The sequence below is a fragment of the Acomys russatus genome, chromosome 20 (assembly GCF_903995435.1).
Source record: "Acomys russatus chromosome 20, mAcoRus1.1, whole genome shotgun sequence".
In the NCBI taxonomy this organism is placed as follows: Eukaryota; Metazoa; Chordata; class Mammalia; order Rodentia; family Muridae; genus Acomys; species Acomys russatus.
The window spans coordinates 49,132,104-49,204,192 of record NC_067156.1 but is presented as its reverse complement, the minus strand read 5'-3'; the positions used below and the strand labels follow the sequence as shown (position 1 = coordinate 49,204,192).

Here is a 72,089-nt window from a genome sequence, read left to right as displayed (position 1 = left end):
AATATGATGTGATGCTTGTGCAATACATGTTTATATTGAGTAATTTTAAGATCGTGTAGACATATGTTACCCAAGCTATAATGACCTTATGATGCAAAGCTTCAGAGTGCTTGTAGAGTCTTGAAGCCCACAGCACACAGGTGTTTTTAATGTTTCCCTCCTGCACAAAAGCACAATGAGCGGACCTTCTCGGTCCTCACCAGCTCTTAGCAATCTTTATGGGATCCCCATTCTGCTTTCTATGCTTTCGTCTGTATTTATGGTAACTGCACACGTTTGTGGGATGCAGTGTAATAGTTCAGCATGTGTGATATGCAAGTGAGTGGACAGGTCACAGGAACTGACATCTCTATCACCTCAGACATCTTTTATTCATACTGAAAACACTAAAAATAATTTCTCCCTCCTGCTCTGAAATATTCAAATACCTGCTGCCTACCATTATTGGATAGGATGCTGTTGAAAGTGGAATCAGGGAGTGGAGAGATGAGTCAGCATCTTGCTCTTCCCGAGGGCCTGGGTTCAATTCCCAGAGACCACATGGCTGGCAACCTTCTGTAACCCTACTTCCAAGGAATCCCAACATTATTGTGCTTTGAATGACAATGGCCCTAAAAAGCACATATATGTGAACATCTAGTCCCTTGTGGATGAACTTTTTGAGAAAGATTAGGAGGTGGCAGAGGTATGTCACTGAGGTTAGGTAGAAATTTCAAAAGCCCATGCCAGTCCTAGTCCAATCTCTCTCTCTCTCTCTCTCTCTCTCTCTCTCTCTCTCTCTTTCTCTCTCTCTCTCTCTCTCTCTCTCTCTCTCTCTTTCTCTCTCTCTCTCTGTCTCTCTCTCCTTCTCTCTCTCTGTCTCTCTCTGTCTTTGTGTCTGTCTCTCTCTCTGTCTCTCTATGTTTCTTTTTCTCTGTCTCTGTCTGTCTGTCTGTCTGTCTGTCTGTCTGTCTGTCTCTCTCTCTCTCTCTCTCTCTCTCTCTCTCTCTCTCCTTCCCTCCCTCCATCCCTGCTCTCTTTGGATCAGGAGGTAAAGCTCTTAGCTACTTCTCCAGCATCATGCCTGCCTGCTGTATCTCTACCCAACATGATAACAATGGACTGACACTCTGAAATGGTAAGCAAGGCCACCACTTATATGTTTTCCTCTCTAAGAATTTCCCTAACCATGGTGTCTCTTGACAGCAATAGGACAGTAGTTCAGACAGACAACCTCCTCTGTTTCCGTGCTCACCTGGCTCAATTGGGCTTTACAATTACAAGTAAAACACTGATGCAACATAAAATAGTAACATAAAATTTTACAAGTGCGAATGAAAGAGCAAATAGGGTAGAAGTGCCAGTTGCAGCTGAAGCCTGAAAAGCTGTTCCTAGGAAGAAGGTCGTACCTCGTCCTGTACACTGGTGTGGGTTGGGCTAGCCTGAAGCAGCCCTCTGTTCCATGTCTGCCAGCTACCACTTGGAGCAACTGTGGAGATAACAAAGTGAGAGATATTCCAGGTACATGGAAAATTACTGAACACTGCTATTTTTTTTTAACATAGTCATAGAGGAAAGAGAGTTCATACCCAGATCCTTACAAACAATGAATTTAAGATGGCTTCACAAAGCAATTGATGACTTTGAATGGGACAAATATACCTGAAATTGTTCATTTTTCCCAGATAAATCACTGCTTGGACATGTAGATCAATGGAATGGAGTACAATAGAGACTAGACTAGAACATCCTCTACAAATACTGCCAAATACCACCTCATGACCTTTGATAAAGACAATATTAGGTGCACACACACATACACATGCACACTCACACATATACACACCATACACACACATGCACTCACACGTACACACATTACACACAGACAAACACATACACACATGCACGCACGCGCACACACACACACACACACACACACACACACACACACATCCATTTGGTGGATGGAGCAAACTCCAAGAAGCAAGCTCTAACAAGCAAGCTTCAGCAAGTTTTTTTTTTTTCTCACAGCTTATATATCCCAGGAGTACAAAAATCACAATGTAGTTAGACCCTTTAAGTAATTGACTGCAATGAGTATATGTAGAAAAATATGTTCCTCGATACCCTTGCATGAATAAACATTACATAGTACAGATAAAAATATTATCCCAAGAATCCAGATACATTCACAACTAAGCAACTTGTTGTAGATTAACAAAATGTAAGCAAGCTAGGTAATTTCCTCAGCCAGCTCTTCTCACTGGCATGCTGCAATTTTCGGTTACAAAGAAAAAATATCAATTACCTTATTATTTATCTTTAAAAGTAACCTTATAAGCATCTTAGAAGAATCATAAATCTAAAGTTTTATATAAAAACAACCAGTCATTTCTACTTTAAGTCCTCTGGGTGTGTATCTACTCATTAACAATCTTTTATTAAATCATATCAGGAAGCTGAGGGCAAAAAGGGGAACAAGAAATTAATCATCACCTTGATCACCAGCCCAGCTTTGTCAAGAAAGGCATGTCAGTTGGTGATAGTTTGGTTGCCATTGCTTTTGTTCCATGACCTTAAAAACATCCCTCATTCAATAGTTAAAAGTGTGCCTTCTTGAAAACTAGTTTGTTTCCTAAGATTTGCTAAGTCAAAGCCACCAAAAAAAGCATCTTAACATACCTTTACTAACAATCTGCTTCTCCAAATTCTTTCTAAGGGGGGTGGTCATTGCTAACAATCTGCTAAGTTCTTTCTGAGGGTGGTGGATGAATTATTCATCTGTTCCAGAAGAAAAAATTTTTAAAGATCCAGGAGGGGCTAGAGAGATGGCTCAGTGGTTAAGAGCACCGCCTGCTCTTCCAAAGGTCCTGACTTCAATTCCCAGCAACCTCATGGTGGCTCACAACCATCTATAATGTAACCTGATGCCCTCTTCTGGCCTGCAGGTATACAAGCAGACAACACTGCATACATAATAATAAATAAATATTAAAAATAAAAATCCAGGAGGAGAGAAGGGCAGAGGAAGGGGGAGGGAGGGGGAGAGAGAGGAAGCTAAATCAACTGGAATGATGTGGGCTTTTTAAATCTTAAAGCCCACCCAAGTAACACACCTTCTCCAACTAGGCCATTCCTTCTAATCCTTCCTCAAATGTTCCACCAACTGGGGACCAATCATTGAAACAGATGGACCTGTGAGGCCATGCTCACTCAAACCACCACAGATGAAGAAGAGCTTCTGCTGTCTCGCTGTAGCTGCCCCTCTGCTGGACCCACTACTGTATTTTAAACTTCCCTTGAATTATGATATTCTTTGTTCAGTAAGACTATAAACTCGATGACAGCATGTCCACGATGAAACATGGAATTTTGGGTAATAGTGTTCACATACCTAAAATGGCTCAAAAAAATCTTATTCCCTTCAAGGTGAGAGCTGTGTTTTTTGCATCAACAAATTATAATTACTAGAAGTGTTCATTTACTTTAACCATCTGCCTCCAAAAGAAAGGACTCTTAATAAAGATAAAATTTATTTAACATTTCATTGAATGAAACATTTATGATTACAAATCATACTGAATATTATCAAACACAAAATTAAGATAACAATTTTAAACCAATAATTAAATAATTGAAATAAAATCTTTCAATCACAGGTTGAAGAAATTCTTCAATACTCTATATTCCACTTTATCAATCACAGAAGGCTTCACTTATTGTCTAGGAATGTGAAGCATCAATTGAGAAAATTCTACTTGACTGCAGGATCCACTATGAAAAGGGATGATGACAGATATTGAACATAATATGATCCATACAAAAGTCAGCATTCACCACGATGCCAGTAACCGATTTTTCCTGTAGTGCTTCTGTAAACAAAGCAGTCAGAAGAAAAAAACATAGAACTAAGCCACCATTTCCAGTTAGCACTTGTAAATTGCATTGCATTAATTGCTTTATAATAAGGAGGATCTGACATCTATTGATGAGGAGATTCTCCCTCCACCTATAACTGCTACATCCCACAAATTCCCCTAGCTACAGGTGTCCTATCTCTCATCTTGGGGTAGCTGACTTTTCCTAGAAGCCCAGTCCTGCCTCAGCTTTGGAGCATCTCAGACCCAAAGGAAAAGAGGATGAGAGAGAGAGAGAGAGAGAGAGAGAGAGAGAGAGAGAGAGAGAGAGAGAGAGAGAGAGAGAACAGAGAGAGACAGAGAGGCAGAGAGAGACAGAGAGAGAGACAGAGACAGAGACAAAGAGACAGAGACACAGAGACAGAGAGAGACAGAGTGACAGAGAGACGGAGAGGAATGCAGCTGAATTAAGGTAAAAAGAACATATGTGTGGATTTATTGGCGTTCATTAAGGAATTGTTAGCACACTGCTGAGAAGAATATGACTCAGATGATGCAGCAGGGAGGAGGGAGAGTGGAAGTGCTCCTGGACTGTGCTGGCCCTTAGCAATGTCAGAAAGCTGTCAACAAGGTCAGTAGACAAAGGTGGTCACCAGAGAGCTCCCTCCTTAGCATTGGATTCAACTGGGATGGATTTCCCAGTTCTATGCTTGAGTATTCTGCTCCTTCAGAGGGATCATTCTATTCAGGATCTGAGTTTGGAATTGTGTCATCTTGTTCAGCAGCATGCTGCTTTTAGCAGTTCCTTATAATTCACTTAAATTAACCGGTGGGTACATTTGTAGAGTGCTCATTAGAGTTATACTGAAGGGTCAAATGAAAAAATCAAGGTTTGAAAATGCAGAATGAAAGGAAAGCTGCAAGTGAGATCTCTGGCTTTAGTGGAAACAGAGTTTATTGTTTGTGTATGTTATGTCTGGGTCATCAGAAACACGGTCTTCTATCATGTCCTTTCAGTTTCCCTATTACTTAAGAAAAGCAATATTTAATCACCTGTTCTTACCTCATTGCAGTGCAGAAAATACATTTATTGCCATAGGTGAGTCCATTAGTTGCACAAATCGGTCTCCATTCTCTGCCACACTTAATTGTGAATCTGTGGTAGTGTTTGCAGTATGACTGTCAGACATAAAGAGACAATGCAAGATTTATCCTATAGATGTCTTTGTGGGGGGGGGGAAAGACACACAACAGAATGGTTCAATATTAAGTTTTAAATATAAACATTGTGTTGACCAAACTCAAATAAGCTATACATATATAATTACATTTATTTATTTTATTTTGTGCATTGTGCACGGATGTGTGTGTGTGTTCATGCATGCATATGCACATGCATACCACAACATTTATGTAGAGGTCAGATGAAAATTTGGAGGAGTCAGTCTCTTCTACCGTATAGGTCTTGGGGATTGAACTCAGGTCATTTGGCTTGGTGGCAGACACCTTTATCCACTGAGCAATCTGGCCAGATCAAATATATTATATTATTGAGATAAGTTACAATAAGACTAGGCACAAACCCATATATCAAGGCTAGAAAAGGGAACCTGGTAGGAGTAAACATGTCCCAAAAGGGGGTGAAGGAGTCAGAGACACCCCATCTCTCAATGTTAGAAGTCCCACAAAAACACCAAGCTAACATTACAACATGCATGCAGAGGACCTAGCCCAGGCCCTTGCAGGCTCTGTGGTTGCTGTTTCAGTCTCTGTGAGCCCCTGTGAGCCCTGCTCAGGAGATGCTGTGGACTGTGATCCCATGGTGTCCTCAACCCCTCTGGCTTCTACAAAATTGCCAAATTAAGCAGTGTTAACTTAACAGTACCTTATCACGGGTTTCCCTTGAGGATACAAAAGTAGTTTCTGAAAACAGCAGACAAAAAAAGAAGTCAAGAATACAAAAAGTGAGAAAAATACAGTCCACAATGTGAAGTACCACAGTGGTTGGAGGAAGTAATCTGTGCAAATTGCTTTTTCATGACCTTCAAAGTAAGGAGCTGAGAATTTGTGGGAGCAGTAAAATAATGTATGTGTAGAATGAGTTGAAAATGGAAACGTCATTGTTAACTAATTTCTCAAGCTTTCCTTTCACAGACACCATAGTTTTTCTTCATATGTGAAATAGCATAAGCAGGGGAATAATGCCTTGTAGGAAAGTCACTCACTTTGCCTTGCATAAAGACATGTAGGAAAACTGACTACTATTTCATTATTAAGAGTTAGTATCTTAGGTCTAATCTTTCACAATTGCTTTATTTCCTCTGAACTTTAGGGCTGCTCGGTGGAAGAATCACTGAGTTTTCTCTCTAAGCACGGACCTTGGCTTACAGGACTCAGTTGACAAACAACAAAAGCACCAGATCTGGAAGACGCTGCATATCTCATACACTACATTTAACCACACTGGACCATGTCCTACAATATGGGAGTGGGGTAAATATCTCTGACCAAAGATCAATAATAACAACACAAAAATTCAAAGTATTAGTCTTAAGATTTACTTTTAAAAGAGATACTCTCTGTCCTGTCCAAGTTGGTCTGGACTTCTTGGACACAAGCAATTCTCCTTCCTCAGGTCTTTGAGGAACTGGCTTTCTGGGCACACACTGTTGTGACTAGTTCTACTACTGAGTCTAGGACACTTCCAATGCTCCCGTTCTCTATGACAGGACATGAGTAAAAATAATTCATTGGCATAAGTTCTACAGAAAAATTGTAACATAATACTTTTCATTTCATCAGGTGGATGCTTCTGATGCCAATTTCAAAGTCCTGAGCTACAATGGGTGTTTCCAGCATTATATGCCTGGGATGGGGGATGGTGGAAAATGTACTTACCATAATAAAGGGGAAGCACCAAGGCCAGGATGAAAGCAATTTTAATCCATAATAAAGAGGAAGGCATTTTATCAAGCCTGTGGAAGAATCATTAAGAGAATCTATGACACATTTCCATTCTTACAGATCAGGGAACTGCCACACAGCCCTTTCCCAGATTCTTAATTATGGTTAACACTAAACTTTTGTTCTTCTACTGAACCTCAGAACCACAGAAGGCCAATGCTCATCATCCTTGCAGGGACCTGAGATGCCCACATTGTTCCTGTAAAGCATGATTTATTCTCCCTGCTAATGGCTCACTAAGCAGGAGACTCACTGCACTTTGTAATCTCAGAATTGCAGGAATAATTCTTTTAGAAAGAAAAACCTTGAAAATTTGTTAAGGCAACCTTAGGCTCCTGGACAGTCTCCAATGGTGTCTGTGTCCTCTCTCTGGAACAGCAAAGATAGTTAGTGGAGACTCCAACAGCTCTGGGCATTAACGATGTTTTGCTTGCCTTCTCTTCTCTGTCACTTCCCTCCAGCTGCTGTTCTATTGCCTTTTTATTGAGAACCTTGTTCAGGAACAAGATCAAAACTCCAGCACAGATCAGTCATAGCAGAAGTCTGTGTTCTTTCTGGAGGCTGCCAAATAGCTCACAAGATACTTGCTCTTGTTTTTCAATTATTCACTTTACATCCTAGTCATAACCCCCTCTCTCCTCCACTCCAGGTCTCACACTCCCTCCTTGTTTCTCCTACCCCTCTCCTCTACCCCTTAGAGAAGGGAAGCCCCCTTTACTCACCCACCCCCAGCATATCAAGCTGCATCAGGGCTGAGCACATCCTCTTCCCATGTGGTCTTTACAGGTAACCCCAACAGGAGAAAGTGATCAAAAAGCAGGCAACAGAGTCCATGTCAGAGCCAGCCCCCATTCCCCTTACTAGGGGACCCTTATAAGGATCAAGCTGCCTGCAGGTTACATGCATGGTCCTTGGTTGGAGCTTCAGTCTCCATACCCCCCCCCCCCAGACACTGGTTAGCTGGCTGCTGATCTTCTTGTAGAGCTCCTGTCCCATATGAGTCTTTCTATCCTTTCATCCACTCTTCCCCAAAACTCTTTGGACTCCATCCAGTATTTGGCCGTACGTCTCTGTTGCTGAGTGGAGCCACTGAGAGGACAGCTATGCTAGGCTCTCACCTGTAAGCATAGCAGAATACTGTTAACAATGTCAGAGGTTGTCTGTCTCCCATGGGGAGGGTCTCAGGTTGGGTCAGGCATTGGTTGGACATTTCCTCAGTCTCTGTCTATTTTTTTCCCTGTACATCTTGTAGACAGGCTAAGTATTGGGTCAACATTTTTGTGGGTACTTTGGTGTTCTCCTCCTTCCTGTAGGAGTCATGTGTTGCTAGAGGGTGGCCTCTTCAGTGTCCATGATCCTGCTACTAGGAATCTCAGCTAGAGTCACCTTCATGTCCTCCCAGGACCTTGTCATAGCTCTTCAGCGTGTTACAGAGAATCCCTCACCTAAGATTTCTCTTCTCTCTGAAAGCCTCTGACCTCTTGTTCCCACTCTCCCCAAGTCTGATATTGACCCTCATTTCTCTTCATGTGCCCTTTCTTACCCTGTTCCCTCTCTTTAACCATTTTTGCTGTATATTCTACTTCCATTTCTGAGTGAGATTTAAGCATCCTACCTTGGGTCCTTCTTGTTATTACCTTCTTTGGGTCTGTGAATTATAGTATGGTTATCCTGTACTCTATGCCTAAAATCCAATTGTGAGTACATACCATGTGTGTCTTTCTGGGTCTGGGTTATCTCACTCAGGATGATATTTTTTTTTTACTTTTAATATATTTTATTAATTTATTCATATTATATCTCCATTGTTATCTCATCCCTTGTGTCCTCTCATTCCTCCCTCCCTCCCATTTTCCCCTTACTCACTTCCCCTATGACTGTGACTGAGGGGGGCTTCTTCCCCCTGTATATGCTCAAAGGATGATATTTTCTAGGTCCATCCATTTGCCTGCAAACTACACTATTTCCCTTTTTATTTCCTTTTTTTTTTTTAAACAGCCGAGTAGTATTCCATTGTGTAAATGTACTACTTTGTCTTTATCCATTCTTCTGTTGAGACATCTGAGTTGTTTCCTGCTGCTGGTATTAGGAATAAAGTGGCTATGAACATAGTTGAGCAAATGTCCTTGTATGGTGGAATATCTTTTGGGTATATTCCCAGGAGTGGGTCTTCAGGTAGAGCTATTCCCCAATTTCCTGAGAAATCTCTGATTGATTTCCAGAGTGGTTGTACAAGTTTGAACTCCTACCACCAATGGAGGAGTGTTCTCCTTTCTCCACATCCTTGCCAACATCTGCCGTCACTGTGTTTTTTATCTTAGCTCAGTTGTTTTAATTTGCATTTCCTTGATGAGTAAGGACATTGAGCATTTATTTAAGTGCTTCTCAGTTGATATTCCTCTGATGAGAATTCTCTGTTTAACTCTGTACCCCAATTTTTAATTGGACTATTTGGTTTGTTGGTGTTTAATTTCCTGAGTTCTTTATATATTTTGAATATTAGCCCTTTGTCAGATGTAGGATTGGTGAAGATCTTTTCCCGGTCTGTAGGCTGTTCTTTTGTTCTGTTGACAGTATCCTTTGCCTTACAGAAGATTTTTGGTTTCATGAGGTCCCATTTATCAATTGCTTATGTTAGGGTCTGAGCTATTGATGTTTTGCTCAGGAAATTGTCTCCTGTGCCATTGATTCAAGAATCTTCCCCACTTTCTCTTCTAATAGATTTAGTGCTTCTGGTTTTATGTTATGGTCTTTGATCCACTTGTGTTTGAGATTTGTGCAGGATGATTGATGTGGATCTATTTTCATTTTTCTACATATAGACATCCATTTAGACCAACAACATTTGTTGCAGATGCTTTTCCCTCCATTGTATGGTTTTGACTTCAATAAAATACTCGCAAATCAAATACAAGAACACATTAAACATATCCACCATGATCAAGAAGTTTTATCCCAAGCTTGCAGGGGTGGTTCAATATACAAAAATTCATCAGTATAATCTACCATATAAACAAACTGAAAGAAAGAAAGAAAGCCACGTGATCATTGCTGGGAGCAGTTGCATGCTAGATTGGCAGAAGCAAGCCAGTGAGCTTCCTGGAGACAGCCCACTCGTTTTTTTGCATGACAGACAAATGGGTGTATCTCTGGTTTAGGCAAGGCCCCAAAGATCTTGTCTCAAGGCAGCTTCTTGTTGCTATACTGCCTTTCCATGGTTGTCTCATACATCTGACATGGCAGAGGCCCTCCCTGCCTATTGTTTCACTCTGTTGGGCAGATTTCCAGATTATTTTGAAGATGTACTTTTGTGACATGGTGCTGTTTAAACAAATTGATGATTTCATAATCCCTGATGATGATTTTAAAGAATTTCTGATTTGATTCAAGCAATTTTAAAGCTTTCTTGCAGTATAGCAAAAACTGCTAGGAGCTCTGTGAACCTCCGTATGTCAAGTATTTGATTTACACCAAGAAGGAAAACAAGATTGAAACAAATTAATAGTCATGGAGATGCATTCACAATAAGAAAGACCATATGAATATAGAAACAAAGAATAAATGGTTAGCTATACAAGACCAGACTTACATGTTTCTTAGGAAAAACTCTGACATAAAAAAACTTGCTTTGAACACATAATGTACATTTGAAATAAGAAAAAGATACAACTTCTGCTGTGAACTCATTATGAGCATGTAGTTAAAACCACTGCTTTGAACTTATAATAAACAAAGTATCTAGTTAGATATTAGGATCAACAGTCCTACTGTGCTACACCCAGATTTGATCCCAAAAAGAGCCAGAAAGCCACCACACGAAACCACTGTAAATGCAAGAGGAATCTGTAATTCAGCTCTGGGCTGGGTCGCACTCAATCTCCCAAATCCAAGGTCTCAGGAGTGACCCTGCAGCCTTGATCTGAGGACCTTTTATCCTCCAAATGTCCCTCAAGCAGAAAAGGATGCCAAGACCACCATGGCTTAACTTCCTTTGATCTTCCTGATGGGGCAGTCCGTTGCTAGGTAACTCTATCTATGGTGAGGCTAAAGCTCTTTATCTCTTTAACTCTGAACTTTGTCAGGTAGGCCCTTTGTGACACCGGTTACTTGTTAGGGAGGTGTTAGCTCAGAAGGCTCTGCTCACGTGTTAAAGCAAACACTTTCAAAATAGGCCATTTGTGGCACCCGTTAGTTTGGCTCCCTTCTGTGTTAAAGCACTTCTCCGGTTCTACTTTCTTTTACACTCTTTCTTTCAACTGCAACTCCTTCTTTATGTAATAATTATATCTGTTTTTGAATGGGGTAATTTTTTTCATAAAGAACCTTTGTATTGGATCGTATAAAAATCCAAGACAGAATTAAACAGTTGTTGAAGCCATCTGCTCCATCCAAAAATGTGTCTGCTTGTCTGTCTATGTGTCTAATTGTCTGAACATATTGTATGTATGTATGCATGCATGTATGTACGTATTTATATCTGTATGTTTACAAATATGTGGATGAATGGTGTCTTTGGGTGATGTCTTGTTTGTCTATTGATTGTATATGTGCATGTGTGTGTTAGGTTCGTAAAACTGCTTGCTTTGTCTGCCAATTTGTGCGTTTAATTTTAGGAAGGGATAAGCAGTTTGAGTGTTTTATTGGCTTTTTAAAATAGGTCTCTCTAGTGTCCAACAAGCTGCTGTGCACTGCTCAGCTATCAAGTCCAAAGGAACTGAGGGTTTTTCCTTTTACAATTTCTTATCATGCACCATCCAGCTGAGCTCTCCTGTTGTTAAATAACAGAGGTTCTCAGCTAAAGAGCTGTTGTGGCCAGAGAGAAGAAGCCGGAAGGCCTGAATAGTTACCTCTCTTTTCCTTAAGAGTTAAGGTGTAAATAGCTAGGCCACCAAGCCTGGAAGTTTAAGAGTTAAAGTGTGAATAAGTAGCAAAGCTACCAGCCTGAAAGATGAAGAGTTAAGGTATATAGGGAACACCAGCCACCAGCTGGCCATTTGCCAACCTGCCACCCACCTTGGCTTACTATGCATGCTGGAACTGATCTCTAGCAGATCATCTCATTAGATGCTGAAAAAGCATTGACAAAACCCAGCACCCTTCCATGATAAAAGTCTTGGGGAGATCAGGGATGCAAGGCCTATACTTAAACACAATAAAGGCAACATACAGCAAGCCTATTGCTAACATCAAATTAAATGGAGAGAAACTTACAGAAATACCACTGAAATCAGGGACAAGACAAGGCTGCCCACTGTCTCTGTATCTCTTCAATACAGTACTTGAAGTCCTAGCTAGAGCAATAAGACAACAAAGGGAGATCAAGGGGATACAAATTGGAAAGGAAAAGTCAAAGTATTGATATTTGCAGATAATATGATAGTATACATAAGTGACCCCCCAAAATTCTACCACAGAACTCCTACAGCTGATAAACACCTTCAGGAAAGCGGCTGGATAAAAAACTAACTCAAAAAATATCAGTAGTTCTCCTGTATACAAAAGACAAAGAGGCTGAGAAAGAAATTAGGGAAACAACACTTTTCACAATAGCCAGAAATAATAGAAAGCATCTTGGTGTAACTCTAGCCAAGCAAATCAAAGACCTGTATGACAAGAACTTCAAGTCTCTGAAGAAAGAAATTGAAGAAGATATCAGAAGATGGAAAGCTCTCCCATGCTCATGGTATGGTAAGATTAACATAGTAAAAGTGGCCATCTTACCAAAAGCAATCAACGGATTCAACACAATTCCCATCAAAATAAACACAATTCTTTATAGACCTTGAAAAAAACCATTCTCAACTTCATAGAGAAAAACAAAACAAACAAACAAACAAAACAAAACAAAACAAAAAAACCCAGAATAGCTAAAACAATCCTATACAATAAAGGTATCTCCATCCATGACTTCAAGCTGTGCTACAGAGCAATAGTAATAAAAACTTCATGGTACTGGCATAGAAACAGATTGGTTGAACAATGGAATCAAATCAAAGATATAAACCCATATGTCTATAGTCGATTGTTCTTAATAGTTCTCTTAGCAGAAAGTTGGGCACAATTTGACCTGATTTATGCAGAGGTGTGGTGGCAGAAATCGTGCTGTAATCTGTAGGAAAAGCACATAAGTGTTTTATGAATGGAGACCTTTATTTCAAGAACCTTTGTAGAATCTTGCCCACCTGGCAAGGACCAGGGGAACCTATGTTGTAGACCCCTGCGCTGACCCTGGACTGTGTGTGAGCTCAGGCAGTTGGTGCAGGAACAGGGATCAGTGGGAAGGTAATTTCCTTCAGATTGATTGCAGTACGGATAGGATTCTACCTATGATGCTGCAGACCCATTGGAAAAGTAAGTCAGTTGAGTATGGGTAGAAAATTTCAAAACATTATTAAGAAGTTTTAATGCCCTCTGTTACTATGAGATAGAGTGAATCTAAAGATATGAGGCTTTTTATTGAGATATTTAGACATATCCTAAGGAAAAAAGGGATAGAAACAAACACCTCAAATGACAGACTTTTTGCAGTTTGTGCAAAAATCTAACCTTTGGTTTATGGACCAAGGGGCTCTTGATACGGATATTTGGGATAGAGTGAGGAGAGGCATCCAGGTCTGGTATCAAAAAACAAGAACCTAAAACCTAAAAACCTAAGACTTTTTCTTATTGGAATTATCTCAGATAGACTTTAGACACCAGCCAACTACAGAAAATTGATTTTACCTTGCCTTTCAGTTCCTCCACATGACTATACAATGATAGAAATGAAAATTTGATTTTGATGTATGAATGAAGGTGGCCATCATATGTTTGAGTTAATTTGGATTTTATAAAATTATGTTGTAATGTCTCTTTCCATTCTCTGTTGTTTGTTGGATTTGTGGTTTCAAGTTTTATTGCAGCCAAATTGCCCCTGAGCTCTATACAACATTAATCAGATTTTCATGAGGCAGACTGCTTCAATGGCTACATTGGTTCTACAGAGTCCGACACTGGATAAAACAGTCTATTCTTCCTAGACTTGGACAATATTCTAGACATTTGTGTCCCCAACGATGATGCCTCAGTGTCAGCAAGAAGTACTCCAATGATAACATCGCCCCTTATCATTCATTTATTGTTAAATATGCACCACACAACATGCATGGTCTAAGATTTATTGTAGAAGCGTGGGGAGAGAAGGAAGGGGAGCACCCCAGGGGGACACAGAGAAAGAGAGAGAGAGACAGAGTAAGAGAGTGACAGATGACTGGTTTGTCCTTTTTATCCCTGACACCTGGTGGTGGCAGCAGGTGATGATGTCAGAGGTTGCTAAGTGACCTGGAGGCAGGCTTGTGAAGCTGTTTATATCAACAAGAAGGCTGTTTATTAACAACAAAAAGGCTGGATGATAATCTCCAGACCTTGGACAAATAGCTAAGATACCTGTTTGGTAGGTGCTATAAAAATAACTAACGCTTATTAGGTCCCTACCTGCTGCAGAGCATGGCTGGCATACCCTGCCCTCTTCCCTCATGCCCTAGCTCAAGGGCCAGGCTTTCTCTCTCCCAGACTCTTCACTGTATAATCCAAACATTTTGGTTCACCTTTCCATCTTCTCCTGCTCTCTTTCATCCTCTCTTCCCTCTTTTCTCCTTCTCTCTCTCTCTCTCTCTCTCTCTCTCTCTCTGTCTCTCTTTCTCTCTTCCTCTCTCTCCCCCCCTCTCCCTCTCTCCTGTCACTCTCACTCTTTCTTTGAGCACACCTCTTTTTCCTTTCCCCTCCCCCACTGCTCCCAATAAGCTTGGATATATATATCATCTTGCCATAGGTCACTGTTATACCTATCAATGCTCTTAATAGTCCTAAGAGATTTATAACAGCTTTAATTCTGGGTATTACTGCATTAATTAATTTTTAGAGGTTACTGTTATGTCTACTATAGCCCTAGTTCAACAAGTACATACTGCTGACCATGTTAATAACTTATCTAAGGCTATTTCCCTTGCTCTTTTTACTCAAGAACAGATAGAGAGAGGATTAAAAGATAGAGTTAATGTATTAAAAAGCAATTACATGTATATGGAAACTCAATTTAAAAATATTAAGGTTAGATTGACTACAATTTGCCATTCTGGATGTAAATGGATTTGTATTATCCCTTTGCCTTATAATGGTTCAGATGTTTCTTGGAGATAGATTCAAGCTCATACAAAGAGGAATTTGGAACAATTCAGATTTTTATATAAATTTACTATATGAACAAATTGCTGCAATTTCTTATGCTCATTTACAGATGTCATCAACCAGAAAAAGTTGCTCCTAGGCTTTATTCTTCACCTACTACTTTTGTTTCTAGAAAGAACTTCTGGCTCTTTATTATTAATTTGAGTATTGCCATGAGAATATTCATTAGTTTGCTCCCAGTCTTTATCAGACAATAAAGTCATGAATTTCACATTGCTACTCCTGATATACACGAACTTCACTTAAAAAACAAAAAAGGAGGAAATGATGGAAGTCATGCTGTAACCACTGGCCTCATAAGTGTTGCAAATGGAGCTCCTTATGGTAAGGCACATTGGAGAATCCCATCCACCTGGCAAAGAGCAGTGGAGGAGATGCTGCAGAGCCCTGCACCTATCCCTGGGAGCTCACGAGCTTCAAGACTTTCTAGCTTTTGCTATGTTTACTCTTATGGTAATTCTTAGTTTTGCTTTGTCAGTTGAGGTCACAGCTAAATTTACTGGGAACAAAAGCCCCTTGGATGAGTCTTTGATAATTTTTATAAAGTTTCTACAAGGAAACTAAGCCTCTTTGCAGTCTAACACAGAAACTGGTACCTCTAGTTGACCCTGGCTGCCTCTGTAGTTATTCTGAGTAAGCAGGAGGAGATTAATGACTCTTGATTACTTAACTGTTCTAAAAGAAAAAAAAGATAACTATATCCCAAGAACTTAGGAGATAGTTTCTTACAAGGTGACATTAAAAACTTTTAGGGCATATAAGGAAAGAATAAAGGGCATAAAAGGTCAGACATCCCTCCAATGCCAAATAATCCACGAAGGAATCTAAATTCCCTGTCCCCTTGAAGGTAAAAGTACAAAGTAGAAACTGTCAGTTAAGAATAGAAACTAGGTCCCAACAGTTAAGAGTCAGGTATTAATCATTACCATTCTTAGAATGTATAAAGAACAGAAGTACTAGTTTTGTTCGCATGAAAAAATGTAGTTCATAGAAATTATACCTAAAAATATTATCCTAGGTAGGGTATCATATTCTCTGCTGACTACAAAACTATGAAAGCAATGTACTGTTAAAGATTAACCGTAGAGCTTAAGTATCTTTCATTTCTGTGACCACGTGTCTGCTGCTGGCCTGAGCACAGTACATACAGGATGTGCCTAGCGAGATATAATCATTTGGCTTGCAATACAAAACTCATGCTTAGACATGAAGTAAAGGTTAAGTAATGCTTAGATACAGGGTAAACAGCAATGATGACAAAGGAGAGGGGAAGCGGAAAAGATGTTAATGATTCTTGGAAAATGATTAAACAGAAATTTATTGAAACTGCTCATGCTTGAATGCATTAGAACTTGTATAAATAAAGATAGTTCGAACTATGCGGGGGCGGGGGGTCATCTGTTTGAAAGACCATTGGTGGTCAGACTGTTCGTTTTTGCTGACTGCACACAACCATCCTGGGGTCCAGAACTCAGCTGGATTCTGGCAGTGTGGAAAGAAGAAAGAGAAGGCTATTGATACACAGAGGGGGAGGGGGCAGAGGGTGAAGGGGAGAGGAAGAGATGGAGAGAGAGAGAGAGAGAGAGAGAGAGAGAGAGAGAGAGAGAGAGAAAGTATTCCAAACTACTATTGGGTAAAGAACAAGAGAATAAGAGAGAAAAGACTAGATTTAATGATTTGTGACTGGGAAATTCTACTCATGGTTTGCCGGAAAAATTAGATTGAATACTAAACGTTAATATACTTATATCTGGCAGACTTAACAGGAAATTTTATTTTTATTAGCTGTTTTGTTTTTGAAGTGCATACCAGCGTCCCATTGGGACATTTGTAAACCCCTAGCACAAATTTACAGCCATCAACAGATGTCTTCTGGAGACATTTTACCAAATGTCCCTTTCCACAGTGCAAACAGTGCATCTGCTTGTGTGAGAAGCCTGGACTGCGGTGTGTTTGAAAAGGCCCCTGGAAGAGTCTCACAGCAGCCAGTGCAGGGAGTCCTGCCTAGAGGGTGGAGACAGGATGCCAATGGCAGAAAGGAGGAAAGGATGACAAGGAGGGTAGCTGAGCCACAGGGGACAGTGTCCTAAGTTACAAAAGTCCATAACCTCGTGTGTCCTAGAATGAAGTGACAGGCACGGTGGGGCATGATGTAGGGATTCCTGAAATTCATTGTTAAACTTCTTCAGAGCCTAACATCTGGGAAAGCTTGGGAAGTTATAGTCTCTGAGTTCTAACCCTGTCTCTGACCTCTATACCATAACCAGGCTTCATAATCCTCAGTGGTCTCATTATGTAGACATAGGTTGGTCTGAAATCATCATCTTCTTGCCCCCTGATGCCTGAGATTGCTGGTTTGTGCTCCATGCCCAGATCTGACTGTTTTTTTTTTTTTTAAATAGGCTGTTATGTAGAATTCATTATGGAGAAGAAACCAACATGAGTTCCAGTAGGTTTTATGTATACACACATATACATGTGTTTATATGTACACATGTGTAAAGCACTCATCTTGCACACTCACTGTTCTTGGCACTGTTCTACATAGGGCATCTCTATAAAAGATTTTTTAAAATATCACACCTCTTGCCCTCCCTTTCTCCCCTCCCCTCCTATAAGTTCCCATTCTTCCTCTAGGCAAATTCTTATACTTTTTATATTGTTTCCTTAAGTTATTTTTAAAAATATAAACAGCAAAAATATAAAATTGTATAAAATAATGGAATATAATATGTACATGTAATACATGTATATATTTAATAATTTTAAAGTCAGTTAAACACATATTACTGTATTTATGACTATTATTTATAATTTATAACTTCAGGGTGCTTCTAGTCTTGAAATACACAGTACACAGCTGTTTTTACAGTTTCCCTACTGTACAATAGCACAATGAGCAGACCTTCTCTGTCATCACCCAAACTTAGCACTCTTAACTTGAATCCTATTCTACTTTCTATACTTTGGTTTTTATTTATGGTAACTGCATACATTTGTGGGATGCTATGTAACATTTTAGCATGTATCGTATGCAAGTTAGTGGACAGATCATGGGACCTGGCATCATGATCACCTCAGACATATTTTATTTGTGCTGAAAATACTAAAAATAATTTCTCACTCCTGTTTTAAAATATTCAAATACTGCTGCCTACCATTCTTACCTAGGTCTCTGGAAATTATTTCAACTATCGGATTTCAGTCAGGTATTCAATAATCACCCACACTCAAACACCTACAGGAAAATCTACATGAACGCGTACATGTGCATAGGCTCTTGCAATCCTTATTATGTTCTCTGTGTTGTTTATATCAGCTAGTTCAGGTCACAGGGCTGGATAGGCCAGTGCTTGAAGCAGCTACCAGGCAGTTACCTAGGTCTCTGGTGCGTGGTGTGTCAAAGATGGTATCATCCATCAGCAGACTGAGTTGAGGAGGTAACATTGGTGGTCTGGGGACTTTTCAGGTAGTGCGTCTGTGTAGTGACCCTGTTCCCCAAGCTTAGTTTAAGATCTGTAAGAGCTTCAGAATGGCTCTTCCAAAGCCAAATGTAACCTGTGTATATGACAGCAGTAGGCTTTAGGAACTGCCTGTTTATCCGTTTCCAGCAGAGTAAATTCTTCCCAGTTTCTGGAATGATCTAAAGAGACTGAATAATAAATAGACACTGTATGCTTAAGTATCTTCTAGCTCTTTCAGTGATACAATAATACATTTTATACACTTATTAAAGATCTTTATTTAAATAATACTTCAATATAATGTAGACATCTACTAGAGAGGCCATAGTCTAAAAGGTAGACAACAACTGTTGATGAGGACAAAGGCGTTGCAATTAGCTTATAGTATGGCCTAGGGTACCAATACCTGACACAGTGAGATTATAGTATATGTTAAAGCCACAACCACTATGCTGGGCAGAATCTAAAGTACTCTACTCTACCCTAATCCTATGGCCTCGAAACCTACATATATCTGCCAATAACTTGCCAATCTGATGACTCCTGGGGCGGCTTCTTTCCCAACTGTCAACTGTCCTGCTATCAGCTCTTCCAACCTCCTCTTGGAAGCCCTGCCTTCTACTTCCTGCCCTTCTGCCCAGCTGATTGGCCAAACAGTGCTTTGTTGGCAACTACTAAATCCACTCAAGGCATTCCTCCACATAAGTGAGTATGAGAAGCCTTGCATATTGTCAGTAGTATATCAAATGATACAGCAGTTGTTATGAACAACTCTGGTTGCCAACTAGACTGGGTACAGGGATGTCCAGAGAGTTGGTCAATCACCCTCCTGGATAAGTTTGTGATGAGATTTTTGAGAGAACTATATATGGGCCAGTGAATTGAACAGTTAATATTCATTCTGAATGTAAACATTATCATGCACTGGGCTAAAGTCTTGCTGGAACGGAAAGACAGAAGGGGAAGTAGTACTCACCTGCATCCTTCCTGCACTGGGAGGCACTGTTTCCTGTCATTGGCACCGAGGAGCATCAGACTGTCTTTGAACGACGACTTACTCTAGCAATAGCATGGTAGGAGCCTTGGACCTTCTCCTTGATTGACAGGAGCTGCAGTATTGGCCTCTCTGTCACTGATGTATTTGAGCTAAAACAGCCACCAATCCCCGCCTCTGCCCCCCATGTTTGCAGATGACTATCATGGGATTTTCAACCTTGATGAATAAATCTATATCAGTTCTGTTTCTCAGAAGAACCATTGTTAGGATTAAAAATAGATGGCACCAAAAAGATATGAATATGGAGAGATTATCTGGAGAGAAAGGAAATGGAGAGGAAGTGGGACCTGAGTGGGACTGGGCCATGAGGGTAGGGAGAGACAGAGTCACAGAGAGGGAGGGCAGGAGGTGGTCCTTAGAGGAAGTGCAAAAAATAAAGAGACAAAGTAAGGGGCAAAGTAAGAAAGAGACAAGGTGGCAGGTCAGGCCCCCTTTTGTAGTCTGGCACACAGCTAGTAGCAGGGGATTATGTCATAGGTTGCTAAGCAACCTAGAGGCAGGCTGCTTGCTTATATGCCAGCTACCATAGTTGATGTGGGTGTACCAGAAACCTGTTTGTTAAGTCCCTCAACAGTTGAACATGCAACCACTTGATGAGTCATCCACTCCATTCCTAGAGTTGACAGATCTCTTTTACAAAGTAAGTATCCCAAATTTGAATGGTAGTCAAGGCTGCCTGCCTTAGTTTTTGTTTTTTGTTTTTTCATCACATTATACCTAAACTACTAACTTCGGATATAAAACATCCTCTGGAGAAGCTAGCTTACAGAATGAATAAAGAATCAACTTTTCTGTTCAGATTCTTTTTATTACCAGAATGTTAAGAATAAATTTCTTGTCCCTAAAACATTGAGTCAACATCCACCTACCAAGACTCTTAGAGTCTGAAATTGCTTCAATTTGAGATATATCCTAAGGCTTATGGTTTAAGTCAGTGGTTTAAACAGAAACCCTCACAGGGACAAGGGGAATTTTCAGGTGCTTATTCACTCTCCTATCACCTATGAGTTACTAACCTTGCATCTTTCTAATGAACTTTGTTACCTCCAATGGCCAGGCTTGGCACACAGGGGTTAACCTTGGGACGGGACAGCAGCATCTGTGGAGAGGAATTTAAGAGAAGGACCTTAGGTTTGAACCCCAGACCTAAGATCTGGTGCCTTTGCCAACTGAATCAACTTAAACTTCTGGTTTTCCTGTCACCAAGGCCACGCTTTAGCTAACATCTTCTCTTGTGTAACAACAGGCAGACTTAATAGGACTGACAAAGGGTTTCTGGCTTGTTTACTCAAAGACTTCCAATAGGCTAGGGGCTGAGTCGTGAAGCTTTAATCTGTCCTCTTTAGCTGAGAGAAAATGGATTCTCAGCCTTTTTTTGTCCCCTTTGAAGCTAGTTCATACAACAATTTGCTCGAAGCCAGGGACTTGACTACCTGAGCCCAGAAGAAATTCCAGGCAGTTTGTCATTATGTATCTGGTCTGCAGAGCATATCCAGTTTTTCCTACTGGCTCAAGTCGGAGAGAGGTGCCCAGGCTTTGGAGAGAGGACTGGGGAGCAATCAAAGCTAATTGCCTGGCACTAGGACTTAAATGGCTGATAGAGGAGTGGGGCTTGTTAACCCTTTGTGAACCAAAGAGAAAAAGGAGGTCTCACACGTACACACTCACTCAAAAATGAATGAAGCAAGAAGTTCCAACCAACAAATTCCCTCAAACTTGCATATGATAGTGTTGATTTCAGCTACTACATCCCCTGTAGAAACTGCAGCAAGTCCAGGCTGCCCGTGGGGAAAACACTTTCCTGACTAGCTGCTATGGCCTTTTCCATTCTATTTGCCTGTAAATACACATAGGCAAACAATCAGACATATAGACCTGTACATATTCCCCTTACTAGAGGACTCCCACGAAGCCTGAGCTGCCCACTGGCTACATCTGTGTAGGAGGCCTAGGTCCAGTCCATGCATGGTCCTTGGTTGGTGCCTCAGTCTCAGCAAGCCCTTCTGGGCTAGTAGGTTCTGTTGATCTCATAGAGCTCCTGTCACTCCCAGGTCCGTTGCAGTTATTTTACTAGTATGGCCTATGACAGTATTTTTTTAACCCACTAGCAATCAATCAAGACACACAGACACCTGCTATATTTTAAAATAGCCTAAGTTAACCTGGGGCAGATATTAATCACCTAAACTACTTCTCATAGATGGGCAGGTGTGGGATCCCTACCCCAATCCTTTGCCATTTGCTTCTAACAATTTCTATCAAGCTACCTCCCATCCATAGTCTCAAATGCTTGCTAATTATCATCATCTGGGCCAAGTCTCCGTCCATGCTGGCCATGTGCTTCTCCTCCACCTAATCCAGGATGCTTCAGCCTCCTTCTTCTCTCCTTTTCCCAGGTCTCTCTTCCTCCCAAGATTCTCTCTGTCTCCCCAAGCCCTGGAACCTTAACTACACCTATCCCATTTGCCCTGCGCATGTGTGATGGCCCTTTGTTGGTCAAACAGGTTAAGTACTGGTTGGGCAGAGGCCGCAAGCAAGCAATAATTAGCATCAAAATACATCAGACCAACCTCCAACACAGGCCCCTTTTCTTTTCCCCCACTTTTTATAAGACTCCCTACGCATCCCCCAATGTTTGTGAGGTTCAGCATCTGTTTCGAACCAATGCAGGTGGAGCCTCTCAGAGGACAACTCTGCTAGTCTCCTGTCTGCAAACATAGCAGAGTATTATTGTTAATAGTGTCAGGGGCTGGCTTTCTCCCATGAGGTGGTTCTTGCATTGGGCCAGGCATTGGTTGGACATTCCCTCAATCTCTGCTCTATCTTTATCCCTGCACATCTTGTAGACAGGGTAAATTTCAGGTCAAAGTTTTTGTGGGTGGGCTGGTGTTCCCCTGCCTCTACCAAGACTCTTGTCTAGTTAGAGAGTGTCCTCTTCAGACACTATGGCCCCTGTTACAGAGCAGAGCCAGAAAAAGTGCTTTAACGCCGAAAAAAATGCAGAGCCAAGAAGTGCTTACACCGGATGACCTTGGCGCCACAGATGGCCTATCTAAGGTCCACACTGTTCTTTGAAGAAAAATACTTAAAAGGTAAACAAGCTCACAGCTGCAACCAGAGATAGCATTATCTGATAGCACCCCCCCCCCCCGAGAGATTACTAAGAAACACACTTCCCTGAGCAAGTGGCTGAAAAGGGAGAGCAAAGGAAGTTAAACTAAACCGTTTGGATGTTAGACTCCCTTATGCTAACTTATAAAAAGTTATAAAGCTCTGCCAGAGTGCCGCTCATATTCTTCCAGGAACCTACTCTGACCTAGGTTTCCGGCTTGTCACAGAGATGCCTCTGCCCATAGTTTCTCTTTTTTTATGAAGGTTGTCTGTCCTCCCACTCCTGTTCTCCCCAAGTCTGATCTCCACCCTCATATCTCTCTGCGCTCCCTCATCTACTTTGCTCCCCCTCTTCAACCATTACCTCTGTCTTTTCTATTTCCTCTTCTGAGTGACATTTGAGCATCCTCCCTTGGGTCCTCCTTGCTACTTACTTTCTTTGGGTCGGTGCATTGTAGTATGTTTATCCTGTAATATATGTCTATAAGTGAGTACATACCATGTGTGTCTTTATGGGTCTGAGTCACCTCACTCAAGATAATCTTTTCTAGTTCCATCCATTTGCCTGCAAATGGATTTGCTAAGTAGTATTCCATTGTGTAGATGCACCACAGTTTCTTTATCCATTCTTCAATTGAGGGACATCTAGGTTGTTTCCAGATCCTGGCTATTATGACTAATATGAACATAGCTGCTATGTTCATAGCTGCTATGAACATAGCTGAGCAAGTGTCCTTGTTGTATGGTGGGGCATCTTTTGAGTATATACTCAGGAGTGGTATAGATGAGTAATGTGATAGAGCTAGGCCCAATTTTCCGAGAAAGCACCAGATTGATTTCCAATGTGGTTGTACAAGTCTGCACTACCACCAGCAATGGAGGAATATTCCCCTTTCTCCACATCCTCACCAGCGTGTGCTGTCACTTGTGTTTTTGATCTTAGCCATTCTGAAAAGTGTAAGATGGAATCGCAAAGTAGTTTTGATTTGCATTTTCCTAATAGGTAAGGACCTTGACCATTTACTTAAGCTTCTTGGCCATTCACAATACCTCTGTTAAGAATTTTCTGTTTAGCTTTATTCCCCATTTTTAATTATGCTCTTTTGTTTGTTGGTGTTTAATGGTTTGAGTTCTTTATATATTTTGGATATTTACTCTTTTTTGGATGTAGGATTGGTGAAGATCTTTTCCCAATCTGTAGACTGTCATTTTGTTCTGTTGACAGTGTCTTTTGCCTTACAGAAGCTTTTCATTGTCAAGAGGTCCCATTCATTAATTGTTAATCTAAGAGCCTGAGAAATTGGTGTTCTGTCCAGGAAGTTGTCTTCTGTGCCAATGAGTTCAAGGCTCACACTGAGTTGATCAAAGTTGGAGTATAAACATGAGTACATATAATTTTGTCCAGTTTCTAAGTAATTCAGTGAACAATCCAAAAAACAAAAACAAAAACAAAGAATGTAATTTTTATATATATTATATATATTTGTATACACATTATATATTATACATATATAAATATATGTTTATTATATATATAAATATTACATATATAATTTTAATAATATCAAAATAAAACACTTTTGTATTAATTTAATATAAGATATGAAGAAACCATAGCCTACATCATGTAAGTTTTACTGAAGTAAATTGGAGAAATATTAGCGGTCATCTCTTATGCTTGTTAGCAGAAAGCAGTTATTTGGATGGCAAGAGATTAGTCAGTACTGCAGTTACAGCAAGGCAGATTCCGGCCATGGAGAGCCTGGGTATAGATAGCAGGGCTGAGAGGTCTACAGCATTTAGAGAGTCTATTATGATACTGAAAGTTAAAGGCCCATTACAGACAGATTAGGACTATCTGGGGGAAGGCCTATTATAGAATTAAATTATAGAATAAAGGATAGTATATTATTGATTGAGATAACATTGGAACATCCAGGTAAATAAAGCTAATTATCTTAGTGGAATACAAGTGGTCCCTGGAGTTCACACACTGTTTGAATTCTTCCTCTGGATGACAGGTATGTGTTTTGGATTGTGAAAATATTTCAAACCTATCACCTTCTAATATATGCACTTTACTATACATAACATGTACACTAAGCACGAATGGTACTTTTTTTTATTCCAAATGTATTTTACTTTTGTGAGCAACAATCAAAACACATTGGTTTTACTGCTTTTTTCAAATACTAAATGGAATCTTAACAAAACTTGTTCACCCTAGTGTATTCTTGCACAACTTGCGAATCTGCAAAACCCCAACTAAAGAAACAAGTAGTTGCACAGCTGAGTCTTGAGGTGCCCAGGACTGAAAACAGTTCACCTTCAGATTCTGAGATTTAGAAAGGGCTGAGCAATATACACTGAAAGTCTCACACCTAGCTTCCTGAATTGCTTCATTTAAAAGAAACAGTATCTGCCATTGCTGCAAACCTCCAAACCTTTGAAGTCGTATGGACATTCAGATGGCATCCTTGTGCTAACATTCTTTGTTGTCAGCTGTCCAGGTGTTGTCTGGTCTCCTAAAGTCTTATAATTCTTGGCTATTCACAGTGTTCATAGTTCTGAAGTGTCCATCCTTCCATCCAACACTTTTTATGTAAATGTAATAGCATCTTCAGTTTCTGTTAATTTTTCTGGTAATTAATAAGTGATGGAGTGATAATGTTTGTTTAATCCATGAATTAACGCCTGTAGAAATGGCTTACGTGACCCAGATTTGAAGACATTTGTTTTGGTCTATGGCCTAAGCCTATTATACTGATCAACTTTGAAGGCATCCAATAACAACCTTTACTTTGACACCTGGAATGGGGTCCATACCCACTGCCACCACTCTCTCTGGTAAGGCTTGAAAGCTCTGCTGTGTTGACATCCAAACCAGAAGGCCAGCAACCAAAGCCAGAGTGACTGTGATGCCAGCCAACAGCTACTGCAGGCATTCCTTGGGTGTTTCAACATAGCTAGCATTTTGGCTTGGAAGGCTGCATCAACTGCTTCTATACCAACTCTTGTCCCTGACTGTAGCACAGCAAACATCCCATTCACACTGATAATGAAATCATCAAGTTCACCAAGCGTTAGGTCCATAACTTCCATTAGAACTCCAGCTTTGCTATGTTTTAACATATTTACTAATGGCGAGAAAGATACAGACTTGTTCTGCGCTCTCTGTCCATGGCAGAAGGCTCTGTTGGTGGACCCAGGCCCAGTCCAGGTATACCTCTCCCAAATCTAAGAAGTCTGTCCACACTTCTGTTCAGTAACTATAACTCTTAAGGTATTAAGCTTCACTTTGTTGATATGACAAATTTCTTTTTTTTTTTTTTTTTCTTTTTTTTTTTTTTTTTTTTTTTTTTTTTTTTTTTTTTTTTTTTTTTGGTTTTTCAAGACAGGGTTTCTCTGTGTAGACTATCCTGGCAGGTGTGATTTTCCCAAGACTTTTCTTCTTTGTCTCTCTGCCTCTCTGTTTCTCTCTTTGTCTCTGTTTCTCTGTCTCTCCCTCCCCTCTCTGCCCCTCCCTCTGTCTCTGTCTTCTCTGTCTGTCTCTCTGTCTCTCTCTGTCTCTGTCTCTCATTCTTCCTGCCTTGCAAGTGACATGGTGACAACAGTAGAAACTCCCACTTGCTGAGGCCCTGGGCTGTTGTATTTACATTTTCATTAAATTCTACAGTTCTTTACTTTTCTTTCTTGAGTTTTCCTTGACCCCGTTCTCATTCAGAGTCTTGTTTAGTTCTCACAGGTTGTGTGCTTCCTGTCAGTTCTTTTGTCATTGAATTCTGGCTTCATCCATTCTTTTTTGTGTTCAGGATGTGTCTTATATTTTTCTAAGCTTGTTGAGATTTGCTGTGTATCATGGTGTGTAGTAAATTTTGGAGAAAGTTCCATGAGCTTCTGAGAAGAAAGTAAGTTCTTTAAAGTTTGCGTGGGATTTTCTACAGATTTCTGCTAAGTCCATTTGATTTATGATGTTAAGCTCCAGAACTTCTATTTTGTTTTATATGGATGACCTGTCTATTGGTGACAATGGATCATCAAATCACCCCATATTTTCTTTAGGTTAATCTTTGGATTAAGATCTAATATGATTTATTTTTTATGAAGTTGGGCACTTCATTGTTTGGTGGATAAATGTTTGGAATTAGACTATCATTTCAGTGGATTTGTATTTTAGGATGTATGGCATATCCTTCACTATCTCTTCTAATTAATTTTGGTTTGAGGTTCTTTTTATCAAATATTAAAATAGCTAAACATGTTTATTTATTTGTTCCATTTGCCTGGAATACTTTTCCCCATTATTTTATAGTAAAATAATGGTATCTATAATTTATGATAAAGTGTATTTTCTTAGAGGGAACAAAAACATGGCTCTTATTTTTTAAGTCCTCTGGATAAAGAGGAGACAGACATGGCCCAGTATAAAGGTAAAATGGCAAACTCTGCTTTAGGATGTGTTTAATTTTAATTGGGCTTGTTAATTAGGTGAGCCAAAGGGGGATTTTGATTACTAGACTTCAATACTTTGATAGCTAGACCTCGGTAGTCAGATGGTGGCTAGCTTCAGGAATATAATCTAATGGTTTTTAGCCATTAGAAAAAAATGAGAGAGAAGGGCAAGGCCTGCCAGCGGCACATGTTCAAGTGGGCTAGTGTCCCTTCACCTACAGTGTTACTTGTATGCACATATCTTCAGCACTGACCACTTGATATCTGGACTCTCTTGCCTAGGGTAGACTATTTTTTCCACTCTCAGCATTAATTAGATGTCTGTAGCTTATCTAGGGCTGGGGCCCCATGAGTTTTCTCCTTTCCACATCATTATATCTATTGGGTTGGTCCTTTTTTTGGGTTGTGATTAGGTTATCTGTGCTGAAGAAGCATCATGAGTGTAGCTTCTCTGACATTTCTAGGAGATGGAATCTCAGAGCAAACTCCCTGTTGCTCTGTGTCTTCCAGCCTGTCCACCTCCTCTTTTGCTGTGATCTGTGAGCCTTATGTAGGTGCCAGAGTAGTATTGTTCCATATATACATCAGTTAGGGCTTAGCGTTATGCTCTCACTTGTTCTCTGCATTTGGATCTATTGTGATTTTTTGTAATGGTCTCCATCTGTTACAGGAGACATTTCTTTTTAAGGAGGCACAAGAGCTATACTTATATGCTGGAATAAATGTAAATATGTAGTTAAGAGTTGTGTTCATTTAATCAAGCAGTGGTTGGAGGTTCTCCTAAATGATTCATGATTAATTAGCCCCAGGTAGTTGGCTAGATTTTCAGTACCAGGCATGATTTCCCTTCTGTTGAGCATGTCTTAAATACAATTAGAAAGCTTTTGGTTACTGCCAAAGTATGCACTATTGGACTCTTAGGAAGGCTGTACCATTATTTATATTATTTATAGATTTTGGTCTTTTCAGAGTGCCCAGATTTCATGGATGGTTTGTTCTTGCTTTCTTTTTCTTTAGATTTAACATTTTTCTTTGATGGAACTATCCATTTCTTCTTCTTCGTGTCTGTAATTTGTTTATGAAGCTTAACTCTGAGCTTTTTGTTTGAATTTCTGATTTTTTCATTTTGAGTGTATTTCAGTTTGGCTTTTAAAAAAGCATTCTTTTTTATTATTAAATTCTACTTTCATATTTTGAATTGTTTTCATCATTTCATTAAACTCTTTGTGTCTTCCTGGACTTCATTAAGAGATTTGCTTATACCTTCTTTAAGGTCTTTGTACATATTCTTAATGTCTATTTTGAATCTTTGTTTTGTGTTTCAACTAAAATCCCTTTCTCAGAACCTATTACAACAGGGTTGACAGCTCCTAGAGAGGCATATTTTCTTGGTTGCTTATATGTGTAGTTTTGCCCTGGGATCTAGATATCTGTAGTCATGATGTTTATAGGTTTTCTTGATGTAGATATTTAGTCTCTTCTTTATTGGACAGTCTTCTGTTGCCCCAGTTTGGGTCCTAACTAACTGTAACAGCTGTGAGGCTCTGCGGTGTGTGTGTGTGTGTGTGTGTGTGTGTGTGTGTGTGTGTGTGATTCTGTTGGTCTGCAGGGAGTCACAAAGGAATGCAGATGGGATAGAAGAAAATGCTGAAAGGATGAAGTGGAAGGACCTGCATCACAGGGCCAAGTCCTAAAGAGAAAGAAATAGGCTAGGAGGACAGACTTTGTGGACAGGAAGCAGCCAGTCTAATGGTGGCCTGCAGTGACCAGAGTGGAGGAAGGGAAGAAAGCTCCAGGGAATCTGTTTAAGTCTCTATCAAGTGTAGCAGCTGTTGATCCCTGTTGAAGACCTGTTCTGCAGGTCAACAGGGAGTAACAAAGGAATGGAGGTATGCTAGAAGAGTGGCTGAAAGACCCTGTGGAGAAGAATTAAGAGGCCCCTGGATCTGAATCAGGAAGCCAAACCCCAAGGGGACAGTCACATTTTAAAATCCAACACAAAATGATTTGTAATTTACCATAATGGGAATCAGGAAGAATTGGTTTTGGTTCTGGGTGTAGAAGAGCTACTGTTATGTGTATTACTGCCCAGTCATTATATTTCCATCTTGGAAGAGTGGAGGGGGCTTGGTTTTATTAAATTCTAGTTCTTTGTCCAGTTATGTTTTTCTTATGGATATGTGCGAATGAAATCCAGCTAAGCTCATATGTGGAATTGAAGGATGCAAAATGACAGGGTCTTTACATTTTTCTGTTCATTTTGCATCTTGATCTGCCATCTTGTTTTATTTCTAATATCATTCTTTGCAGTATCTGCTGACCAGAGAAATGAATTACTGAAATCTGATGGGGCTGATGCACAACTTCCAACACCTGTAGGATCTCAGGACATGTTTACTACCCTTTTGACTAGAGCTAAATACTCCTCTTTCTTTCCAAGTAGTCCCTAAGCATGTGAAGCCATAAAGCCACGGCTACCCTTTGATTTTTCTGAGAAGATAGGCACCTAGGTGAGAGAGGAAAAGACCAAGACATCACAGAAGCCGTTGTGTCCTAGAATGTAACAACCCCTTATGTGGTATGTCTCTCACCTTGTCCCATGAAGCTGCTGTCATTCAGACAGAGCTCCATGTCAGGATTCTTGGTGGCTAATTGTGGTTGGCTCTTCTAGCATACATAGTGTCGATAGCTACAAATAGTTGTGCAGCAGGTATCGTCCATTAGTAGGAGAGTGGTGGATTTGGGATGGAAGACACTTGGAGCTTGACTTTGGTGTTGTATACAGAAACAACACAGTGTTTACTCCTCCTTTCTGTCATCCGATAATCTCCCCTTTGTTCTAATGGAGTTGTTACATTGTGGAGACATACACTGTAGTAGGGTGATCCAAATCAAATATTTCAGGCTCTTGTGCAAGTCACATCTAACAGCAACTGCCCTCAGACTTAGCATCTTAGTCAGGGGTTCTATTACTGTGAAGAAACACCATGACCACAGCAACTCTTATAAAGGAAAACACTTCATTGGAGTTGGCTGGCAGTTTCAGAGGTTTTGTCCATTAATGTCATGGTGGGAAATATGGCCATGTGTTGTCAGACACGGTGCTGAAGGAGCTGAGAGTTCTACATCTTAATCAGCAAGCAGAAAAAAAGTGCCCCACTAGGCCTAGCTTAAACACAGGAGACCTCAAAGCCTGCCCACACAGTGACATACTTCCTCCAACAAGACCCCAACTGCTCCGACAAGGCCACGCCTATGGACCAAGCACCTGACTACGTGAATCTGCGGGGCCATTCCTATTCAAACCACCTCACTGAGTGATCAGCCAATCACTTTAGTCTAACTGCCTTAAAGAAATTATGGCACTGAGACTTGAGGTAAATCCAAAATTTGAAGTAAGAATACTGAATTTTATGCCTATTTTTCATAGCATTAGGCTAAAAGGGTCATCCCACTTTGTTAAATCCAAATGTGGTTCTTTATCCTAATTTTAATAGTGTCAACAACTTTCTGACATTTGGTCATGTAGTCCACATGTTGTCAGTCTGTTTATTTTAGGGCTTAGTGCAGAGGGTTAGCCATGAGACATAAAATTTTGTGTACAGATATGATAGAACCTTGCTATGTCTCCAATTTCCTTAGCTGTCACTGAGAAGTAGGTACTGTTAGGTGAGTAATAGCCCTTTATCCACCTAGTAGACTTTGTACTTTTGAAATAGTAAATCTTATATACAATCTGCTGGTTATAATTTTGACTCTGTTCTCGGATCCTATATGTTTACCCTTTTTCAGAGGATTTAGTACCTTAATAATTGTTCACAATGCACAATTTATATGTGATATTAACAATCAATTAGTGATCCACATATTGCAATATTAACTCTTGTTCCAACTCAAGGCAACGCAAGTCTGTAGCCATACTTTTTCTGTATAGAAGGAGGGATTTTTAACTTACACAGGAGCACAATCTAATGAAATTGTATGACATAATGTAAAGGAATTGCCATTCAGAAACAAATAAAAGTGGAGGCTGTTGTCCAACAATAAACAAAGAATAAGCCCTTTGGATGGAGCATCAAGAATCAAGTAATCATTAATATGATTCCAGGACATTTGCTAGTAAAGGATTAGATCTTAATACCAGCTATGGAGATTCTAAACAATTTTATTTATAACTTGTAGGCAATTAGGAAAATCAGTATTAGTCATGTTAAGGTCTTCTAGCTAGAAGAATTTATGTATTATATACATAGTAGCAGGCGCTAATCAAATTGCATTTAAAATCATTTAAAAGTAATTCAGAAACCATCTACGTTCCCTTTGGTGCTTTCTGTCTTAGCAGGTATTAAGTTAGGTTGAGAGTAGTGTCCCATGCTGCTTCTTTAATGTAATATTGAGACGTGTACATTCTTTATTTTTTCCTATGTAAATGTTGTCTAGTTGTGCCTTATTTTCTCACAGGACTGAGAGGAAGCAGTCATTAAATTTCTTGTTTTACTTCCAAGAGGGACATCCATAGTTTCAGATAATGTTCTAGAATAACATGAGATGCTAATTTTAGGGAGAGGAGTTACCTTTTGCTGGTCATTTAATTTACAAAATATGCCCAGTCAAAGAAAGAGAACCAATACACTGGCACCTACCGACAACTGTTTTAAAACCATATCCCCAACTGACAGTAAAGCAGCTGGAAAAAACAGATCTGTCTTTGACTTCTTTCCCAACACTCCCATAACTAAGGTGATGTTGTGGTGTGTCCTTTCTCTCAATATTATATTTAAATCAAATAAATAGCACTGAGGTCCCAGAGAACAATCAATGAGCTTATTCTCCACTGTCAGATGTCTCTGGGGTTCCCATGGGGAAAAACACCTGGGCATCTCAGGTCCATGGGAGCCTTCAGGCCATTTCGGTTTTCATGCGCATCTATCCCTCCTCACCATCAGGGGGAGCCTGCTTCCTGGTGTCTGCTCACATTGCAGGCAATTCATTCTCCCAGTGGCTCTCCTCCTTACAGAGGAGACATACTGTCTTTTGGGTTTTTGTTGTTGTGGTGGTTGTTGTTGCTGTTGTTTTTCTCTCTGTGGGTATGGACTGTCTAGTCTCCAGCACCACAGGCAAAAAGCAGAGCTTCTTATGTGTTTCCTCCTGCTGAAAGTCTCGAAAACAATATTTTTTAAATATCAAAAAGGTTGATGCAAAAGGCATATTCTGGCTTTTTGTAATGTTTTTCACACATCTAGATCATTGCGTGTTATAACCACATGTAGGTTTCCTGGGTCTTTGTGGTCTGAGTCTGTGTATCTCAGAGATGCCTGTCATATTATTTCCAATAAATGAGAAAGATCCTTGATAGGCATTTGTTGGTTCTCTTGAACTTTATAAAGACTCTTGTTAAAGGTTCCTTATCTTAAATTCTGTTGAAATGTTCCTGCAGTGATGTTCTAAACCACAATAGTCACTGCTTCATTCATTCATAGGGTGTTATCAGGATCTCCTGAATGAAATATGAGCAGTTCTTCCCTTACTCTGTTAATGAGCCTTCTTCTCTCTTCCCGTGAGCTATTTAGAAGTCAGTCCAGGACAAATGATGAAGAGTGGAGATAGATCAAAACAGTTTGTTCATGTGTGGGATTCTTTTCCTGGGGAGTTACTATTCTTCTGATTGTACTCTGATATAAACAGCTAGTTGCCTCCGACCATTCTCCCCTAAGGGATTCTGGCCTAATACAATTTTCCTACTTGGGTTGGCACCATGTCTGAATTGTGCTTCCTGTAATATCTGAGGAGGAGAAATGCCATGAAAGCAATGGCAGAGTGGACTGATGGATAATATACCCAAATTAAAAGCAGAAAAACGGAGATGGAAATCTAGCTTACAGACAGATTCTGGGTAGAGGTCTTGTAATTATTCTAATTCCAAGAGAACATCCATTCAGTTGGCCTCATCCTTCTCTCAGAAGATGAAAAAAGAAAGCCTGGAAACAGAGGATGCTCTTCAGCATACAACTCAAGGACATTTGCCTGCTTGGCAGACAACCAAGCAACTTGTACAGAAGCTAGTCCTTAACAACATGAGGAATGATGGCACAAGGTCACTTGCACTAGGATGGAGAAATACCAGCCATTGTTAGGGAAGACGGCTCTAGAGGATAAAGGGACTTAACTGAATGTTCCTCAATCTCAGTCAGCCATGGAGGAGTGGACACCTGATGTCTCATCAAAATCTTAACTATGAAAATCCTGTTTCTTCTGATGTGGAGAAAGAGTAGAAGGGAAGAAGGAGCCTTATTGGCAAGAAGCTGGCAGACAGAAATACTGAGATTCCTTTAAAAAGTTATCTATCTTAGAGTTTGTAGGCATGATGCTATGCAGGGAATTTTGAAGAGAGACACAGACAAGCACAGATCTAAAAGATATCCTCTGTTGCTGTAATAAAACACCATGGCTAAGGCATCTTATTTGGGTATATGGTTCCATGGGGAAAATAAAAGAATCCATGGTAGCAAGCAGCAGGCATGACTGCAGAAACAAAAGCTGAGGGCCCACATCTTCAAATTCAAGCATGAAGCAGAAAGAGTGAACTGGAAATGGTGGTAAGATTTTAGCCCCAAAAATCTACCCCTAATAAACACACCAGCAAAGCTGTATTTCCCCAAGCATCTCCACAATCCTGTGAAGAAATGTATTATAATGAAATTTTAATTTCTGTAGCTACTGTCTAGAAGTGAAGACTTTGTGTTTTTTGAATTAGAAATCAAGTTGGCATCTTTTCATGTCTCTCAAAGCCATTTTCAATATTAAGTGAAAAAAGGTACTCTTCTTTAAGTTTAGGGATTACAATATAATTACATAATTAATTGTATATTTTTCTCCCTTCAAACCTTTCCATATACTTACCCATTTTTGCTCTTGTTCAAATCCATGGCCTTTTCCCATTCATTATTGTCATACACATATAAATTTATCTTCTTAAATATAAAGGCAGTTTACAGAAAGCCCAAAGCCAGCAACAAATTAAGTGGAGAGGAACTCAAAAGAATTCCATTAAAATCAAGAATAAGACAAGACTGTGCAATCTCTCCATATCTATTTAGTATGGTACTACAAGTCTTATCTAGAGCAGAAAGCCAACTAAAGGAAATCAAGGGGATACAAATTGGAAAGGAAGAAGTCAAAGCGTCATTATTTTCAGATGATATGATAGTATACATAAGTAACCTCAAAATTCCCACTGTGGAGCTCCTATAGTTGATAAACATTTTCAACAAAGTAGCTGACTACAAAATTAGCTCATAAAAATCAGTACCTTTCCTATTTACACATGACAAATGGATTGAAAAAGAAATCAGGGAAAACAGTAACTTTCACAGTAGCCTTAAATAATATAAAATGTCTTAGGGTGACTCTAATCAAACAAGTAAAAGACTTATAAGATTAAAAACTTCAAGTTTTTGAAGAAAGAAATTGAGAAAGATATCAGAAGATGGAAAGACCTCTTGTGCTCATGGATCAGTAGAATTAACATAGTAAAAACATCCATCCCACTAAAAGCAATCTTCAGATTCAATGGAATCCCCATCAAAATTCCAACACAATTCTTCACAGATCTTGAATGGACAATTTTCAGCTTCATAAGGAACAACAAACAACTTAGGATAGTGAAAAACAACCCTTAACAATAAAATAACTGCAGGAAGTCTCACCATTTTCAATTTCAAGTTTTACTAAAAAACTATAATAATAAAAAAACAACATGATATTGGCATAAAAACAGACCTGTTGATCAATGAAATAAATTGAAGACAGAGACATAAGTTCACACAGCTATGAACACCTGCATTTTGATTTTTAAAAAGGCAGAAATACACATTGGAAAAAATACACATCTTCAGCAAATGGTGCTGATAAAACTGGATGGCTGCATGTAGAAGAATGCAAATAGATCCATATTTATCACTCAACTCCAGATGGATCAAAGACCTCTACATAAAACCAATACACTGAACCTGACAGAAGAGAAAATGGGCAACAGCCTTGAACTCATTGGCCCAGAAGAAAAATACTTTCTGAACAGAACACCAATAGCTCAGAAACTAAGATAAAGAATTCATAAGTGGAACTTCATAAAAATGAAAGACTTCTGTAAGGCAAAGGACACTGTCATTCAGACAAAGCAGCAGCCTATAGAATGGGAAAAAAATTTAACAACTCCTCATCCAATAAAGGATGCATATAAAAAGAACTCAAGAAACTAGATATCAAAAGGCCAAATAATCTCATTTAAAAATGAGGTACAGATCTAAATAGTGAATTCTCAATTTAGGAAACTCGAGTGGTTGAGAACCACTTAAAGGAATGTTCAAACTTAGTCATCAGAGAACTGGCCTGTTGAAGCTGGTCCTCGACAAAAACAACCTTGAGATTTCATCTCACACCTGTCAGAATGTCTAACATCAATGACACAAGTGACAATTCATGCTGGTGAGGGTAAAGAGTAAGGGGAACACTCATCCATTGCTGGTGGGAGTGAAAACTTGTACAGCCACTGTGGAAATCAGTATGTTGGTTCCTCAGAAAGATGAGAATCAACCTACCTCAAGATCTAGCTATACCATTCTTGGCCATATACCCAAAGGGCACTTCATCCTACCACGGGGACCACTTGCTCAACCATGTTCAATGGGGCTCTATTTCTAACAGTAAGAAATTAGAAATAATCTAGATGTCCCTCAATGGAAGAATGGATTTTAAAAATGTAGTACATTAACACATTTGAGTATAACTGTGCTGTTAAAAAAATGATATCATGAGATTGGCAGACAAATAAATGGAACTAGGAAAATAATTCTGAGTGACATAAGCCAGACCAAAAAAGATAAATATTGTATGCATGTATGTTAAATAAATGATAGCAAAGCTACAATATATGAACACAATCCTAATAAAGCCCTACAAATAATGAGAGAGTCTGAGTCCCAGCTGGTCTTCTCTTGTTACCAAGTGACGTTTCCAATGCCAGTAGTGGTTTATATTCAATTTAGTTGTTGGCCAAAAGAGTCCATGAAAATACCCAAATAACCTCGGCTCTGGCCAAGTTGCTCTCCACAAACTGATGGTAAAGCCTATTGCTGAAGACAACACCTACACAACTCACTACTCACTGAACTTTCATCCTACGGTTATAGTGTCTTCTTCTTTGATGCAGGCAGAGGGGAGAGAGAGAGAGAGAGAGAGAGAGAGAGAGAGAGAGAGAGAGGCGAGAGGAGAGGAGAGAGAGGAGAGAGGAGATGGAAGAGGAGAGAAGAGAGAGAGAGAGAGAGAGAGAGAGAGAGAGAGAGAGAGAGAAACATAAACAAGCCAGCCACAAAACCTCTGATCTACCATCTATCCTGCATACAAAATATGTGAGGGCAGTGGTGGCAGAGAACTTTTGGGAGTGACCAACCAATGTCTGATTTGACTTAAAGTTCAGTCCATGAGATTGAATGCATACCTGTACTGCTTTGATGACCAAAACTAGAGAATAGGTAGCCCAGAGACTGTGTAAAACAAAATACTACTGATTTAAAAAAAAAAAGTAGTTGTAAAACAACTCACAATAATATTTTTGCTATACTTATAAATTTGCTATACTTATAAATTGGTGTCTTATTAAGCCACCATCAGAGAGGCTTCCTCCTGCAGCAGAGGAGAACAAGCCCAGAGACCCACAGTCCCAACGTCATACACATGGAGAGAGCTTGAAACACACAGCTCTAAATGGGATGTCTCCATCAAATTCCTCCCCTCAGAGCTCAGAAGAGGTGGAAGGAATGGGAGAGCCAGAGGGACTGGAGGACACCAAAAGAACAAAGCCCTCTAAATCACCTGAGCAAAGGTCATATGAACTCACAGAGGCTGAAGCAGCATGCACAGGGCCTGCGTGGGTCTGCCTTGGGTCCTCAGTGTATATAGTATAGCTTTCGGTTTAGCATTTTGTAATGGGACTCCTGAGTGTGGGAATGAACGGGGTCTCTATTTCTTGTGCCTTGCTTTGAGGGTTCTTTTCCTTCTGTTCTTTTGCCTTTTCCAACTTCAAATGTGATGGTGTTTGTTTATGTTTTATTCTGTTTTTTTTTAAAGTCCTACTTATTATGCTGCTTATTACCTGTATTGGCTTGTACATCTCTGTGTTTCAGTGATAAAAATCAACTTGCTCATGGTGTATAGTTTTTTGATGTATGTCTGTGAAATGGAAGTATTTTGTTGAGCATTTTTGAGTCTATGCTCATCAGGAATACTGGCCTGTTGGTGTCTTTTTTGTTGTGTCTTTACCTGGCTTTGCTCTTAGAGTGATACTGGCTTCATAGATGAAATTTTTGTATGCTTCTTCTGTTTCAATTTTTCAGAAATATTTGTAAGAAGGATTTTCTGTATATATTTTAAAATCGGGTATAATTCATTTGTCTTTAATGTTCCTGATTTTTTGGTCTGGATTTTCTGCTTTATCTTAAAGTTCTGGTATTCTGTCTTCTGCTTGATTCGTGCTACTTGCAAAGCTTTCGTTTGAATATTTTAGCTGAGTTATTTGGTGTTGCAATTCCATCTTCATTTCCGCTTCACTCCTTTTCATTGCTTCCATCTCTTCATTGAATTCTGTTCTCAAGTCCTAAGTCGATTTTCTCATTTCTGTCAGCCTTATGTTTATGTTTTCTTGGGCATCCTTCAAGTGTTCACTTTCCTTAAATTCTTTCTCCTTAATTTCACTGAGCTGTTTCTTCATGGTTTTAAACTCCTTGAATTCTTTGATAAAGATTATGATTGTTCTTTTAATTCTGTTCTGGGGTTCATCTAGGTAAGATTCATTGGCAAACATTTCTATAGGACTGTAGGTTTTAGAGGCAAGATAAGGGCTTAATAATTTATATTGTTAGCATTTTTGCAATGATATCTGGGAATGTGGACTTTTTTTCTTAATCCTAATTCTGACTTGGACAGAGCAATTAGGGTATGCAAGGATACGCAAGCCAGTGGTTCCTAGAGTTTGGAAATGTCTTTGGTGGAATGAAGTCAGATGGACAGAGGGGACTGGGCTTGTGCACAGGATGCGCTTCCAGGCACAAGCCTTGAGTGTGGGGGTAGACCTGGCTGGGTGGAAAGATTGGATGTGGCAATGGAAGGGCCTTGTGAGTTGGAGAATAGGAAGGGAGGGGAGGTCATAGCAGAAGCTTAGAGATCAGCTGTGGTGCAGGCAGGGAAGGCCAGACCAGGCTGTGGCTCTGGTTGTGAGACCCAGGCTAGGTCATCTGGCAAGCTCAGGCGAAGGCAGAGATGGAGACGTCCAGGAGCCTCTGGAGAAGGAGATGGGAAGTCTGGTTGGGTGAAGAGGTTGCATGCAGTACCATCTGAGAAATGTTTTGACCATATATTTGTCTGCATATCTTTTGGAGATTTGTTTTTTTTTAATATCCATATTATTTATGAGTTCAGAATAATGTCATTGCTTCACTTGCCCAGTCTCTAGTTTTGGTTTTAGTGCTTCTCAAAAACATGTTAATTTCCCCCTTACATGCTTTCATGTTAATTGACTAAGTTCAATGGGGGAAAAGGCCTGTTTATTTCATTGACATTAAAGAAAATACTTATAAATTATCATAGGATGAGCTGATATTTTAAAGATGTTCCATCACCCTAAGCAATGGCATGAAGTATTTTTCCAATTGCCCAAGAATACTTTGATGTTTTCCAGGACTTGCATTTTCACTCTTCAAATGAGATTTATATGCTGCCACTTAAGTACATTCCTTCTGTTGTCTTTATTGTCACTTTTAAAAGTCTGGGTCTACTTTTAATTATATCTTCCCATTGGCTATTTCTAGTACATACTAAGTAATTTAGTTTAGCAAATTAATTCCATACCCAAATAATGTATAGAAGTGCTACAATTTGATTTTTTTTAATTAAAAAGTTCATTTTTTGAGAATTTTGTACGTGTATATACAACAAAATATGGCCACATCTATTTCCTTTCTTCTGATTCTGGGAATGTACCTCTCAAGGCCTTCCCTCATAGCTTCATGTCTTATGGGTTTGGTTTTTTCTTCTTCTCTTTTTACAACCCAGTAAGTCCAGTTATTGCTGATCCCAGGTACATCAGTTTGGGCCCATCTAATGGAGCATGGGGAAACAACAATTAGTACCCACATCCTCCAAAGAGAATTATGTTTCCACCCCCAGCAACTATCTACTACCAACAGATCCTCAATATGTGGCAGAGTCGGGAGAGCATCTACACCAGCCATGCTGCAAGTTTGACTTGTGTAGGCTTTCTTTCGGTAACTAGAGATGCTTTGACATCATGATGCCAGTATTGCCTTTTCCCAGAAGGCAGCACTCCCCAGTATGATCCTCCAGCTCTTACATTCTTCTTTCACCTCCCTGAGCTTTGGTAATGTAAGTATAGTATAGTATAGTGTAGTAGTCTCAGCCTTTTAACCAGTTGTTCATGTCTCCATTGACTGTTGACCACTACAAAGAGAAACCTGTCTGAACAAGAATAACCCATGCCTGTAGGTATAAACAAAAAAAATGTATAAGGCAATTTGACACCATGGTTGTGTAGCAAAATAGCAGTAGCATGTTCTGTGCTAGGGCCTATGACCTCCAAAGCTGTGGACCTTTGACCAGGATCACAGTACCAGACCTGAAATTCCTTCCCATGAGGCAGGCTTCAAATCCAATCAGAAAGTAGTGGGTTACTTCCTAAGAGTCAGGCCACTATTACACCAGAAGACACATCGTGCCTGGAAGGCGAATATCGAGCTATGCAGGTTCAGAGCTGGCTTAGACCAGGGATGTCTTTTCTCTCCCATAAGCCTTCACAACACCTCCCAGCACTGTGAAGCTAAGCCATTGGGGAGGAAGTTTCCTGTTCCTAAGACTGATCTCCCTGTTTTATAAGCAAAGTGTGTGGTGTCTTTAGCAATGACTACTTAGTTGTTTTTCGACAATAAAAGGCAATGCCAATAGCTTGCAATATTTTTTTTGTAGATCTCTGGCGCCTCTGTGACCAATAACAAATAGAGAATTGTCTCATGCCTTGTATTGGGATTAATGACCCACATCTTCTCAAGACACATTATTCCCCCATGCAGAGTAATCCCATTTAAACTTCCCCCTAAAAGTTGCATTTTGATGTTAGTTTACTAATTAGTGAGTTTCCAGAAGGCTTTTATACACTATTAGTTTGGCTACAGCACCACTATACTCATCTCTTCTGCCCATCCCTTTCTGTATGCTCTGTGTTTTTAAGGCAGCTGTTAACAGTAGGCTTCCATATACCTTTTATACGCTCTTTCTATTGGAGTAGGGCTCCCCTCCATCCTCTGATTTGACTTTGAAATGATTCCATTTATTGTCCTACTACACTGTTATATTTTCTGAGGAAAATGTAATCTTAAAACTTTATTTTTGTGTTTTTAATTTTAAAACTCTTGATAAATTCTCAAAAACGGTATTGGAGATAATTGTCACCCTTGCTTCTTTTCTTTCTTTTTTATTGGTTTTTTTTTTAAATTTAGAGTAAATGCCTTAACTAAAATATTGATTAATAATGCATTTTTATGTGGTAGAAAAGGGTCCATCCAATTTGGATTTTAAATAAACTTTATTAGAAATTTATGAATTTATCAACCCTCTTCATAGCATTTATAGATATATCCATGTGATTCCTTTACTAAAATACTAATATAGGATGTACCTGTAGATTTCTTCCTAGTATTTACTGAATCATGTAAGAGAACAAATAAATGATATTTAGTCATTAAATTTTTTATGTTTGTTTACTAGTATCTTACTCAGTAATACATGCTGTATTGTATCAAGTTTTTATTTGCGGAGAGAAGGAGAAGATAAGGTAAAGATTTATTGGAAAGTAGAAAGTTTCTTTTTTCTCCTTTTATTGAAAAAAAAAGAGATTTTTTTCCCTCACATACTATATCCTGATTGCAGTTTCAGCTCCTTCTGCTCCTCCTAGTTCTTCCCCATCTCCCCTCCCATCTGCACCCACTCTTTTCGGTCTCTCATTAAAGAACAAATAGGCTTCTAAAGGATAATGATAAAATAAACTATAATAAGCTAACACATTGGAATTAGTTAAGACAAACAAAATGAAAAGGGCCCAAGAGAAGGCACAAGAAACAGATATAGATGCAGAGACTCACTCATTTTCACAGTCAGGAATCCCATAAAAACACTAAACTGGAAGCCATAATATATACCCGAATGGCCTGGTGCACATGCTGTAGATGCTTTCACAGTCTCTGTGAACCCACATGAGCTTTGGTCACATTTATTTTGAGGGCCTTATGTTCTTGGTGTCCTCCGGCTCTTGCTTTCTTCCTGCCTCCTCTTCTGCAGGCTTCCCTGATTCTTAAGGGGAGGAAGTTTGCTGGCAGAGGCACGCCCAGGGACCCAGGAGTGGAGACCATGCAACTCGCTTGACAAGAGTCAGAGCTTGAGGTCTCCTCCAGATAAGCCTGCACGGACAGGAGTTGCATCGCCTGCCAAAGGTCTGATCCCTCCTGACCCCTGAGCTCATCAGCTGTTGTGATGCCGCCTATGACTTTCATAATGGCGCTTTCACTCTGTTCTCCTCTCTCCTTATCTTGATGGACTCTCCTTCCCCTGTACTTGGTTCTCCAAAAATCACAGAAAGCTAGATATTCTGCCAAATTCAAGTAAGTATACCTGGCCAGCAATGCGTGCTTAAGGATAAGAATGTCTCTGATGTGGAAGCAATATTAATTTGGGGAAAAAATGTAAGAATTATCCCTTACTAAAATTTTCAATGGTTTATGATTTACAAATGGCCTATGAAAAGCATGACGCATTCAGGAAAGAAATGTCCAGAGCTGAACCTTTGATTACGCCAAAGGGAAAAAAAAAATGCTTATGATTGTAACTTTAAAGAAAAGGCTTGGGTGGATTTGGAGGAGGGCATAAACCAAGAACATAAGCCATAACATAAACCATAAACAGGCATAAACCATAAACAGCTGGGGTTAATGATTTGACTTTTATGGAAAGATTAGCTGCCACAGATGGCGGACCTTGGATTTGTCACACTAAAGAAGGAAAGATTCTCACATACTCTGGTGCCTCACATTTGACCATGTCCCCTGGAGGGGGAGACCTGGTGGCACTCAGAGGAAGGACAGCAAGTAGCCAAGAAGAGACTTGATACCCTATGAGAATATATAGGGGGACGTAATCCCCCTCAGGAACAGTCATAGGGGAGGGGAATAATGGGAAAATGGGGGGGGGAGGAATGGGAGGATACAAGGGATGGGATAAACATTGAGATGTAACAAGAATAAATTAATAAAAAAAATAAAATAAAAAAAAAAAAAAAAAAAAAAAAAAAGAAGGAAAGATTAGGATTCTTAAAGAATATATTAGAGCTGAAGCTCTGAAGGATGCAGCTACATTTTGCTGCACTCAAGGATTCTATAAAAGATGCCTAGCTAGGCATCAAGCTGATCTTGAAAGATTAACTGCAAGGTGAAATCGTGTCTAGTACTTCTATACAAAAAATAGCCTAAGGGTACTAATGTCTAGTTGCTAATGTCTAGCTGAAAGGAAACTGCAAACGCTGTGCCCTTTGGCCAAAAACAAAGCTGGCAGAAGAGTTCAAACATTGAAGTTAATAAGAAATAAAGTGATGCACTTGTATTTGGGGTTAGTGGGGCATAGACATGGGACTTGCTCCTGTGGTTGAACTTCTATAGAGTTGTATGCAACTGTCAAGTAATGAAACCGGGCCAGCAATGCGTGCTTAAGGATAAAAATGTCTCTGATGAGAAGGAAATATTAACTTGGGAAAATATAACTAAATAAAGAACTGAGGTTTGTGTCTGTGGTCTACTTGCCTGTGTGCCTGCCTGCTGGCAGCTACAAAAAACACGGCCTGCCAGCTTGCATCAAATGTCTGACTCGAGAGTTGATTGCACCACTCCCATTCATCCCTGCTTCAAGGACCCCCACGACATCTGGAAGTGCCAGGGCTGTTCCCTCACCCCCCCCCCCCCGCACGGGCTGAGTGTTCTGAGGTCTCTCACTCTCGACATATTGCCTGACTGCGAATCTCTGCATTTGTTCCCATCTGCTGCAGGAGGAAGCTTCTCTGACCGTGGCTAAACAAGGCACGGTTCCAGCAGAATGTCATTTAATTGCTGTTTGTTTGTTTGTCTTTAGAACAGTATTTAGTTTTACCCTAGGCCCCTGGGCTATCTAGTCTTAGGTTCTTGGTCACACATGCAGTAAATAGAGCATTTAAAAAATCAACAGAACAAGAAAATCATCTAACAAAGAAATGCCAACAGTTCTGTATAGCATATATTAAAGCATACAGCAAAAATCAGTCAATTTCCAAGCAATGGTCAGTATAACCTGATAATTATTTCTTAAACAACACTTGGGAAAGTTTAATCACAAATTCCCCCAGGATTCGAGCCATTGTGTTTCTATGATTGCCATAGCAACATAGTTTGAAACTAAGTATCCTTAACACAGAAAAATCGTGACTTACTTCCCATCACAAACCAACAGGTGTGCTATTCATCTTTATCCAAGCCTAAGCTAACTTCCAATGGGTCCTCTGTTATAAAATATCTGTAAAGCATGACCTTCCAAGCCAACCGTCTATTGCTCTCAAGGCAGATTCTAACGAAACAAATTTTACTTTTCTACAGCTAACAATATTTAACCAGGTACTGTTATATCAAAGTCTTAACTTTTGTTTTAAGCAGTTGCTGCCTGGCTTCTAACAATATTCTGAGTCAAAACTCTCCCATTGTCTCAAGCCTTTGGCCAGACACCTTCTTTCAATATTGCTTATTGGAAAAAGTTTTCCAGTATAAATTTCTTTAGGACTGAGAGAAATAAAGAGAAAGGCGGTTTTAGGAGAATTGGTAGATTTCAAAGCAGTTTTAGGCAAAATTACACCTGGACCATACATAATAATTAAGGGTAGTGGTGGTCAGCCAGAGATCTTTGGAACTTTGTCAAGCAAAGGCTCAACAGCTGTTCTGAATGTCTAGAGATCATGCTGGGCAGTCGAAGGTCTTCAGAACTTTGTCAAGCAAAGCCTCTACGGCTTGTTCTTATGTCTCTGACGAGGAGTAGGGTCGTGTATCACGTGTCTTTACGTTCATCCCGTTCAATAATAAAAAGGTGACATTTCTTACTCAGAGCAGGGCAGATGGGATGGAGAAAAGAAAAAAGTGAGGTGGGAGCAGTAACGTAGCAGCAATGTGACATGACATGGGATGTTTCCTTGGGAATTTCAATTAAGTGGGATTGCAGAGTTCAGTTCGTGGATTTCTTCTCCACCTGTCACAACTAAGGTCTGAAACAAATCAGAGGTGAATTTACTCAAACATAGAAGGGCATAAAACCTATAGCAAGATCTCAAAAGACTGACGGACTCATCAAGGGACTTCTAGGACCCGGGACTTCAACAGGTCCTAGATGCCGAACAACAAAAGTGCCAATGATGCCAGAAATGCTTAAAGTATAGTGAGATTTTTCAGACAAAGGTCAGTTTTCTGGATTGCCTATCTTGAGGTTTAGTCAAGGGCAACAAATATAGAAATTGGGAGGGTGGCCCTGGAAATACTGATTAAGATTATTAGGGTTTCCTAAATTAGTAGAGAAGAAAAAAAAAACCCCAAAGCTGAAATGTGAAATGGTGAAGCTTGTACCAGGTAAAGGCAGAGGAATGTGGGAAGACTGGGTGTAGTCTGCATTCTGCCAAGAACATTTACCAAACAGTTTGGAAGGCAACAGGTCATTAACTTACTTTACAAACATTTGATATTTAAGATGTTTTCATTTCCAATGTTTCATATCCGGAAAGCACAATCAGAACCTCCAGGTCTCTCCTTGCCTGCTGAAGCATAAAACATCAGAGGGCACGGCTTGAAAGAGGGACCAAACTCAGTGTAAACTCATGCCAAATTACTGGTCACTCAGCTGAGCAGAGAACCCACCCTTATGCCTTCACAGGTCCCGAACCAGCTCTTCTTGATGCCAGCTGTAAGTTCAAGCTAACAACGGAAGGTTCATTCAGGTAACTCCTTTTGCTTCCTCTGTCCGTAGTCACTGGCGATAGCTCTGGTTTCCTAATCTCTCAGACCACCCCACCCGCTTCTGTTTTATGGTTTTTATTGTTAAGCTTTGTTTATTTTGGTTTTCAACATTGTCTTTTTGTTTCCTCTGCCTGTGAAAACAGGAAAGCTTCACTTATTGTGAGCCTCACTCATTCCTTTACATACCAACGACTACAATTTTGAGAAAAGGTAGTATTGAGTAGGTTAAGCCGATGATTTGGGCTCGGAAAGTCTTGAGCCTAATTTCTATCCTAGGCAGGATGTCATTTCAGGTGCACACACACACACACACACACACACACACACACACACAGAGAGAGAGAGAGAGAGAGAGAGAGACAGAGACAGAGACAGAGACAGAGACAGAGACAGAGACAGAGACAGAGACAGAGACAGAGAGAGAGACTGATTGACTGATTATTGGTATAGTTTTCTCGTTATTTAGAGCAAAGATGCTCTCTCAAGTCTAAGTGCCTTTAGCCTATGTGGGACTCACCATGTATAACATTGTGCTGGCAAAGTATCCCCAAGGGCAATGGGTTTCCTCCTGCTGAAAAGGTATTTGTACAGTTGACTGACAGTAAACTAACGACATTTTCTTAGTCATCATGACAGAAAACATGAGAAGAGGCAGCTGCTTGCACCATAGGCTCGCACTCTCCCTGATGCTGTCAACTTTTACACATGTTACTTTTCCAGGTGAGCAATCTTGGAGATAACAATTTGGTTTTCTTAAGTATGTAGAGGGGGTGGGGGGGAGGTCTTTTTTTTTTTTTTTTTTTTTTTTTTTTTTTTTTTTTTTTACTTTGGATGTGGAGTGTTTTTCTGAAATATGAAATGTAAAACTTGCTAGACCAAATCTCATACCTAAAATGTATTTTTCTAAGAGGAAAACTCAGCCTTGTTTTCTGCATTGAAGATTCTTTTCAGCTCTAAGTTTGGAACCAAACCGAGTCCTCCTGTGCTGAGAACACTGTAACACTCTCATTCCAAGTAATGCATGCGTAGACATGATGTCTCTTCCTAGAAAAGACTGCATTTCTATGTGGAATTAAATTTTTCTTTGAAATATGACAGTGGGAGAAATGCCAACGAAGAACACAGGCATCTGTAAGAATGATGCTGGTGTGTGCCTGAGTAATTGAGCAACAAAAACCAGCGGTCTAATTTAAAGAAAAAATCCATGTGCCTGCTGTTGCAGATAATGCAATGGTCCTACAATATGTAATCTTTAATTCTCAGAACCTGGAAATATGTTACTTTCCATGGCCAAAAAGACTTTGTGGATGTGCTTGAGGTAAGGAAATAGAGTATGCCTATAGCATTCAGTTGGGATTTTTATAATCACAAGGACTCATAGAAGATGGAGGCAGGAGATCAGAGGTGAAGAGTACTATGTGAAACTGTGACCAGGTGAAGGCGACTCAAAGCAATAGTTCAAAGAATGCCACTGCCCCACAGAAGCTAAAAGATCATAGATTCATCCCTAGGTATCTCTAACAGAGTGCAGCCCACAGACAACTTGGCTTCAGCACTTATTATCTTCAACACTTCAAGGCAGCAAATCTATGTCACTTTGAGTCACTAGATTTGTGAAGATTTAAATAAAACAGCCACAGGAAATGAGTACGTTTGCAAATAAGTTACAAATTAGAGAGGCAGAGTCTATAGCGTATGTAGTTCACCAATTTTCTAAAGCCTAGCTCCACATTAAACAAGTAATACATATGAAATGCTCAACAAACAAACGCTGAAGTGTAGTTGCTGGGCCAGCAGATGGCTCAGCAGGTAAAGATGGCCACTGTAAAAGACTGAGAACCTGAGTTCAACCCACAGAGCACACGGAGAAGTAGAAGAAGAAAACAAACCGTACAAGACTATCCTCATAGTTCCACATGCATTTCGTGACACGTGTGCTCATAGATACCAAACGCACATATACAATAAATAAATAATTATTGTACATATGTGTAACAATATAAATGTGTATGTAAAAAATAAAAAAGAATAAAAAAGAATTTAAAAATAAATGAATAAATAAATAAACAAATAAAACTTGAAACAATATAGTTGCTGTCAGCTAACTAAATGTTCTGTATGGAACTTCTGCAGTACCCTTTCTTATTTGCCTTTCTTATTTATAATAAGCCTGAGTTAAATAAACTGGAATAGGCACAATGTTTGGTTCAAATAAATACCATCGAGCATGTCTAGCAAGCACTATAAATATATTAACACACAAACATCTAGATTGCTGGTAAATCTTTCAATACTTAGATACTTGTGACACCTCAACATTCAAAGATAATAAACATAAGCCTCATTCACAAAATAATCCTTGGTTTATTTTTCTCTCCTTCCATGCCCAACACCCCAGTGTGCCCCACATCCAGGTATACTTTCTACAAACTTAGGTATAATATATTATTTTTAAATATAGTTTCTTAAACTTGGAGTTGGAGGATACCTATCAACAAAGCACCACTTTTTACATCTACAGGATGGTCTAGTGTGGGGCTATGCTACATGTGACCCATTGATGGACATCTGAATTATTCTTATATTGAACTATTGTAAACATAGATATCACGGCATGACTACATGGTTTGTTATTTTATTTCTTTTGGGTGAACGTCTAAGAAAGAGTGGATTAACCAAATCATGAAATATTGATCACTAGATAAGGGTTTTGATCCCATGGCTGATAACCTGAGTTCGATTCATGTATCCCTTATGGAAGCAGAACTGAGTCCTGCAAGTTGTTCTCTGACCTTCATCTATGTTCTTTTCCATATGTATCCCAGCTAAGTAAATAAATAAATAGAACTAACCTGTTGGCTGTCCAGATAGCTTAGGGGGCAACGATGCTCACCACCCAGTCTGATGACCTGAGTTTGATTCCAAGGACCCATGGAGGAAGGAAAGAATTGACTCCCATACATTGTTGTCTGATTTCCACAAGCACACTGTGACATATTTGTAACCACAAATACACAAGCACACACATGCACACACACAAACAGATATATTTATAATTTTAAGTAAACATATAAATAAATGTATAAAGAGTTTTTAATCTAAGAGAATCAAGAAAACATCATAGAAGTAAAACAAATAGATATAGTGAGAGAAACCATATTTCAAGAGAACTATTTTCTGACTAACATGGACATAGTAAAACTGACCCAAATCACCGTTGAATATAGCATTTCAGTCATTCAATTTTACTCTAAAGAAAAACTAAATATACGTTGTACTGGCCAGCTTTAAGTCTTGACACCTAGAATCACCTGGGAAGAGTGTCTCAAGAGGAACTATTTACGTCAGTTTTGCCAGTGGCTTGTCTTGACTGATAATTGATGTAAGAAGACCCAGCCCACTGTGGGCGGCATCATGCTCTATGCAAGGCATCCTGAAAGTATGACAAGGTAAAGCCTGCTGAAAGCAAGGCAAGCAGGCAAGGATGTATTTATTCTTTATCAGACTTTGATTGCTGATATGATGTGAGTGCACTGTTTGGCTTCCTGCCCTGATGTCTCAGAAACAATCAATTAAAACTTGGAATTGTGATCCAACTGCCTTTCTACCCAACGTTTTTCTTTGTCAAGATATTTGTTACCTTAACAGACATGACACTAGAACAATATTGAATTCTAATTTGTGGAGTTTTTTCATAGGAGATGTAATATGAATTATGGGAGATATTTCGTGCACGTTCTAGGTTTGAGCAAATAAGTAAATATATAGTGGATCACGTGGACAAATTTTTCATCAGCAAAGGAAGTTATTCTAAAAAGTCCTCTGATACTTGAAAACTAAACAATATGCTTTCACATAATGCATGGGTCAGGAAAAACCATAAAACTATTTTTAAATAGTTTACTTTGTTCTTAATTTTTTCTTTAATATCATTATTACTGTTGTTAGGCAGGTAGTGAATAAGGTAATGTGAACTTTTTAAAAGAGGAGAAGAAGAAGAAGAAGAAGGAGAAGGAGAAAGAGAAGGAGGAGGAGGAGGAGGAGGAGGAGGAGGAGGAGAAGAAGAAGAAGAAGAAGAAGAAGAAGAAGAAGAAGAAGAAGAAGAAGAAGAAGAAGAAGAAGAAGGGATGCCAAGCATAGTTCCATAGACCTTTAATTCCAGCACTTCCGAGGAAAAGACAGAAAAATCTGTGATTTTGAGGCCATCCTGGTCTATATAATGAGTTTTAGGACAACCAGGCCCACAAAGGGAGACCTTGTTTCAAAATCACCAAAATTAATTAATTAATTAATTAAAGGAGGATCAATTTCTACAGATATATGTTGTATTTTATTAAAACAATGAAGGGCAGGTATCTTTCTATGGGAAAAGAGATTGTGCATCAAGGCACAGAAAGCTTAAGGGTTTTACAGAGCAGAAAAGGGAACTTCGGGGGTGGACAATGCCATTTGCAGGTCTGTTTTCTGTCTCCCCAAAAGCTGTAAATTGTAAGTGAAGTTCTTACCTGTATGTTCCTTGTCAAGAGCCTCCTGGCTCCTAACTGCCTGCAGATGCTCTCAGAGTGACAGCTTTCCTGTCAAGAGTTTCTCGTTCACCAGAAGGCTTTAGGCTAGTCACTCTTTTACTTGTTCCCATGGGAGCAGCGTTTGTATACGGTGTGTGCACATGAGGGGCCTTGCGTATGTGTGGAGGTCAGAGAACTGCTTTCAGGAATCAGGTCCATCCCTGCACTGTGGACACTGGGGACCCAACCCAGCCCTCAGACTTGTGCGGTAGGTGTTTCAACTCCCTGAGCCGTTTTGCCAGGTGCAATTTGAAATTATTTCTACTGAAAGGAAAACTAACAAAAAGTTACATTCAAAGAGCTAATGTTGCCAGTTTCACTTTTCTTTCTGCTCTAATCGCCCAGCTGACCTTTTTGAACACAGTTTCCATTCTCTGGGCTTCCTGTGCTTTTTATCCAAAGAACAAATATTCACTGCTTCCCTCTAGCTCCTTCCACGAAGATACCACATCACAGATGTCTATCTGCAACTTACACTCCCAACTTGTGAAGCCTCTTGGAAGTCCAAGGTGTCATAGTTCACAGGGCTCTTCCTTCTGTTTCTTCTGTTGTTCAGTTGCAGGGAATCCTGGGCAGACCCAGCACACCATCTGGCAACTGTTCTGTCTGAGCGCCTGATTTGCTTAGGGTGTAAAGCAAACGGTGCGTCAATAAATAATCTTATGCACGTGAGTGTTTGTGTTGCTGGAGGTACATCTTCAGAAGAAATTCGCTGAACTGGGAGTGGTGAGTTCAAGGAAAAGTCAAGTGTAACTTTGAAACTTCAGATGGATCGCACGCATGCCAGACAAGCTCTCTACAGCTGAGACATAGACTCATCCTAGTGCGCTTTCCTCGGTGAGGCAGCAAATTCGCAAACGCAGTGTGAGCTTTGAAAGTTAGCTACGTATATTACAAGAATATACAACCTAGGTTTAACAGATACGTATGATTCTGTAGATAGATAAGGTCTTCAAAAACCTCAGAGGCCTACAGAATATGGCACTTAAAGATGTCTTCACTATTTTAAAGATTCATTGACAATGAGACAGGTTAATTCCTGGCAACACCCAACCGACCACAAAGATGATAAGCATCAAAGAACCTCCTTATGGAGATGGCTTCAAATGTAGCAAACAAGCCACTAGAGAAAATGTAACATTATTGTAATTCGTGATTTTTGTGGTTCTTCTTGTTGTATGTATTTTATTTTATATAGGGGTAATAATAAAAATGTACATATAAAAATAAAAAAAAATTTAAAAAAGAAAATTAGGTACACTGTAAATAAATAAATAAATAAGTGGATATCACTTATAAGTTCTGTTGCTGTAAATTATTTTACATAGCTTTATGCAGGTGAGTGACTAGTGGGTGTCACTGTTTCTTTTAACTGCGTGTGTTTGTTCTTTGTTTGCAGCATTTATGAGATCACGTAACCATTCTACCTGGCCAAAGGTAAACTTGAATTCTACAGTTCTAGGCTCCCTTTCTAATCAATCACTATCCTCAAAGGTGTCTAAAACTCCACAGAGGTGAAGGACCTTGACAGATTGTCACATGCCCTTGGCTGGACATGCACTTTATCTCTCTAGGATGGACTTCCTCCCAGTAGCATAATCCTTATAATATACTAACATATTTTAGTAAATGTTATAATCAGATAAAACATACTTATCAGATACAGCTATTAGTAAAATAACAACCATTACTTGCCCAGTTACATATCTCACTTATCCCTAGTCTCAACAGACATTCCTAATTTTTACCAAGTACAGAGAAACCCTGTCCACTCTAAGTTCACCAACACATAAATTCCTCGACTCATTAACTTTTTATATAATAGCATACTGGATCTAAGACAAGGACAAAGGGCAACTCTGAACTTGGGGTTTAGTAGGGTTTCTATTTTGATTATCATTGAAGCGAATACAGGATACATATGCACTAAGAAGAAACAAAAGCTTACCTGATGAAAACCTAGAAGGCAGGAAATACCTTAACATTCAGCTAGTAGGATTTAATATTATCTCATGTGATTTTCTAAGTGAAAGGCAACCAAATAATGGGGAAAGACAAACACTTATCCCTGTGATGTTTCTGTCTCCAGCCCCCATGCAAAATGTATTACCCAACAGACCCCGATTATGAAGCAATCTGTCCAGATGTTGAAGCGTTTGTTTGTGCTGCAAATGGCGTTACCTACAAAAACGAATGCTTCTTTTGTATTGCTAAATGGTAAGTTCAAAATCAAATATAACTAGAGTGGTTTTTTTTTTTTTTTTTTAACTTTATGAGGGTCAAGATACCAAAGAAACTTGAAATTTTTCATGACGCATTTTTATCAATCAAAAAAAAAAACATAAAGCAGGCATGTATAAACTATGACATGGAAAACAGGAATGGAGAAGACGGCCTGCATGGAACTGTAGAAGCATCCCCCACTTTGGGACTTCATTTAGAAGGCAGTGGAAGCATATTTAAGAGCAACGTCCACTTTCTTTAAGGAATTGACTCTCTGTCTCTTTTCTTCAGGGAATTTGGACCTCATATTGCCTTTGTCAAATATGGAAAGTGTCACTAGTTGCTAACGGAAGACCTTCACTCGCTGCTTGTCCTTTTCATTCCTTCATTCTGGGAACCATCTCTGTGGGGATTGGAGGAGTTTAATTTGTGAAGTCCATGCATCCCTGGGCCACACCTAAATTTCAAGACAGATGGAAAACAAAGGAATACAAACAACGAGAAAAGGTCATATTTGTTGCAAGTAAACATCTTAATAAATAAAATGATTGATATTCATTCCTGTGAACTGTTAATTTAAAGCGTTCGTTCTCAACCTTCCTAACCCTGTGACCCTTTAACCCAGTTCCTCCAGTTGTGGTGACAACCCTCCTCCCCCGCCCCACAAAATTATTTTGTTCCTACTTTATAGCTGTGAATATGCTACTGTTGTGGGTTGTAACGTAAATATCTTATATGTAGCGTATCTGACATGCAGCCCTGTCAAAGGATCGTTCAACCCCGAAGGGGTTGCAAATCACAGGTTGAGAGCCACTTGCTATCAAGGCAGCTATGAACTTACGACATAGCAGCCATGCCCTATCACTTAGCAATGAGTGTTGCTAGTGGTTGGCTTAGGAACTGAGGATTTAAGAAATATAATTGACAAGAACATCTTCTACTTCTGTCTAAATGTCCACTCATCTATGTTTCAGACTCTTAAGCTGCTGTGGTGGTTTGAATGAGAAGGTGCCCCATAGTCTCAGGCATTTGAACACTAGGTCCATAGCGGTTGGTACTGTTTGGGGAGGTACTGCTGGAGGAGGTGTGTCACTAGGCATGCACTTTGAGAGATGGCAGCCTCACCCTACTGTTAGATTGTTCTCTCTGCTTTGTGCTTGTGGTTCAAGACGTGAGTTCTCAACTTGCTGCTCCAGCTGCCGTGACTGCCACTATGCTCGCTGCCTCTCTGTGATGTCCCTCTGGAGCCATTAGCCCACACAAAGTCTTTCTTGTATAAGTTGCTTGGTCATCGTGTTTTCCTGTAGCAATAGAAAAGTAAACAATCTGGCGTTGGTCTAGCTTCCGAGTCCTATAGGCCAGTCCAGGCACTGGCTGCTGCTTAAAGAGAACAGACAGGCCTCAAGACCAAAGGTCCCGTTTTTTGGTCAGGGGCAGCTTAGAGCATTCAGGGTGAGGCCCCTGCGCTAGGCGAGGCTTCCAGTCTCACTGAAAGAGGTGGAAATGGAGTTTTCCACGGTGTGTTACAGTTAGCTCTTTTAGAATGAGATGGGCGATATTAGACAGCAGTGGAAACTCTGGAGTCCCATTAGCCTGGGATGATACCAAAAGTGTTACAGCTCTTTCTCCAGCTGCCGGGCTAAGCCTGGCAGAGGAAGCAGGAGGATGCCTGAAGCTGATGAGGTGCAAGCCCAGCCGGTCCTTCAGCAGTGGTCAGCACACAGATAGCAGTGGTGATGTAATGGGCTTCTGTGGCTGCCGAGGTAGCTCCACCACCACTGCCTGACCTGTCAAGCCCCAGGGGTTTAGAAGCTCTTGGAGGTCAGGGCACGTAGCTGCTTGATTGGCATTGAAGTTCAGCCTTCTAGTGACAATTCTCCAGGGAAGATTGGAGCCCTCCTTTCCCAAGAATAAATAGAGCTTCAGACAGTCACGGTGAAAGAATGGTGTGAACATGAGAGGATGTTTATTTCCTGAATTAGAGACATTTATAGACCTTGGGCAGTGGGAGGGGTTTCGAGAGCGAATGTGTCTGATTTGCTAGGACTAGAGGTGTTAGGGGTACTTAGTCTACATGTACCACAATAGACCTGTCAGAAGGGAAGAAAAACAGTACCTAATTATCCCCCCTGGGTGGAGGAAGATCTCCAGGAAAAGTCAAAGGTTATTGGTTGAAAGCCAAGACACCAAGGTATCTTATTAGCATAGGGTGGGATCTCCAGGAATCCTCAGGTGCTTGCTCAACATCATCCGGAAACGCCCGGGCTTGTAGTCTGCCTGCTGCCTATATAATGCCCCTTAAAGTTTCTAGGGCTCAGGTAGAGAGGGGTTCCTGCTGAGAAAGGGAGTCTATCTGTATACCGAGCTCAGAGGCTATCTGAAAGTGCCAGATGTTGACCTTTCCAGAAGAGCCTCAAGAACAATACACTGGACATCGTGGCATGTGCCTTTAATCCCAGAATTCAGGAGGCAGAGGCAGGCAGTTTTATCTGTGAGATTGAAGCTAGTCTGCTCCATATAGTAAATCAAAATGCAGTCAGGAAAACATAGTGATGCGTTCTTTCAAAAAACAAAACAGAACAAAAACCAAAATAACAAATCAATGAAACAGTTACCTTTTAGCGAACTGATTCAAATCTCAGCCTTCTGCTTCAGTTGATTGGCTCCACCATGAGAAGCAGAACACACAGTCTGTAAACGGCAGTCACCAGGCCACAGGTATCAGCGTGGGAAGCAGGCTTTGCTTCCATACACCACTGGTATTTTAGATTTTACCTAGTTTTTACCTGAGGGAAGGCAAACCTCTTCTTTCTTCTGTATATACACCTTTAAAACTCCCCCAGGACCAATAGACAGTCATCCTGGGAGAAAAATGAGACTCTTGTAGGAATGAAACCAAATTAGAGGATGCAGAGAGGAGTACAGAGAAATGAAATTACACCCTCTCTATCCATTTGCATTGATTTTCTAACCCTACCTCAACCAGATCTTCTGATTTCAACATTTACATGTAATAGTAATTTTATTTTCTTTTATACAAATAGTAGCACATTCCCCAAGACAACTCAAATAATGTGTTGAGGAGCGAAGAACTTTTCACTTAAAAAATATATCCTTTCTCAAAACTTATCTGTATTGGATGCTAACATCTTTTTATTGGTCTCAAAGGCAGTGTAGGCTGTCTAGTCCTGTCACGTATTATGCATATAAAAAAACATGGTGGCAAGTGAAAGCCATCTTCCTCCAAAAAAATATTTAAGAGTCAGATGTATGATCTTTCCTATAGTGATAAGGGCAACTGATTTTTTTTTTCAAAGAGCTGCAAAACAGCCCTCCCTGCACCCAGGCAGAGCTTTCCATAACAATTTGTCACAGTCTTCTTTACATTCTGTTATTATTTAATGCCTGTTCTGCTTTGTCACTTTGTTACGGCACTCTTCCTTCACGAATGTATGTACTATGTTTCCAAGATCCATCGTTCTGTGATAAAACAAGCTTAGCAATATTTTTAATCCCTGTCTTAAAATGCTACTCATCGGTCTGAGAAAGCTAAGTTTGTGAAGTGCCTGCCTAAAATGCACAAGGCCCTGGATCAGATCTTCAGCACTGCACCAACAATGTGTAGTGGTGCACACTTGTAATCCTAACAGCAAAGATGCAGGGGCAGGGAGATGAGACATCCAAGATGATCTCAGCTATACACTGCATTTGATCCCATCCAGGAATATACGAGACCTTGCCAAAACAAACGAATAAACACCATTTGCACCTCCTTTCCTTAACTGACTCTTGTCTTGCCTAGAAGATCTCTTTGTTGTTGGCTTAGTATAAAGTGGGAGTGCCCATTTTCCTCCAAGATTTGCCATTTTCTTGACTGGCTAAGGATGCTTCTAGTTAATTTCTAGAAATGCAATGTTAACATACTTGACGTCCAAATCAATCTCTTTTCACAACTCATCTCTACTGCCCAGACACTGACCATACACCCAAAGTATCCCAGGGATTTTGGACTTAAACATATAGCTTTGTTTTGTGTGCCATTTTCCTAAAAACCTGTTAATGTATACCTGGATACAGAACACCAAATAGAGCCAGAAAATAAATTCCCCGTGACACATGATACTCATAACACTAAGTGTACAAAAGAAAGAAAAGATATTAAAAGCTTCAGGGGAAAAAAGGCCAAGTCACATATAAAGGTATGTCCATTCAAATAACACCTGACTTTTTCAATGGAGACTCTGAAAGCTAAAAAGACGTGGACAAATGGTCTACAAACTCTGAAGGACCACAGATGCCAGCCCAGACTACTATGGCCACCAAAATTTTTAATCACAATTGACAGAGAATGAAAAACATACCACAGTAAAAACAAACATATTTATTTATTTATCTGTCTACTGATCCTTCTTATAGAAAGTATTAAAATAAAACTCTATTCCAAAAAGATTAACTATACCCAAGATGAAGAATAAATAAATAATATAAAAACAAAAAGAGGAAAAGACTCATACCACAACAAGATAACAGGAACTAAAAAATACTGTTCACTAATAAATCTTAATATATGTATCTCAATGCTTTAATAACCACCCCTACAAACTAAGAAATTGTATTACAAAATAAGATTCATCTTTCTGTTTAATCCAGGAAACACACATCACCATTAAAGATAGACATCACTTCAGAGTAAAGTATGGAAAAGGTATTCCAAGCAAGTGAAAGCAAGAAACAAGCAGAAATGGCTATCTTAATATATGACGAAATATACGTCAAACTAAAATTAATTTGAAGAGATACTGCATACTCATTAAAGGAAAACAATCACCAAAAGGATATTGGAATTCTAAAGATGTATGCACCAGACACAAAAAAAACATAAGTTCATAAAAGAAACACTGCTACAGCTAAAAATCACATACTGATCCTAACACAGTTGTAATGGATGACTTCAAGTCACCTAGAAAAAAACTAAACAGAAAAACCCTGTAGTTAAATAACATCATAGCAAACAGACCTAACAGATATTCACAGAACATTTCACCCAAACACTATAAATTATGCTTTCTTCTCAGTAGGTCATAGAAGTTTCTCCAAAATTGACCACATAGGACACAAAACAAACCTTGAAAGATAAAAGAAAGTTGGAGTAACACCCTGTCCATATTACATAGACGTCTGACCCCAGTAAGAATGATTTGTCTTCCTAATCATGACTGTAAACATGCTGGAGTCTTTCTCTAAAACTTCAGTAAGTATGGAGAAGTTGGAGCACTGCAGGTCTAGGACCTAGTTACAGCTCATCTTGGGCTACCCTTCGCTACTTTAGTAGCCATCCTGCCCACATCTGTGTCAGACTTAGTATCCTATAACTAACAGGTTCAAAACCTTTGGAATGCGTTAACCTGACAAAAACCTTCATTTCTACCAACCAAAAGCCTAAGAATGCCATCACATAGCATATGAGGACTATAAACCAGATTTCTCTTCTTTTCTTTAAACCACATACTCAGTGTTGCCACCAGTGTAATTAAAAAGTGCCTTCCCTCATGACTTGCTTTGTTATATTGCTATAAAAGGCTCATCAAATTGTTATCACCATTTGAACAAGAATCTGGTAGTACCTAAATATGTTCCCAAGACACAGTTTTTAAAACTTACCTCCAGAGTAAACTGTCTCTTATCCTTTGAGCTGACAGGCCTCCTTACATAACTGTGATTGCCTGGTGATTGATTAATTGCCCGCACTGTTGAACTTGCTTTCCAACTCAACTGATATCGAGTCATCCATAGCTCCTACCCTGAATCATATGGCCTGGCCTGGCCTACCCTCATCTCTCAAGTATGACCAGCACCACCCTATAATCAGGTGCGTCCAGTTCTATCTTAAACAAAACACACCCATATGTTTACCACAACTTGTATCTGAGAAGCCAAAAGCGAAGAGCTGACCTGTTTGGGGAACTAGGCCCAAATCTATTTTCTTTTTGCTGTTATTCTTCTCCTATGTATTACATCCCAGCAGTAGTTTCCCTACCTCCATTCCTTCCAGGCTCCCCCTCCTTCTCTTTCCCACAGGACCACTACCCCTCTCATTTCCCTTCAGAAAATAGCAGGCCTCCCAGGGATATCACCCAAGCACAGTCTAAAAATATGCACTAACACTAGGTACGAACACTCATACCAAGACTTAGTGAGGAATCCTAGTAGGAGAAAAAGGGTCCCAAGAGCAGGCAATAGATAGCCTATTCTATCATGTCTTAGGGTGTGTCTTTTCTGGTCCTGTCTACTTGGTGTTCTGTATGCCTCTTGTATCTTGATAAGCATCTTTCTCCCGTGTTTAGGGAAGTTTTGTTCTGTGATTTTGTTGAAAATATTGTCTCTGCATTTAAGTTCAGTTTCTTCTCCATCCATGTTGAACATTGTATTTCATCAGGTGATCTGGCTCTTCTTGTCTTCAAGAATTGATGACTTATTGCTGAGATTTTTCTTTGAGCTTACTTTTTGACTTTCTGAATCTTTTATTTTGAGTTTTAAGTTTGACTTTTCTTCACTCGTTCTCTTTATTAAATTTATTTTCTCATTTCGAATTGTCATTTTTTCATTCAATTTTTAATTTGTACTTTCATGATCTTCATGCCAGCATTTATTCATATCACCTTTGAGTTCCTTAAAAAATACATTATTGCCATTTTAAAATAATTTTCGTGTACATCATTCAATTTGCTTTTATCTGGGAGCAATGACTTCTGGAGGAAACACATTTCTTGGTTATTTATGCTGTTTGTGCTTTTGCTATGGGACTGAGACATCTGGAGTTAAGTCATTGGTGGTGTTTCTTAGTATGGACATCTGGTCCTTATTTTATTGAGTAGGTATTTAAATCTCATTTCCCCAACTTCTCTGGATGAATGGGACTTAGAATTCAATCTTAGGGAACTCAGGGTTGATGTTAGAATGGGTTATCAGCATGTGACAAGGTAGAGCCCACTATTCTCAGGCAGGCAGCTGGGGTGATAGAGTTGGCAGTTGGTTTGGGGGCTTTTCATCTGGAAAGGAGGCATGAGCAGGCATGGACTCTGTGATCCTTAAGCAGAGACAGAGATGAGTGAAGCTGGCAGCAGGCATCTAGGATCCCTACCTAGAGAAGTTAGGCATGCAAGTGAGCAAGAGAACACATGGTCAGCTGTGAGCAGTTTGCAGCAAGAGGTCCCAACGTCAGGGGTGGGTTGATGTGCAGCATCATAGGTTGAAAATCACTGGTCTAGGATTTCTACCCTGAGATAAGGAGTGGATAGGCATAGGGCCACATGATTCTCTAGCAGGAGGCAAGGGTATGAAAAATCCCATGGAAGTTTGGGATTTCTATTTGTAGAGGAGAGGTCTATGGTGTCTTTTTCTCTATGGTTTCCTTTCCTAGGCTTCATGTGTCCCAGTCAACTATGCTATAGAAATGTTATACAGGTTAAAAATAAACTCTTCATATATTTTAAATTACATGCTACTCTAAGTAGATTGTATTACTTTAAGTGGAATTATGGAATTATGCTCCAACTCAACCAGGATATGAGTCCTACATTTCTCCAGCATAACCACACTATACAGGTCATTATCCCATTAGTCATTCAGATGTATTGTTGCATATCACATTGTTCCTGTCCAAGTAACCGCTCGGTACCAACGTAGTATAACATCATGTTATCTATACCATTCACGCTATCCCCTCTTTACCTGTCATGGCACACCATCACGTATTAGGGTGTGATGCAACACAATACCCTAACTTGTATAATATTCATTATAGTATTTCATAATTGTTCTGTTGTATTGCTAGTTATTGTTATTTATCTTTTATGCTCAATTCATAAAACTTTATCGTAAGCATGCACACATAAGGAAAATTTAGGATCGTGTAGACCAAGGCACCCATAGAGCGATAGAAAGGAGCTTCAGAAGCTAAAGAGAATACACAGTACAGAGGTAAAAAACAAAGCACTCAGGAGTCACACTCCTCCCACTTTCAGTCTCCAAGATTACCTGTTTGTTGATGGAGTGAGTCAAAAACAACCTCAGGAAAAAGTTAATTTGTTGGTGTTTTCAGTAAAAGAGGTCAATCTGGCTAAAACATGTAATTACTGTGGGCAAGAGATAGAGGGAAATGGAGAAAAATAAAGGTATAATTATGTTCTGGAAGTTCCGGAAGGTTGGACTAGAAGAATGAGGGACTGGAGTCATATCTGAGAAAGGAGAAGCGAAGGTTAAGTGGGCCATAACAGTGTGGCTTCACCCTAGTAGGACTGGTGTCTTTATAGAGCATTGTATGTGTTCAGAGAGTAAGGCATGCAAAGGCTGGCATGAAGTGCATCTTCTGGAAGCCAAGGAGAGAGGTTTCAACATAAACCAGCCAACCCGACACTTTGATGCAACTCTAAAACTGTGAGCAAAGCGATTTCTGATGTGTATACTCCTTAGTTTGGGGGTATTTTGTTACAGGAGCCCTAACTATCTCATGGTGGTTGACTTTAGGTTCCTAAGCATTCTTTCAGCTGAGCACAGCAGATGTGATTTTTATCCATTGCTGCTGGCAGCTGTGTACATGTCAATCAATATCCAGATATATGACACGAATCAGAAGAAAATTTGTTGCTAAAGCCCATTTCCATCCTCTTGTCCCATGATTGGGAACTATTTATTGATGTGGACCAGAAGGTCATTCTTTAGTAACAGGGTCCTGATGGAGAGGTGCCAGATGAGTTTAGCTGGTATGCCTGCTGGGTGTCAAGCCGAAGGAGCTCTGGGGGCTGTGGACGAGTGATGAGATAGCAACAAGAACAGGGAATAGAATAAACTGCAGAGCACCAGCCTCCCCCTGGTCGCTTCACTCCTTAGCCTCCTTCACTTGACATGTTAGTTTTCTGGAGTGGGGTTTGCTTCTGTGTAGTGCTGGGCATGGGACCCAGAACTTTATGGGTGACAGGCAATTGCTTTATCCTTGAGCCATAGCTAAAGTTCCCAAGGATGGAGTTTTCAAGTTAATCTCAGTAGAGGTAGAGGAAGCAGAAAGCTCAAAGAAATAAAAGACACTTTGCTTTGCTATTTAGTTCTTTACGTAGATAGGGGTCTAGAATAGGGCAGGAGCCATTGATGCTCAGACCCTCCCTCCTTCCAGGTGCTCGCCACACACTTTGCTGGCCCAACCCATTTCTGCCACTCATTGATGACACCAGCTCTCCTTCCTGAGTACTTCGGTTCTATCAGTTTTGCTGTTATTATCTCACTGTTCAGTGGAGCTCCAAATCTACCCCTTTAAAATGTATCATTCTTTAGCTTAAACTGCTACCATTTTAAAGTCTTTGGTTTGGGTTTTTTTTTTTTTTTATCTCAGCTAAAACAAAGTAATTATTAGTATCTGGTTGGAAGTTTGAAATGAACTAATTCAAATGCAGAGGAGTACAGGTGCAGTAATGCTAATTATTTAAAATATGTTAGTTTCTTACTACAGTGTACTGCTCTAGCTATTGTTCTGTCCCTGGATTAAGCCCATGTGTGATGTAATTCCCCTTACGTCCCTCCAAGTAACTGACCCAGCATCATCTTATTCAATCCTTACCCCAACATAACCCTTTAGGGAGCCATCCTGCTCTTTCTTGGGGTACCCCAAATCTAGTTGGGAAAAACATGCAAGACTCCAAAACTCTTGTCTTGGTTTTTAAAATTATATGCATTGATCATACATTTTCTCCCACTGCATGGTCCCAAAATAGTGGTTGCCTTATAGAGTTCAAGGTTTCTCCTTTGAAGGAACATAGAGGGGGAATGAAAAAACTGGCCTGGGCCTGAAATGAGCTGCTTTCCTGCTCCAGAGCTGTTTCCCCAGATATGTGGTTCATGGGTCAGGAGAAAACTCCTACTCCACAGAAGTAGTTTCCAAAACCAACCCAACCCCACACCCGAGCTCTTGACCTCACTCCTCCCCACACTTACTCTCCACCCATCCTCCTCTGCTGTGGTTTTGTAAACACCCAGAGTAACATGAACTCAGCCCCACCCTTGAGAAATTAAATCTGACATTTACCTCCTAGTCATAGCCTACATAAACAATTAATTACGTTCTCCACACCTATGAAATCAATCTTTTGTTTGAAATTTGACCTTTCAGAGTCTAGTAGGGGTTTTTAGAACCCAGGGCTCTCTTTCAAACCATGGTGATCCCTAACACAGAGATATGCTTATTGGATGCCACAGGTATACTCAGTCAACATTCATAAAATCACTGTCCTTCAATTTCCACTCAGCATCATACGGACTTTGAGAGAAATGTTCAACAAGGTGGAGCTGTGGTTAATGGCCATCAGTTTTTATGTCCATTTCAAATGATCTGACATACTTCCATCAATGTTGGTGCCAGAGCTCTTGAAACTATAGCATGACTCAAGTCTTCTGTTGTCAAAAGCAGAATACGATGGGGTCAATTTCATCATCTTTCAAAATAGCAGTCTCCTCGCTCACCTACTTACCTAATCACCTGTCTTCTGTGGCAGAGGGGATGGCCTCTTCTATGCCTTCACCTTACTTCTTCCCTTTGTAGGGTTCTAGTTAGCCACTGCATGTCTTGGATTTGCCCTTGGCTTTGAGACACTCAGTATGTACAAGACTGCTGAATGAAGCCAAAGTTTCTACCATTTCTCTCTCCCCTGATGTTCAGATGTCCAAAAGAACACTCAGTAAATCTGTAGTTCCACACCATCCCAATCACCCCCACTCTCAGTCCTTTTTTTTTTTTTTTTTTTTTTGACTAAAAAAAAAAGTGCTTTCAAACTGCAACAACAAAAACAAAACAAAAAACAAGCTTGCTTTGAAACGTGAGGGCTTTATGTTGATATTCATCATCCATAATCTTTCATAGCAGACTTACATAGTTGAACTTTTGCCTGTGACTCAATTCTGCATACTATCCTCCAGTAATTAAAATCCTGATCTTAGGAAAATTATATGTCTTCAAGTTACAAACTGGTAAAATTAAGGCAATAAATGGCGTTCTTTAAAGTATTGTCATGAAAAGTGCATTCCACAATATCTTATTATGAACCTAGAACTTGATAGAGCTCTGGGCACTTGTGCACCCATACACATATATGCACACACAAACACACACACACACACACACACACACACACACACACACATACCATACACACACAAATCATATACTGTCATATTTTAGATATTGGTGTTTTAGTTAACAACATGGTGTACATAGGATGGTAGTTCAAGAAGAATATAGTGAAATTGAAAATATCTCAAATACCTAGTTGATTTTAACCCCATGGGGTACATATTAGTTGTATTTCACAGTGGTGAGACTGTAATGATGAAATATATTCAGCTAGACTGCACTCCTAGTCATATAAAAGCACATTGCATACAATTATATATGTACATGATACCTGATAGAATGCGTAATTAATAACTAGTGTATTTATATTATACTTCTGATTATTTTACTACTCCTTCTGCTTACATGAAAAGAAAGTTTACTATAAAGCAATATATTACTCTATTATTTCAGGTACAGCTTTATATACCTTGGGTTTACTATGGCTCCTAATGGTATTGTAAATCACTGTGTTTTAGTCTCATGCTGTATCCCTCAGATGATCCTAGAACTATAATATATATGTACTTTTATATATTTCCACATGTATATATACACATATACAGATTACATGTGCATATATATTATAGCTTGGGTGTCTGTATAATTATATTCTGTTATTTCTATACAAAAATTGTCATGACATACAACCCTCCTGTGTGTGTGTGCGTGTACATGTGTGTGTGTGTGTGTGTGTGTGTGTGTGTGTGTGTGTGTGTGTGTGTTTTACTTAACAGTCTAAAATATCCCATGGGGCAAACATTAGTTATGTTTTAAAGATAAAAGACTAATGTTCTTTAAAGGTAACCAAAATATTTGATGGCCTTCAATGAACAATTCAAATGAGACCCACAGTATATAACAGGAATGCTTTTTTTTTTAAATTGTGCAAATTATTTTTACTTCCTTTTACACAACTTTCTTCACTCAATTGATCAATCATGTTAGGAAAATATGCCTAAAGTTAGTTGGAGAAATTTAACTATAATGGAATTAAGGTGGTACATAACCATTTCATTGAAAATAGGAAATAATTCATTAACAATGTGCTTGACTAAAACAGTATTATACATGCATCTTTTTATTTATTTATTTTCTTTCAAAAATAGTTTGGTTCAGTACCATATATTTTCTTTTCTAGACGATTGCTCTTTGATTTCAAGTTCATTTTTATCAAAGTCAGAGATTAATGCTGTCAATAACTTACAGAGTGAATTTTTTATTTTTTATTACATAAATAATGAATATAAACTTTACAGCAGTCTGTAAAATAATGAATGCCTTATAAAAGCAAATGTTCATTTAATAGGTATACAGGAATGCTTTTAACAAAATTATATTGCCTTCCTCCAAAATATGTAAAAGTCTAAATTTTAAGGTGGTGCAATGTCATTTACAATTAGTTTAATATCATTTGTATATAGTATGTTTCAGAGCACACAAACTTAAGCTTACTAAACTATGAGCTTTGTATCCTACTGCGTTCTGGGTTTTCACACACATCCTTGAGCTTTGTAGACTAGCAGGCACCTGGATAATTGTGCCTGGACAAGGCAGTACTGGACAACCCAAGTACTGACTCTTGTCTGCTCTGTGAATATTAACAACGACAGCAATGTATTCTAAGGCACCCAGCTTTAGAACAGGCTTTTATGTCAATGGTACCTCTGTTGTGACTAATATGTCCCCATTGGACAGGGGTGACCCTCAGGTTCCGAGGTGGTCACTTTGCTGTTTGTCAACTACTTGTAATCATTCTCATGTTGATCTTCAGGTGACAAGGTAAGAAGGACCTTATCCACTCCATATTCTCTATGACTGGAAAAGACCGTGAGACCACAATAGCCATGTGCCAGAGAAGGAAAATAACAGGACATCTCTTCTGGGATGGAGCATTTCTTTCATAGCTGGAAAGGGACACCCTCTGCAATGTTTCTTCACCTCACTGGGCAATGCTATTCTAAATAGTGACTGCTTTGTCCATTTGTAAATCAGAGTAATAGCTATGCTGCCACATCACCTGACCACCTACTCATAGAAGTGCAAGTGTTAAGTTATGGAAATCTCAAAATTACAGGTCACTGTCAATGGCCACGCTTTCCTGGCTGGTACAGGCTCACCGCTTCACCAATGACTTATTCAAGACTACGTGGCTAGGAATGCCAACACTTTTCTCCAAACCTCATAACTGCTAAATCTTTGCAATACTTTGCAAGCCCCCAGCATGCTTAATAGGTTCATTGATTTGAAAATAAAATGTTATTTTCCTAGGGGCCTAAAATAAATGTAGGTATACCATGGCTACTTACCTGTGTTTAAAATAGTCCATTTGAGTAAAATAAACTAAGCATGTGATACTCTGTTTCATATCTAAGGCAAGAAAGCCATGCCTAATCTCCTCTGTGGAAAGCTTAGTGTAAGTAACAGTCTTCAATTATGCAATAGACAGAAAAATGCTACTCCCCTCAGATCACCTACCTGTCACTGAGAAGGGACACAGTAATTACCTGGCAAGTGCTGCAGCGTCACTGGGTGTGACATGCTTTGCAAGCCTCTCAGCTCCAACACTGACTTTGGATGAGCTCACAGGGAAGGAGGAGACACCAAGGCTCACCATATAAGCATGAGCTCTCTCCTAGTGCATGGCCCATTCAAGCCAATCTCAGTCCACCAGCCTCGGCATCACAGGCCTCTCCACAATGAAGCTCATTGCGGGTCTCCTGCTGCTCTTCACAGTAACTTATTTCTGCACCAGCTCGGGTGAGTTGGGTTACACAGTGTCACATACAGTTCGGAAGATTTATAGTCTTTTTTTCCAAACAGTTTCTCCTAGGATCTAAGCTGCTGGCATAAATATCTGATCAAGAGGTTTAAAGTGAGAGAAACTTATCTGCTTGGGAAGAAGGATCATGGTTCTGGCTGCACTTTGAGGGACTAGGATTTAGTGCCTTCCCTTGCAAGGAAGGCTCCCATGGACAAAACGGGTCCTGATTTCTCTGTAATATTCTATTGCATGAGGATGCTTGCAGCTGTGTCAGGAGATGGCTGTTCCTCAGTGCAGAGATGCAGAAGTGTCCTCATGGATCCATATAGTAGAATCTAAATAAAACATGTCTCTAACGTTCTCAAATTAATGATTCAGCTTTTAAATTGTGAAAGGATGTGTAGTTAAAATAAATTTGTGACACATTGAAGACATGGGTTTACTTTTCTGTTTGTTTGTTTGACACAGGCCTTAACTATGTAGTCCTAGCTGGCCTGGAACTTGCTATGTATGGAACTTGACAAGGCTGTCCTTGAACTCACAGAGATCTGCTTGCTTTTGTCTCAAATGTGCTTTGATGAATGGTGTGCACACCACATGTAGCCCTTTATAATTCTTATGTTGATTAGGAGAGAAAGTGTATCTGTGATAAAGCTTCAGTGACAGTTGACTTTATCAAATACACCATAAGCTCTAGAAAGAATAAATAAATTTGCCTTCCTAATTCAAGGGCTTACCCATTGGCCATTCAGGTTCCTAAGTAAACAGGCATGATTGGGAATAATGTTGGGGCCTCTGCTGGGATTCATTGCCAGGAGAAATGAAAAGTCATTAACTGAAGGAGAAAGCTGCACTGATTAGTGAAATCCTGGGTTCTGCTTTGTGTTTAATGCTCCCATTGTACTTGTCTTTCAGAAGTTATCAGCCACCCATTAGCAACGGTAAGTATGTTGAACAAGATTTTAATTTCAGTTTCTACTGGTTGTCACTTAGTCAACAAATATTCATGAAGGGTCAATACATAGCCCATGCTATATGTGTAAGGAAAGCAAGAGAGGAAGCAGAGAGAGGAGAAGGAAAGGTTTCCCCATGTGTAAACAGGCAGTAGAGCAGAACTTCGCCCAGCCAACTGTCCTAAGCACTAAATAATGGGAATTCATGGAACGCTGAAGTTGGTTGTCTGGCACAGAAGTGCTGAGCAGTTGCTCACCAAGTGTGGCATTAAAAAGTAGGAAGGGCACTGGCACCACCAGCATTTCTTAGGATGGTAACGCCACTATGTATAAAAGCAATTTCAACAGCATCTGAACACCTGAGATGACAGAGACTTTGTTTAGCTCTTGTAGTCTGTCTAGTTGACCTGAGATAGTTACACTTGAAAAAAAAAATCAGGACATCCTCTTATGTCTGACTAGGTGGACTGTGACATTTACAAGAAGTACCCAGTGGTGGCCATCCCTTGTCCCATTGAAAACACGCCAGTCTGTGGCTCTGACTACATCACCTATGGGAATAAATGCAAGTTGTGTACAGAGATCTTGTGAGTATCAAGTTTTTAAGTGTGTTTGGAACAAGTTTCTGTACTCAAATCGTTCCCCTTCCCAGGGCCTCTCTTAACTCTACAGTCTACTTATTGCCATGCAGAACAGAGGGTGGGAACAAAAATTGGCCAGCAATTCTGACAACCTGAACTGCCCCCATCCTACCTGCAAATCTCCGGTTATTGTGACACTTGGAAGCTCCTGAGTTTTCAAACTCATATTTGTCCCTATAAAGTGGCCATTTAGGGTGGCCCCCAAGCCCAAGCTTTACATATGTTAAGAAGGGGGCTGCATACAACTTCCTATTTTAAGAGAGGTCAGTAAATAGCAGAAATCCACTATCCTGCATGATTTCTAAAATCCTAAACAACTTTAATGAATCTGGCCTTCAGTCCTATAGGCTCTAAGTAGGTATCAGGAGTCTTCAGGAGAAAAGGCAGTGTAAAGGATTGGGTTTCCTTCTCCCTAAAATGAAGGATACAGGCTGTTATTTTTGGATCAAAATCCCATGGACACATTTAGTTTAGATGTTTTGTTTGGGTTACACAGTGTTTAGAAGAATAGTCACTAGGCAGATGTCACTTTTTAAAAATGTAAAATGCAAGTTAGCACTTGCTATCCTACACCAAATTCACTTTTTATCATTGCTTTTTAAGCTACTGGCATCGAGACACTTATTTCATGCCCTGTGTTTTCATCTTTGTTAGAGTAAAAAGTTAGGCCTGGGCCCAGAGAACATGTCTACATATACATTTATGCTTGGAAAGCTTCATTTCACAGAAGGAAAGATTCTTCAACACAGGTCTATATACAGCCCTGGACCACGAGGCTTGGCATGCTCAGGATATGAGACCCTGAGAGGGAGACATGGTGGAGGGCTTCCTCAGTAGTGCAGTATCCTGCTCCATCACTGCCCCACTGACCACTAAAAGTTGGGAGCTGGGCCATCTCAACTCCCTTTATGGAGTCTTCTTTGTTCTTCCAACACCTTGGGTGATCTTCCTGCCTCTGGGATCAAAGTAGATGGGTTAGAATCATGACTGAAGCAAAGAACTTGTGCTCTGTGGTGATACCATAATGTTGTGGACTCAGATCCTCCCTCTTATGGAAAGTAGTTCTATTTCACAGCCTTGTTCTTAGCTATAAGAGACATATTTCCTTTCAATTTTTGAATGTTTACGCTTCTGTTCAGTCTTGTTACTTATGGCTTCCCTCAGGAGAAGTAATGGAAAAATTCAGTTTCTTCGTGAAGGGCACTGCTAACTTCTCCATGGACAAAGAGAGAACGGTGATGCCGCCATCGTGTGCATTGTGTGTCGGCTCTGATGGACTTCTCTTCTTTGAAGTTCTGTGGGGTCGGATCTAGAGTCAGTCATCTTCACTGACTGCTGAAAGACCCTGCATTCGTCCTGTCAAAGCACCTTCTTTTGCATCTGAGTTTTAAAAAATTAAATGCTCCAGAAAGTCCACTTTTACTTCTCTTTGTAATTGCTTCATGAGTGATGTATAATATCTCAATTATAAAATAATTTGAGAAATATACAATAGTTGCTTTTGAACAGTGAGCACTGAGTGGTTTTCAAAAACAAACACACCCGCACAACACACAAGATGTCCACACAGAGATACATGAATGCCAGTTCACTGTTCCCCTCTTCCAGCCTGCAACTACCGTCTAGGAATGATACTGGTGTTCACTTCCATCTCTTTTCCCTAATTCCAAAAATCAAATTTCTTCCACTCATTCACAGAGAGGTGGTTGTTCATTTCTTTCTTGAAGCATTCCATAGCTTCTGAGCTAATATGTCATAGAACACAGAAGGCAAAGTTACTACTACCCCATGGGAAAATTCAAACATTAATGTGGAGGCCCTTACTACATTAATATATGTACATATAAATTACTTATCTATATATATCTATACATATATATGTTCAGATATTTTTGTGCCCCCAAAACATGCATACATACTATGTAACATATATAAATAATAAACAAAGTAAAAAATGTACAGGATAAAACTAGTTGACTACTCTGTAGACAGAACACTTCAGAAGTGAGCTTATCCCTTGAGAACTTTGCTTGCTTGCTTGTTTGTTGTTTAACAGAAAAGAAAGAAGATAAATGTTTTTCATCAGGCTTTGAAGATAAATCCACAACCTTTAGAGATCAGAAAATACTATTCAATCCTCCATTATGGTATTTTGATATCTACATGGAACAATTGAACTGTCTTCATCATCTGGTGTGTGTCACCCAGGCTTCTGCATCATGTTTTTCCTACCCATCTGGCAAGCCTAGGTGGTGACCAGGTCCCTGGCTTTCACATTCTATCAGTGTCAGAAGCCATGGGACACTTTCTAAGGTGGAAAACACCATTACCCGCTGGCTGGTCTTCTAAATGTGTCTTCAAAGTGTTTGGGTGGGGAAAGTATATAGCACCATGTAGACTGCAGAAGAGAGCAAAAGAAGAGTCACTTGAAGCATGAGAGTTGAAGTAAGATGGCAGAACTTCATACCTTGATTCACTTCTGCCAGGGATAATTTTTTCATGTGACTTGGATGTTTTGCTGCTCTTTACATGTGTGTAAATTGCTACTAGAACTGATTAATTATCTAATATAGGTACAAGAAACAGCAGCCACTGGCCTGTGATTACAACCATTCTGTTGATGAACTGGCAAGAATATCCATTTACTGTTAAAAAGATAATACAACAATGCTGAATATCATGTCTGGATCATTTATGCCTATATACTGTATACCTGGTACCCAAGGAGTTAAGAAGAGGCCATGGTATTCCCAAGAGCTGGAGCTCTGGATGGCTGTGAGCCACGATGTGGGTGCTGGGAACTGAACCTGGGTTCTGCAAGAGCAACAAGTACTCTTAACTTCTGAGCCCAAGAAATCAGATTTCTACTTACAACCCTGACAGTCTTTCTTGTGATCTTGGCCATATACTTGTCAGACGATGTCACATAAATCTGTGCCATTCAGAAGACTTGGAAAAGGTCTTACAAATAGGAACACTGATTTCAGCAACGCTATGTATCACATATGACTTTCTTCTTCTTAATATTACTTTATATGGACATCCTTCTCCTAATGATTAAACCTCTGAAGGTTTTGCAATGTTTTTCTTCTCTCCATTGGAAAATGGAGAACTAAGTGGCATCAACACAATTTGTTAGAACCCTAAACCTGAGTTTTTCACTGTGTGCAACCAACAGGATTTCCATGTGACACATAACCTCAGTTTTTGTGTATCTCAATAAGTGCTTTAGACCTTCAGGTAGCAAAACCCTTCTAGTAGCCAGCCTCAGTTCTAGGATGTGGGTGGACCCTGCAGTAAGTATATGCTACCTGGCCTGCAAATGCAACATAGACCAGGAAGAGAAGGAATGAGATAAGAAAAGAAAAGGACATCCAGTACTTACCCAGGACCTGTGCAATCAAGGCTAAACACAATACCTGAAGGTACCACATACCTTTGTTACTGACTTTCCTCTTACATATAAGATAAATTAGTGTCTTTCATTCATCAAAGAAAGGATCAAATTGGAAGAATAGTTTACAACTTCATAATTAACTGGTTCAAATCAGACTGGTAAACTCGTCTCATTTATGATATATTTATGAGAAAATTTTCATTTCAAATGAGACACTTGTAAAACCATATATATGTGGTCCATTATCTATATATGAATATACATTCATGGATATATGAATAAAAGTATATCCTAATATTTATATTCATATTTCAAAACTATATATATAAAATAGTGACTCATCTTTAAAGACAAGAGTTTCCTGTGCTGGTAGCATTGTTTAGGGCCTAGAAGTAATTATTGATGTCTAGAGTTTATGGGTCCACCTGGGATCAGTGGAGCTTTGAAAACCAATGTGTCAGTCAGGTTTGGTGGTGTGTGGCTGAAATCTTGGGATGCTAAAGCAAAAAAATTGTTAGTTCAAGAACCATCTGGGCTACAATAGTTCTAGGCCTGCCTAGGATATTTAGCAATGCACCTTAGGAACCTAGAGAAAAACAGGAAGTAGGTGGCTGCTTTCCTAATGCCACCTACGACACCTTCCTTCTCTAAGACTCCGATCTTCAATGGGTGGACTCACCTGAAGTTGGGGTGATGAGATATTCTCATCTGAATGCAAAGATGCATCTCAGCTGAATGCAAAGATGACCAGGTGTTTTGTTTTGGTTTTGGTTTTGGTTTTTTTCCGTCATGGCTGGATATTTAACTTTGGTAGCTCTGATAGGGACCGAATCTGTTATATAGCCCAAAGATCACGGACCAGTTTCTATAGGGGAAGTCCCAGAACAAATTCACCAAAGAACATAAAAGAATGGGTTAACAAGAACAGCTGGTGAGGGTACAGTTCGATCTGACCCAATGCAGTGGAACTGTGGCTCTCCAGCGGAGTTTCTCACAGAAGCAGGAACTGACTCTGACCTCTACTTTTCTTAGAAACTGACCCATAATCATGATGCTCACCATGCACACACTCCTTCCAGTAGCTCAGCCAGAGCACCCACTTGCCACTGAGCCTGTAGTAAAGAAACAAATGACCCACTGATGCTCA

The 72,089-nt window shown here is 39.7% G+C and overlaps 2 protein-coding genes and 1 pseudogene across 2 annotated transcripts; 2 read left to right on the top strand and 1 right to left on the bottom strand.

The window, feature by feature from the left end:
* Positions 1-25,207: 25,207 nt before the first annotated feature.
* On the bottom strand, positions 25,208-34,039 carry LOC127204279 (26S proteasome non-ATPase regulatory subunit 14-like; annotated as a pseudogene).
* An 11,001-nt stretch (positions 34,040-45,040) lies between these two features.
* Positions 45,041-52,397, top strand: Spink13 (serine peptidase inhibitor Kazal type 13). Its single transcript, XM_051163415.1, has 5 exons — positions 45,041-45,225; positions 45,869-45,964; positions 51,209-51,246; positions 51,899-52,026; positions 52,324-52,397. Exons 2-5 carry the CDS (start codon positions 45,874-45,876, stop codon positions 52,370-52,372), a joined length of 306 nt encoding a protein of 101 aa, XP_051019372.1. The 5' UTR covers positions 45,041-45,225; positions 45,869-45,873; the 3' UTR covers positions 52,373-52,397.
* A 13,489-nt stretch (positions 52,398-65,886) lies between these two features.
* Spink7 (serine peptidase inhibitor Kazal type 7) lies at positions 65,887-68,823 on the top strand. The gene is made up of 4 exons (XM_051163416.1): positions 65,887-65,947; positions 66,867-66,892; positions 67,367-67,491; positions 68,710-68,823. The coding sequence occupies exons 1-4, from the start codon at positions 65,887-65,889 to the stop codon at positions 68,753-68,755; spliced, it is 258 nt and encodes an 85-aa protein (XP_051019373.1). The 3' UTR covers positions 68,756-68,823.
* The last annotated feature ends 3,266 nt before the right edge of the window (positions 68,824-72,089 follow it).

Excerpts from the sequence above, each read along its gene's own strand:
- Spink13 (XM_051163415.1), top strand. The coding sequence starts at position 45,874 with ATGACAGAAAACATGAGAAGAGGCAGCTGCTTGCACCATAGGCTCGCA. Across the intron at positions 51,247-51,898 it reads ACCATTCTACCTGGCCAAAG|CCCCCATGCAAAATGTATTA; the intron begins GTAAACTTGAAT and ends TTCTGTCTCCAG. Across the intron at positions 52,027-52,323 it reads TTCTTTTGTATTGCTAAATG|GGAATTTGGACCTCATATTG; the intron begins GTAAGTTCAAAA and ends TCTTTTCTTCAG.
- Spink7 (XM_051163416.1), top strand. The coding sequence starts at position 65,887 with ATGAAGCTCATTGCGGGTCTCCTGCTGCTCTTCACAGTAACTTATTTC. Across the intron at positions 65,948-66,866 it reads TTATTTCTGCACCAGCTCGG|AAGTTATCAGCCACCCATTA; the intron begins GTGAGTTGGGTT and ends CTTGTCTTTCAG. Across the intron at positions 67,492-68,709 it reads AAGTTGTGTACAGAGATCTT|GAGAAGTAATGGAAAAATTC; the intron begins GTGAGTATCAAG and ends GGCTTCCCTCAG.